This window comes from Capricornis sumatraensis, chromosome 4 (assembly GCF_032405125.1).
Source record: "Capricornis sumatraensis isolate serow.1 chromosome 4, serow.2, whole genome shotgun sequence".
NCBI lineage: Eukaryota > Metazoa > Chordata > Mammalia > Artiodactyla > Bovidae > Capricornis > Capricornis sumatraensis.
This window is the reverse complement of record NC_091072.1, coordinates 58,704,956-58,777,044: the sequence shown is the minus strand read 5'-3', so window position 1 is coordinate 58,777,044 and position 72,089 is coordinate 58,704,956.

Here is a 72,089-nt window from a genome sequence, read left to right as displayed (position 1 = left end):
AGAAAAAACAGAGATCACAACTCAACTCTGGCCACCTGATGAGAAAAACTGACTCATTAAAATGACCTGGATGCTGGGAAAGAGTGAAGGCAGGGTGAGAAGGGGACGACAAAAAATGAGATGGTTGGATGGCATCGCCTACTCAACAGACATGAGTTTGATTAAACTCTGGGAGTTCATGATGGACAGGGAGATCTGGTGTGTTGCAGTTCATGGGGTCACAAAGAGTCAGACATGACTGAGCAATTGAACTGAACTACATTGAACTGAACAACTCCACCTCTGAAAATTATGGATGTAAGGGGCAAGGAGAAAGCATATTGAATAGCCAAGAAGATAGATTATATATATATCATTTCTGAACATATTTGAAGAAAATTGTACTAGTTACACTATACACAAAGTTTTAATACTAAATAAATATAAAATTACATTCTTCTGAAAGATGTTCCTACAATTTCTTAAGTCACTTCCATATATATCACATACAGTGAAATCATTTCTAAAAAGAAGTGACTTAGGCAAACCAACTCTGATGGTTCATTAAAATGTTATTCTGTTTACATATTAAAATCATAGGATTGTGCTTCTGTATAAAGTCTGTACATTCAACAGTGTAAAATACTGACACATTTAAAAAACAAAGAAATCTCAATCTTTTTTACTCAATGCTATATGTTTTTCTTAAAAGAGAAAAAAATAGTGCAAGACTCAGAATTTTGGAGTAATTTATATGTTTTTCTTAATTTTACTTATGGACTGCCTGCTTCTATGCTACTGCTGATGCCCTTGAGCTGTGTGTGTCACTGTTGCCGCTATCAGTTCAGTTAAGTTCAGTCACTCAGTCATGTTCAACTCTTTGCAACCCCCATGCAGCCAGGCCTCCCTGTCCATCACCAACTCCCAGAGTCTACTCAAACTCATGTTCATCGAGTCAGTGATGCCATCCAGCCATCTCGTCCTCTGTCATTCCCTTCTCCTCCTACTCCCAATCCCTCCCAGCATCAGAGTCTTTTCCAATGAGTCAACTCTTCTCATGAGGTGGCCAAAGTACTGGAATTTCAGCTTTAGCATCAGTCCTTCCAAAGAACACCCAGGGCTGATCTCCTTTAGAATGGACTGGTTGGATCTCCTTGCAGTCTAAGGGACTTGCAAGAGTCTTCTCCAACACCACAGATCAAAAGCATCAATTCTTCAGTGCTCAGCTTTCTTCACAGTCCAACTCTCACATCCATACATGACCACAGGAAAAATCATAGCCTTGACTAGATGGACCTTTCTTGGCAAAGTTATGTCTGTGTTTTTAATATGCTATCTAGGTTGGTCATAACTTTCCTTCCAAGGAGTAAGCATCTTTTAATTTCCTGGCTGCAATCACCATCTGCAGTGATTTTGGAGACCCAACAAATAAAATCTGACACTGTTTCCACTGTTTCTCCATCCATTTCCCATAAAGTGATGGGACTAGATGCCCCATCTTATTTTTCTGAATGTAGAGCTTTAAGCCAACTTTTTCACTCTCCTCTTTCACTTTTCTCAAGAGACTCTTTAGTTCTTCTTCACTTTCTGCCATAAGGGTGGTGTCATCTGCATATCTGAGGTGATTGATATCTCTCCAGGCAATCTTGATTCCAGCTTGTGCTTCTTCCAGCCCAGTGTTTCTCAGGATGTACTCTGCATGTAAGTTAAATAAGCAGGGTGACAATATACAGCCTTGATGTACTCCTTTTCCTATTTGGAACAAGTCTGTTGTTCCATGTCCAGTTCTAACTGTTGTTTCCTGACCTGTACATAAGTTTCTCAAGAGGCAGGTCAAGTGGTCTGGTATTCCCATCTCTTTCTGAGTTTCCCACAATTTATTGTGTTCCACACAGTCAAAGGCTTTGGCATATTCAATTAAGCAGAAATAGATGTTTTTCTGGAACTCTCTTGCTTTTTCCATGATCCAGCGGATGTTGGCAATTTGATCTCTGGTTCCTCTGCCTTTTTGAAAACCAGCTTGAACATCAGGAACTTCACAGTTCATGTATTGCTGAAGCCTGGTTTGGAGAATTTTGAGCATTACTTTACTAGCATGTGAGATGACTGCAATTGTGTGGTAGTATGAGCATTCTTTACCATTGCCTTTCTTTGGGATTGGAATGAAAACTGAGATTTTCCAGTCCTGTGGCCACTGCTGAGTTTTCCAAATTTGTTGGCCTATTGAGTGCAGCACTTTCACAGCATCATCTTTCAGGATTTGAAATAACTCAACTAGAATTCCGTCACTTCCACCAGCTTTGCTGTTTGCTACTATAGCCTTTTATTAAATAAAGTCTTGTCATTTATCATCTCTTAGATATTGACTATGTGACAGTTGGACTATAAAGAAAGCCAAGTGCTAAAAAATTGATGCTTTTGAACTGTGGTGTTAGAGAAGACTCTTGAGTATCCCTTGTACTTCAGGGAGATCCAACCAATCCATCCTTAAGAAAATAAGTTCCGAGTATTCATTGGAATGACTGATGCTGAAGCTGAAACTCTCCTTTGGCCACCTGATGTGAAGAACTGATTTATATGAAAAGACTCTGATGTGAGAAAGATTGAAGGCAGGAGGAAAATTGGATGACAGAGAATGAAATCGTTGGATGGCATTACCGACTCGATGGACATGAGTTTGAGTTAACTCTTTGAGTTGTGATGGACAGAGAGGCCTGGCATGCTGCAGTCCTTGGGGTCACAGTCAGACATGACTGAGCGGAACTGAACTGAACTGAGACTCTGACCAAAACACCAAACATATTATATCTTAATCCTTTTTTAACATTGGTGTGAGATGAATAGTTCACCTATATTAGCATTTCTTATGATGTGCTCTTTAGAACATTAGTTCCATGATACATTCTTCAAAAAGACATGTATAGGTATGGAGAGATGGATAGATAATATGTATGCATGACTGCTTGTTGAACACATTTCCCTCCAGAAATGCTGCCTATTATACCATCCCTTAGAGAATTACAATGGTCTTGAAACATATTATGTAAAATCTGAGAATTCCTGCTGAATTTCCTGAAAAATTGTTTCAACATTCAATTCAACATTTTGAGAAAGCACTTGTAAAAACATTGAGCAATATTTCCAAGGTTACTATCATACCATAACTGATTTATCTCATTAGACTGTAAGGTTTCTGAGGGTCGGGAGTGGGTTCAAGGGTTTTCTATGTTAGCCAACATGGGTAATAATGAGTTTAGAGAGTTCTATCACTCTTCAGGAAGATAGAAAAGAGCAAGAGAGAAGCAAGGAAAATATTAATAAATAAATAGCAACAATTTGGATTTTGACATTTCTGGGATGTCCTGTGGGGTCTGTCTCCTTAAATTTATAATGTACAACATTTGAAATATTTAATAAAATCATAGCTTTTCCTTATGAGTTATTTTCCACAATGGTGAGATCACATTTAATCTTATTTAATTATGAAAATCACATTTTAAGATAGTTATATTTAAATTAAAATGTGTACTAGGAAAATGGTTCTGAAATACATACATTTTAAAAAAATAAGTGAAAACTGAGTTTGCTAGCCTGAAGACAAAAAGACTCAAGATGAGAGGAATGGTGGAATGTAATGGTGCCTTTCAAATGTTTGAAAATCAGACTAATATGAGTGGAATCAAGTTTTCCCACAGATAAAATCAGATCTCATATAAAGTAGTTGTTTAATGACTCCCCTGAAATCCTAGGATGCACTTTCCAACTGTCTGGCTCAGAAAGTAGTGAGACAAAGTCTGCAATCATTGGTAGCATCAAGGCATAGCCTGACAAAAACAGGCATTTGTGGAGGAATTAAACATTACACTAACATTTTGTTTTAGGATCTCATCTAACCCTAACATACTATCACATTAAATTTGTGGTTAACCTCTGCAAATAAGATCTAGACATCTAGAGAAAGTTATATTCTCACTCTATAAATGTTCTGCTCATTCACTGATGTCAAATTATGACATCAGCTTGTTTCTTTCTTTGCATTACTTATGAATAAAATTTCTTCAGGTGGAAGTGTTAATCTTTTCAGCTTTGCTATAAATCTGTCATCTCAGAAGGGTTCTTTCATTTTGGTAGAATTTGTATTTCGTCTAGAGCATTGAAAACTGAATTCTCTATCACACTGTGAAATCGGTCATTTAATAATTCATGAAATGTGAGCCTTTTGAAACCTCCATTTTGCCTCCACTTGAATACTTTGGCCTTTGGTCTGTATCAAAAAAGAGTCTCAACATGTGGAAAAAATCATGTGAAACCTGAACAAGGTTTTATTCTTAGACACATAAACTTGAAAAAAATTCTTGCCAGTGGCAGGACTATCAAAGGAGTATGGCATCCATTTGAGCAAATTCTCCCAGAGAGACCCCCAACTGAATGAACTTCAGGAAAGTTAGTGAAAGCCAGGGTAACTAAGCATTATCCAGCCAGTCATCTTCCACAGTGCAATGAGCTAAGAATCCAGTTGCTCCTGCTGCTTCTCAGTCAGTTCAGTCTCTCAATCATGTCTGACTATTTGCGACCCCATAGACTGCAGCATGCCAGGCTTCCCTCTCCATCACCAGCTCCCAGAGCTTGTCAAATTCATGCCCATCAAGTTGGTGATGCCATACAACCATCTCATCCTCTGTAATCCCCGTCTCCTCCTGCCTTCAATTTTTCCCAGCACCTGAGTCTTTCCCAGTGAGTCACTTCTTTCCCATTAGGTGGCCAAAATATTGGAGTTTTAGCTTCATCATCAGTCCTTCCAATGAATATTCAGGACTGATTTTCTTTAGGATTGACTGGGTTGATCTCCTTGCAATCTAAGGGACTCAAAAGTCTTCTCCAATACCATAGATCAAAAGTATCAATTCTTCAGAGCTCAGCTTTCTCTATAGTCCAACTCTCACATTCATATATGACAACTGGAAACACCATAGTTTTAACTAGACAGACCATTGTTGGCAAAGTAATGTCTCTTCTTTTTACTTATTTATTTATTTATTTTTAAATATTTTTAATTTTTTTTTTTAAATTTTAAAATCTTTAATTCTTACATGTGTTCCCAAACATGAACCCCCCTCCCACCTCCCTCCCTATAACATCTCAGTGGGTCATCCCCATGCACCAACCCCAAGCATGCTGTATCCTGTGTCAGACATAGACTGGCGATTCAATTCTTACATGATAGTATACATGATAGAACGCCATTCTCCAAAATCATCCCACCCTCTCCCTCTCCCTCTGAGTCCAAAAGTCCGTTATACACAGCTGTGTCTTTTTTCCTGTCTTGCATACAGGGTCGTCATTGCCATCTTTCTAAATTCCATATATATGTGTTAGTATACTGTATTGGTGTTTTTCTTTCTGGCTTACTTCACTCTGTATAATCAGCTCCAGTTTCATCCATCTCATCAGAACTGATTCAGATGAATTCTTTTTAATGGCTGAGTAATGCTCCATTGTGTATATGTACCACAGCTTTCTTATCCATTCATCTGCTGATGGACATCTAGGTTGTTTCCATGTCCTGGCTATTATAAACAGTGCTGCGATGAACATTGGGGTACATGTGTCTCTTTCAATTCTGTTTTCCTCGGTGTGTATGCCCAGCAGTGGGATTGCTGGGTCATAAGGTAGTTCTTCTTTTTAATATACTGTCTAGGTTGGTCATAGTTTTTCTTCCAAGGAGCAAGCGTCTTTTAATTTCATGGCTGCAGTCACCACCTGGAGTGATTTTGTAGTTCAGAACTACAACAAAACCATCTATCACTGTTTCCATTGTTTTCACATTTATTTGCCATGAAGTGATGGGAACGGATGCCATGATCTTAGTTTTCTGAATGTTGAATTTCCAGTCAGCTCTTTCATCCTCCTCTTTCACCTTCATCAAGAGGCTGTTTAGTTCCTCACTTTCTGCCATAAGGGTGGTGTCATCTGCATATCTGATGTTATTCATATTTCTCCCAGCCATCTTTATTCTAGTTTGTGCTTCATCCAGCCTGGCATTTTGCCTGAAGTACTCTGCATATACATTAAATAACAGGGTGACAATACACTTGACATACTCCTTTCTCTATTTGGAACCTGCCTGTTGTTCCATGTCCAGTTCTAACTGTTGCTTCTGGATTTGCATACAGACGTCTCAGGAGGCAGGTAAGGACGTCTGCTACTTCCATCTTTTTCAGAATTTTCCACAGTTTATTGTGATCCACACAGTCAAAGGCTTTAGCATAGTCAACAAAGAAGAAGTAGATGTTTTTCTGGAATTCTCTTGCTTTTTCAATGATCCAAAGGATGCTGGCAATTTGATATGTTTCCTCTGCCTTTTCTAAATCGAGCTTAGACGTCTGGAAATTCATGATTCATGTACATTTGAAGCCTGGCTTGGAGAAATTTTGAGCATTACTTTACTAGCATGTGAGATGAGAGCAATTTTGTGGTAGTTTGAGCATTCTTTGTCATTCCCTTTCTTTGTGATTGGAATGAAAACTAACCTTTTCTAGTCCTGTGGACACTGCTGCGTTTTCCAAATTACTGGCATATTGAGTGTAGCACTTTAACAGCATCATCTTTTAGGATTTAAAATAGCTCAACTGAAATTCCATCACCTCCACTAGCTTTGTTTGTAGTGATGCTTCCTAAGGCCCACTTGGGTTCTCATTCCAGGATGTCTGGCTCTAGGTGATGATCACACCAACATGATTATCTGGGTCATGAATATCTTTTTTGTACAGTTCGTCTGTATATTCTTGCCACCTCTTCTTAATATCTTCTGCTTCTGTTAGGTCCATACCATTTCTGTCCTTTATCAAGCCCATCTTTGCATGAAATATTCCCTTGGTATCTCTAATTTTCTTGAGGAGATCTCTAGTCTTTCCATTCTATTGTTTTCTTCTATTTCTTTACAGTGATCACTGAACAAAGCTTTCTTATCTCTCCTTGCTATTCTTTGGAACCATGCATTCAAATGGGTATATCTTTCCTTTTCTCCTTTACCTTTAGCTTGTCTTCTTTTTTCATTTATTTGTAAGGCCTCCTCAGGCAACCATTTTCCCTTTTTGAATTTCTTTTCCTTGGGGATGGTCTTGATCACTGCCTCCTGTACAATGTCACAAACCTCTGTCCATAGTTCTTCAGGCACTGTGTCTATCAGGTCTAATCCCACGAATCTGTCACTTCCACCGTATAATCATAATGGATTTGATTTTAGTCATACCTTAATGGTCTAGTGATTTTCTCTACTTTCTTCAATTTAAGTCTGAATTTGCCAATAAGGAGTTCATGATCTGAGCCACAGTAAACTCCTTGTCTTGTTTTTGCTGACTGTATAGAGCTTCTCCATCTTTGGCTGCAAAGAATATAAGCAATCTGATTTCAGTATTGACGATCTGGTGATATCCCTGTGTAGAGTTGTCTCTTGCGCTGTTGGAAGAGAATGTTTCCTGCGACCAGCGTGTTTTCTTGGAAAAACTCTGTTAGCCTTGGCCCTGCTTCATTTTGCACTCCAAAGCCATATTTGCCTGTTTCTCCAAGTATCTCTTGATTTCCTACTTTTGCATTCCAGTCTCCTATAATGAAAAGGACATCTTTTTTTTTTTTTTTTGGTGTTGGTTCTAGAAGGTCTTGTAAGTCTTCATAGAACTGTTCAACTTCAGCTCCTTCAGCATTACTAGTCGGGACATAGACTTAGATTACTGGAATATTGGATGGTTTGCCTTGGTAATGAACATAGACCATTCTGTTGTTTTTGAGATTTCATTGCATCGAGGACTATTTTGTTGACTATGATGGCTATTCCATTTCTTCTAAGGGATTCTTGCCCACTATATCTTGTAGCAGATACAATGGTCATCTGAATTATATTCACCTATTCCTATTCACCTATTTTAATTCACTGATTCCTAAAATGTTGATGTTCACTCTTGCCATCTCCTGTTTGACCTCTTTCTATTTACCATGACTCATGGACTTAATATTCCACTTCCTATGTGATATTGTTCTCTACAGCACCAGACTTTACATCCATCACCAGTCATATCCACAACTGGATATGTTGTGGATGTGAACCTGGGGAGTTCATCTTTCAGTGTCTTATATTTTTGTGATTCCATACAGTTCATGGGGTTCTCAAGGCAAGAACATTGAAGTGGCTTGCCATTCCCTTCTCCTGTGGACCATGTTTTGTCAGAACTCTCCAGCATGACCCATCCATCTTGCTTCACCCTGCACACCATGGCTTATAGTTTTACTGAGTTAGACAAGGCTATCGTCCATCTGATCAATTTGATTTGTTTTCTGTTATTGTGATTTTCATTCTTTCTTCCCTCTGATGGATAAGGTAAGAGGCTCATGGAAGTTTCCTGATGGGAGAGACTGTGGGGAAACTGGGTCTTGTTTTGATGGGCAGGGCCATTCTCAGTAAATCTTTAATCCAATTTTCTGTTGATGGGCAGGGCTGTGTTCCCTCCCTGTTGTTTGACCTGAAATCAAACTATGGTGGAGGTAATGAAGATAATGGTGACCTCCTTCAAAAAGTCCCATGCACTCACTGTTGCTCTCAGTGCCCCGAACTATGCAGCAGTCCATCACCAATCCACCCTTCTGCCAGAGACTCCTGGATACTCACACGCAAGTCTGGATCAGTCTCTTGTGGGGTCACTGCTGCTTTCTCCTGCTTCCTGGTGCCCACAAGATTTTGTTTGTACCCTCAAAGTGCCTGTTTCCCCAGTCCTGTGTAAGTTCTGGTGACTGTATGGTGGGGTCAGTGGTGACCTCCTCCAAGACGGCTAATACCACACCCAGGTCTGCTGCACCCAGAGCCCCTGCCCCTGTGGTAGGCCACTGCCGACCCGTACCTCCACAGAAGACATTCAAACACTCTAAGACAGGTCTGGCTCAGTCTATGTGGGGTCTCCAGGTGTGCACAAAGTTTTGTTTGAGCCCTCTGAGCATCTCTGGAGGGTATTTTGATTCTAAACGTGGGTTTGATTTGAGGTTTGATTCTAAACATGATTTTACCCCTCCTACCATCTTCTTGGGGCTTCTACTTTGCCCTTGGATATATCTTTTTTTGGTGTGATCCAACATTCTCCTGCTGATGGTTGTTCAACAGCGAGTAGTAATTTCAGAGTTCTTGCAGAAAATGAGCACAGGTCCTTCTACTCCACCATCTTGGATAGTAAACTGCTACTGTTACTATTATTTAAAAAATATATTTGTCAACCAGGTAACCAGGACCTGCAGCTGTACTATTCCCTTCACATTCACTGTACTTTTCATTTTATTTCTAGGGGGATATTAGAAATTAAATAAGTTCAGGGTTATACATGATGTGGGAAATACTGGGAATTCAAAAATACATTAACTACCAATTATATATCTTGGCTTAAAACAATATGCTGAACCATTGCTAGGTTCAGTGCATTAGACCAGTGTTCATGATCCTATCTTAATGGAAGACATTTTTCTTCACCTATGTCCTTAACAGCATTATCCATCCTAATTTCTTACATAATTATATGAAAACCTATGTCTAATATATCTGGGCACTTTAAAATAATAAATAATCTTGCTGAACATGATGTTAACACACTCAAGGTTCAATCTTCTTCAGAAAGACTGAAGATAGTGATTTACTGTAAGAGTGTGGTAGAATATATTCTCCCAATTGTGAGCTGCTTAACAAATTTAGCAATAAGTTTTCAAATAATTAATGCTTAATGTACTGAAAATCTTAACTGGAGAATTACACCATAATACTATTTTGCAAAATTAAAGCCAGGAAAATAAGCTGTGAGCTGATATCAGTATATGTTTTAGTAAGGATGGTTAATTTATCCTCTTTTCAGAGAAGCAGGTGCAAACTAAAAGAATTTTTAATTTTACGTATAAATGTATATTTACAAAAGTGGAAATGTTAGGCACTCAGATGTGTCCAACTCTTTGTGACCCCATGGACTATAAAGCCACCAGGCTTCTCTCTTCATGGAATTCTCCAGGCAAGAATACTGGAAAATGTGTTATGTGTAGTCATATGAAATTTACATGTAATCCTACAAACATTGTTAACCTACAGAAACAAATTTCATTCTAAATTCCTTGAAATGAGTGATTTCTATTTTGAGAATTATTCTCAATAATTTAAATCTTATTGAATTATCGTGCTTATATTTCAATAGTTTTATATATATTTTAGAAAGGAATTAGCTGAAAATGTCTCACAATCAATGAGATATGCAATATTTATTTAAGTTATTTTAGAACTAACTACACTTGATGAGTCTATATTACTCGGCTTCTTTGGTGACTCCGATGTTAAAGAATCTGCCTGCAATTCAGGAGACCCACATTAAAATCCTGGGTTGAGAAATACACTGGAGAAGGGAATGGCAACTCACTCCAGTATTCTTACCTAGAGAATTCTGTGGACAGAAGAGTCTGGTGGGCTGCTGTCCATGGGGTCACACAGAGTCAGACACGACTAAAGTGACTTAGCATGCATGCAGGCATTGGAGAAGGAAATGGCAACCCACTCAAGAATTCTTGCCTGGAGAATCCCAGGGACAGAGGAGCCTGGTGGGCTGCCATCTATGGGGTCGCACAGACTCGGACACGACTGAAGTGACTTAGCAGCAGCAGCCAGTATTCTTGCCTGGAGAATCCCATAGACAAAGAAGCCTAAAGGGCTACAGTCCATGGAATCTCAAAGTGTCAGATATGACTGGGCAACTAACATTTTCACTTTTATACTTGGTAAGTGTATATTATTAACATTTATAGTGAATGTCTACCATGCAGAAAAAAAAAAAAAAAAAGAAAAAAGACCATGAGGATTATTCTTTTTTGGGGGGGAAGTTAGCATGTAACTTTGTTAAATAAAATTTTGTTAAAATGTATTTATTTAAATAAAGTATTAATTTATTTATTTATTAAATAAAGTTCTTGTCTTTTAATTTTTTTTTTTTACTCTCAAGTAGGGACTATCTGTCAATTTCCTAATGACTATTAACAGCTTCAAGAATAAAACTCAAAATCCTTTGAAGAATCCTGCTTAATATGCAAAAGGCCTATTGGTCTACAGCCCCATCTCACTGCACTTCTCCCCTTTTAAATCATTATCAATCCTAGCATTTCCCAAGACTGTATTCTGGATTAAAATATATTTAGTTAAAAAAATTAAGCCAAACCACTAATACACACTGTGCATTTTTGTGAAATTCCCAAGGAAGAGAAGATATACAGTTTTTCTTAAGTTTATTTGACCACAGATGCCTTTTATTGTGGATCATTCCTCTAGAATAATACTTTAAGGAACATATTCTGCAATACAATTCTGTATGGAAAACCTTGAAATTTCTCCTCCTGGTAAAGTCTTGTGTATCCTTCAAATTTCTGTTCAATGTCAATTCCTTGTTACATATTCCCTTGACACTTGCAGACTATGCTAACTAATTACTCGCATTCCATACTTAGCTTTTTTCCTCTACTTTAATAGTTTTCATATGCTAATACCATTGCCATATTTCATCAAATCTAAGGCATCAATGGGTATGAAAGCGTTAGTTGCTCAGCTCTGTCTGACTCTTTGTGACCCAATGGACTGAAGTCCACCAGACTCTTCCATCCATGGAATTTTCCAAGCAAAAATACTGGAGTGGGTTGCCACGCCCTTCTCCAGGGGATTTTTCCAACCCAGGGATTGAACCCAGGTCTCCTGCCTTTCAGGCAGATTCTATACCATCTGAGCCACCAGGGAAGTCCATGTATCAAAATTTTTCATCCTTTAAGAAACCAAAATTAATAATATTAAAGCTATTAATATTAATGTATCATTCTAGATAAAATTATACTAATAGAAATGTCTTTTAGACTTATTTAAAATAATTTATTATATGATATTTTATGCAGGCATAAGGAAAATATAAATGAAATAAAGAGGGAAAATTGTTTCTAAAACTACTCTAAATTCTGACTTCAATTTTTGCTGTTACTTTTCAATAGGATTGCAAATAGTTGTTATACAGTAGCATTCTCTATTATCAAGAGCATTCACAACTTATGTAAGAGAGGATTTCAAAACTGTCTCTGAGTTTTCCTTCATACTCCCTCATTCTGTAATTTTTGATGTTGGCGTTTATTTGATCATTCAACAATGTTCCATTCATGTGAAAAAAATGATAACTATATAACAGTAACAACTTGACAAAAATTATAATATACTATTGACTATAAGACTTATCCTAATTTTAGAGATCTTACAATGTGAAAAATATAAATCTTAAAATTGAGGAATTGTTATGTCTTTCCATTTCCCAAATAATAAGCAATATATCTCTTGAGGGAAGGACCTTGTCATCTTGAAAATCAACTGGCAGTCTCAATTCCCACCTACAGACTCACTCTCTCTCTGTCTGTCTCTCTCTCTCTCTCTCACACACACACACACACACACACACACACATTTATTTTGACACAGGTTTACACATAACTAAGTTGTTGTTGATGCATCTGTATAAATATTTCCTGCTGGTGGGCTGCCGTCTATGGGGTCACACAGAGTCAGACACGACTGAAGTGACTTAGCAGCAGCAGCAGCTGATTTTTATGATACATATTTATTAGATACTTCTGATGTTATAATCCCTAAACTGAATAATACATAGGTTAATAGATATATATGAAAGTGAAGTCGCTCTGTCATGTCCAACTCTTTGCGACCCCATGGGCTGTAGCCTATCAGGCTCCTCAGTTCATGGAATTTCCCAGACAAGAGTACTGGAGTGGGTTGCCATTTCCTTCTCCACAGGATCTTTCCAACCCAGGGATAGAACCCAGGTCTCCTGCATTGTGGGCAGACACTTTACCATCTGAGCCACCAGGGAAGGCCAATAGATATGTATAGGTTTAGAATAGTTGAGCAACTCCCCACTGGGCCTTAAAGATTCACTCTCATTGCAGAAAAGTTTGCATATATTGAGCCAATTTGATTTTTAAAAATAGAAAAGGTCTTGTCAATATCTATTTCTAGCCAAGATAAGTGGTTATTGTTATAAAATAATACCTGTAGTAACTAAGCAATAGCGTAATGTACTTTCTCTTAATTTCTAAGCATACATACAAAAAATTTTTTTGCATAACTTACACACATTCAGACAAGAGATCTACCAATTTATGAGAACATCCTTCAGATATACATTTAAATAAATAGAATATTCCTCCTGATAAATAAGTTTATTTGTGCTGACAGATTAGGAATTGACTAAAGTAGCTGAGCAGTTTTAAATACTAACAGCAAATGTTGACTTATTATTTTTTTAATCTCACTTTTCTCAGGGAATCTGGCAATTGCATAATTTTATTTATTTAATCCTAATTTCACATGCTGTAAAAAATCCATCTGGGGCTAATCCCAAGTTCAAAACAGAATATGAAGTTAATACCCCTTAAGTAGGTATTTTTGTTGCGAAGAAGTCTTTGTTTTCCAAAGAGTCACAAAACTTGTTATAGGTCAAAGTATCATATCCCTACACTTAGAATTTTTAAACACTGACTACAGCTATTATTCAAAAATGCTGCCATTGTTTTTTTATAATAACAACGTAGATAACATTTTAAGTGTTCCATCAACTAATAGGAAATATTTGAGATAAGAAAGAAGCAATTTAAAGGCAGAAAAAAAGGTCAAAGAAAATGAGAACACTAAATCACAAATACATGTTCACCTCAATTTCATAGCAGCATCATTTATAGTAGCCAAGATATTGAAGGAGTATATATATATATATATATATATATATATATATATATATATGTACACAAAGAGAGACACACACACAATGGAAAATTACTTAGCCATAAAACAATGTGAAAATTTTCCATTTGCAACACCATGAATGAACCTGGAAGGTAGTAAAATGTCAGACAGAGAAAGACAAATACTGTACATACATCACTTAGATGCGGAACTTAAAAAATAAAGTGAATGAATAAAAACAGACTCATACATATAGGGAACAAACTAGTGGGCACCAGAAGGAAAAGGAAAAGGGACAGGCACAAACAGAGTTAAGGGATTAAGAGGTACAAATGATTATGTGTAAAGAAAATAAGCTACAAGGATACACTGTACAACATAAAGAATATAGCTAATGTTTCATAATAACTTTAAATGAAGCGTCATCTATAAAGATATTGAGTCAGTGTTATACCCCTGAAAGTAATATATTTTAAATTAATTATAACTCAGAAAGTTTGAAGGTACTATTTTGTCTCATAAACCTTAACACTCTTATTTTTGTCTTGTTGAACAAGTATGTAATATAATTTACTTACTGAATTTAACTTAACTAAAATATATCTGTGCATCAAAATGTCATATAAGAGTTAAAATAAGCCAGGTATATTTAGAAAACTGCGGATACTTTCTCTCTTTAGCAAACAGAACCTCTTAAAATAAAATTTAAAAATAAAGATAAATGAAATCAAAAGAAATGAAAACAATGGGTTAAACCGTCAACTGAGTCATGTTAAGATACTACCACTGAAAGGAATTACATATATAAATGTAACAATAAAAGCACAGATGGAATCTAAATAGATAATACTTTTGACGAAGGTTTTCACCTAGTCAAATCTTTTTTTAATCTTGTCTTCTGAGCAGAACTAGAAAAAATTAGTTGGCTATCATCTTGGCAGATTCACGATAGTTGCCTGTGTACACAGGCACATGCGCATACACATATTAGTGTGCATAAGAACTTACCAGAGTGAAGTAAAATGATAAAGAATACTGGTCCCAAATATTTTGAACATAAAAAACAGAGACGTGTAAGTCAATGTCCAGATGTCAAAAACATAACATAAAAGTTAAAGTTATGAAATATGTAATATATCACAATTTTGCAAAGTGTCCCTTTTTTTCCTTGTAGTAAGCACTAAAATTATTCAATTTGATTATGTAATTTCTGTTACTAACTGGTACAGCAATAAATAGTGCACAAATTTCTCTGAGGAGTTTTTGAAAATAGATTCAAGTATTTTGTATTTACAAAGTGTATATATATTTATATATGTGTATATATGATATATAATTATGCATGATATAGTACATAATATACATATAATATTAAATAGAATCAATTAAACTTAATTTTTATATCCTTCTTAGAAGCTAACAAAGTTTGAGCAATTGAATTAGTGCTATGCACAGAGAAGTTACATCTAAAAACCATCATTGGGCTTCCCTGATGACTCAGTGCTTAGGGATCTGCCTGTCAATGCAGGAGACAGGGGTTTGATCCCATATCCCTGAAGATCTCACATGCCTGGAAGCAGCTAACCCTACATGCCACAACTATTAAGCCTGTGTTCCAGAGTTTGGGAATCACAACTACTTGAGCCTTGGTAACACAACTGCTGAAGTCCACGTGTCCTAGAGGTCCATGCTTCACAAGAAGAGAAGCCACTGCAATGAAAAGCCTATGCACCACAACTACTGAGTATTCCCAGCTTGTGGCGACTAGAGAAAAGCCTGTGCAGCAATGAAGACCCAGCACAGCCAAAAATAAATAAATTTATAAGAAACAAAAGAAGACTAGCATAGTATTTTCTAATTATCTACATTCTATACGCAGACATCATGAAAAATGTAATTTAAAAGTTTGATTCATTTAATTAAAACAGTTGAATCACATAAAAATCGACATTTAAAGAAAATATGAACTGATTCTTTTTCTATTTCTATTGCTGCTTTACATATGAATAAAACCTGAAGGTATATTTGTTATTTATGTATACTTTTTAATTGCAGAAATCATTTTTAATGAAGTGGTGCTGCTGCAATGCACATATCCAAGGCTATCACTGGAAGGGGGTATAATATGGTGATTGGTTTATTCATTGCTCATCCTATTCTCTTTATAGTAAACCTTCTGACCTAAAAAGGTAAGAAACAAAAAGAATAAAACAACCAAATCAACAAACAAACAAACAAGTAACTATATCAAAACATTTAAATATGCAGATTCCTAAACTCCTCTGCAACTCAGTTGTTTCTGAATGACTGAAATTCTATAAATTGATGCATGCCTGTGATTTTCAATTAGGAATAAATTGAGTAGAAGAAAGAAGCATGGTAGAAGGCAATCACATATTGACACAAATTGCAGTAAATTTCCTGAAGTGGCAGCTTCCTGAGGCTTCAGTGACAGTTGGGTCAACCATGGCAGTAGCAACATAACCTCAGAGGCTGAGAACTGTTGCAGAAAGTTTGGTTTAGATTGCACCTTTCTGAGTCTCCAGATGATTTGTAAGCCACCCAGGATCTGGCTACAGTCATTCCTATAAGAATACCTTCTTTTGTCTGCAACTGAACCATAACACTTATACAGTTGTTGTCAAGAATAGTTGTAGACATCATTCCCACAAAGAAAGGAGTCTTTGGGAATGGCAGTCCAACACTATTTCAGATGAAAGTTTAGTGAGCACTCATTTAGTATTAAAGGATGAGATATGATCTCTCCTATATTTTTAACTGAATCTCTTTGGGTGCCATACAAGCAAAAGGCCAGAAAATGTCAAGAATAGTAGAGACAAGTTAAATGACAATAGAAGAAAATACTTCAAAATGCATTCTATGAGGCCAACATTATGCCAATCCTAAAGACAAAGAAGTTAGAAAAATATAGAGCCATATTCTCAAACATAGAGTCACAAAATTCATAATTCAGTTTTAGTAAAATTAATCCAACAGTGTGTAGAAAGGACCAAGCTGAGTTTATCTTGGAAATGTAAATTTGAATTTTGAAAAAATTAAGGAGCAAGATATACATGTGAGGCAGATGTTATGACAAATGGAACTGATATTAACAGAATAAAAAAAGAAAAATTAAAAAAATACTATCTCAATAGATGTAGAAAAAAAGCATTTTTCAAAATTCAAACAACAATGTACACTAAAAAAAGAAAGCCCCCAAAATACAGGCTAGAACTGAAATGTCTCAGTCTTTTAAAGGACACATATAAAAAGGTTTGGTTTCAATGTTGGCCACATGAAATAATGGGAATAGAGTAGGCTGCTCAAAGTTACTATACAAAATGTAAAGAGAAGGTGTAGGGGCAAATCTTTCATCAAATTTTAAATCAGACAAAGTAAGGGAAATTGTGAAAAATAATTTTATAGTGGTCAAATTCATTAAAGAACAAGGTCAATGTTATTTTTGAAGATAAGGTAAGACACATGCATACATACATACATACATATTTGTATATATCTTACCTTATTCTCAACAAATATATATACATACATATGGGGCTTTCCAGATAGCTTAGTTGGTAAAAGATATGTCTGCAATGCAGGAGACCCAGTTTGATTCCTGGGTAAGGAAGATTCACTGGAGAAGGGATGGGTTACCCACTTCAGTTAAATGTATTCTTGCATTCCCCTTGTGGCTCAGCTGGTAAAGAATCTGCCTGCAATGTGGGAGACCTGGGTTTGATCCTCGGGTTGGGAAGATCCCCTGGAGAATTCCATGGACTGTATAGTCCATGGGGTCTCCAAGAGTCAGACATGACTGAGAGAGTTGCACTTTCACTTTCACTTTCATATGCTTATAGCTTCAAAATGTATTGAACAGATTCATATCTTGTCTCAATTCTCAAATCTCTAACCCATTTGAAATTGTTACTAAATATAAGAACAATAGGCAAATGTCAGATGGGAGAAAGAGCTTATATATACATATAAATAAGCCTATATATGTACACACAGAGAGAGAAAGAGAGAGAGAAAGAACTATTTAAAAAACAGTACAATGGAAGAAGAAGGGTGCCAAGGGAGCAAAAATTGAGGTTATAATAGTGTTTCAGTGAAGACTTAAGGTCCTTTGTCTGAAAATATGAACTAAAAATAACTACTTGTATCCTTTCAGCGTTATATCTAGAGAGTTATGTTTTAAAACAACTTAGAGTAGAAAACTATATAGATAAATCACTGGGTACACAAAAGTTTCTGCATATTTTGTAAACTTCAAATTAACAAGAATGGAATGTAACACAAAACAACAGCTTGGAATAGATCCATTGTTTATTAGAGGCAATGTTTTCTTGGTTTTCTGGTTCGTCCTATTTATCTGAGTAGTCTTTTTCTAGGTCACAGAGCACATTGATATTTGTATTCTTTTAGTACAAAGAAAAGTATTTTAGAATTATGATAGAAATTATATCAGTAACATTCTTTCATCTTATAAATACTAGTCTTCCATTTTATTCTAAAATGTGTATCTAAAAGCCATAATTTTCTTTGTGAATGCTAACATGCTAACAGCAGCTGCCCTTTACTGGAAGAGCCTCAATTGAAATTAACATTTGGATATTTTGGGAGTATTATTTCTTAAAATCTTGAGGGCTGTTAATGTTAGGATCTCTGAGTTATTTTAGCTAATTAAAGGTTTAATCAATTAAAAATAATCTAAAAGTTGTCTTACTGAATTCTGAAATAAGAGACTAGCTCAAACTAATTTTTAAGTGCTTTTTGTTCATTCTTCATCATGAAGAGATAATACAGTATCATGAAATTCAGGGGGAGATGCCTCTCTGAGAAAATTTCATTTCTTCTATATCAAAGTCATGAAATTGGAGTCATACTAGGTATTTCATGACTTTATATTCCACAATAAATTCTAGGATCAAAGATGTAAATGAGAATGAGAGAGTTACAGTGATGGAGTAATATGGAGAGATGGGACAGCGGAAAGGCAGAAAAACTCAAAGGGAGAAAGATAAGCCAATATAGAGAATGAAAAATTAATGATTCTAACTATAGCTACATTAAGCAAAAAATGAGAGCAAGGTGTAAGGATGCCTGATTGTCTGCAAATATCCAAGGACATGGATACAGATAGGTCTCAGGAATAAACTTAAATCCGAGGCTGTAAAAGATGACAGGAAAGATTGAAGGCAGGAGAAGGGGACAGGATGAGATGGTTGGATGGCATCACTGATTCAATGGACATGAGTTTGAGAAAGCTCTGGGAAATAGAGAAGGACAGGATTGCATACTGCAGTCCATGTGGTTGCAAAGAATCAGACTGAGCAACTGAACAACAGGGGTTGTAATACTCACCAGAGTCAGATGCATGAGCTTACAACAGTCACTCAGAGCTGCTCACTCAGGAAGAGTAGGGCTTAAAAGTTAATATTCTGTGGTTAATCCTGAAATTACCATTTATCTCTGAAATTATATTGGTAGGTGGAGTTCCATAGGATAATGGAATATGTCACAGGGAGCCAAGGCACCGAAGTGGTCTTGCTCCCTGACCCTCTCCTTTTCCTGGGCGGTCTGTTCCCAGTCCTCTGGCACCCTGGCCTGCCAGCTCATATCTGCTCTCAGTTGCCCACTGGTCCCTGATGCACTTGCTCCCTAAGGCCTTGGCCCCTGCACTGCCACCCTACAACCCTCAGCCTACCCAGTGACTGTAGAGACCTGGGCACAAGTCAGAATTCGGAATGCAGCATGGGCAGCAGCCATCCTCACCTCAAGCTGGCAAAGCCATGGCTCTCTCATCTAACAACTTGGCGGGTTAGAGCTGTTGTGTATTCATAATTCAGGTGCTGATCATTCTGCATAGGGATCCTAATCCCTTTGGAATTTTGTCACTGTGTGTTGGGGGTGACTGGCTTATGGAAAGATTGACTTTCCTTGGCTGGATCACATATTGGACCAGTGTCTGGACTGGGAAAGGAGACGCATGGGGAGCAGAGCGTGTATACATCACCGGTACTGCTCTGAGGGTCTGCACTTGGCTCTGCAAGTATCCTCATTCTCAAGGAGGCACAACATTTCATGGGATATTAAAACCATCTGATGGGTAAAGAAAGAGACTGCAAAAGAAGGGGAAAAAGTTTCATGTTTCAGTACGTTTAACAGCTGGGTTTTCCAGGTGGCACAGTGGTAAAGAATCCACTTGCCAATGCAGGAAAAATGAGAGATACCAGTTTGATCCCTGAGTTGGAAAGATCCTCTGGAGGAGGGGATGGCAATCCGCTCCAGTATTCTTGCCTGGAGAATCCCATGGACAGAGGAGCCTGGCGGGCAGAAAGAGTAAGACATGACTGAACGATTGACCTACTGACTGACTGACCCTTAATGGCTGCACTTGTTTTTGCCTTTTTGAATAAGAGGTCTCATCTTTTCATCAGCAGTGGGCCCTGCAAATTATGTAGCCATACCTGATGCCATCAATACTTTCCCCCTTTATCCCATCTTTCTTTCTTTCTAAATGTCTGCTTTATTCTTCCATTTCTCTCTGTAACTCAACTCTTCCTTGGATATGATGACCCATAAGACATACACACATGTACACACACAAATACAGCTACTGGAAAGAAATACTGGAAACTCAAAGAGTTTGAGCTTTTTTAGAAAAATTTATTTATTTTTTATTGAAGGATAATTGCTTTACAGAATTTTGCTGTATTCTTTCAAACCTCAACATGAATCAGACATAGGTATACATATATCCTCTCTCTTTTGAAAGTCCCTCTCATCTCCCTTCCCAGCACATCCCTCTAGGCTGATACAGAGCACCTGCTTGATTTTCCTGAGCCATACAGCAAATTCCCATGAGCTTGAGTTTTTTATATCAATCACCAAGAAATAATTTGCTTTCCAGAGATAAATTTCCAGTGAAGAGAATATAATTTGTCTTTGGTCAATTTTAAATATGTCCACTCTGACAATAATCTTAGGAGTGGAAGACAAGACGTCAGGAAAAAGTAGGGTGATAAAGTCAAGTACTTCATAACAGAGTAAAAAGAATAGGGTCTCAGGTAAAACAGGAAGTTTCAAAGCATACCTGTACATATAAATTCCATAAATAAAAATTATAATAAAGTAGAATAAGTTAAAAATAAACCTATTACCTTCTGAAAGATATCAGAAAATTAAACTGATAAACATGTACACCCGTGGTGAATTCATGTCAATGTATGGCAAAATCAATACAGTATTGTAAAGTAAAATAAAGTAAAAATAAAAAAAAAAAGAATCAACTTGGTACATGTATGGAAAAGCTACCCCTAAAACTATGAAGGGAGGTAGGTATCAGACCCTTGCTCTCCTACTTTTCATTAGGACTGAGACCATTTAAGCAAATATAACTTCTTTGTTCTAGAAAACATAAAATGTCAAACTAGCACATCTTTTCACTGCTTGCTTCAGAATATTAATATAAATAAGTTTAATTGGGCAACCCATTTTCTCATCTGAGCAAGCAGCTTTCTTTTAAGGATAAGAATTTTCTCACTTGAAGGAAACAGCTTACTTATATTATAAAGCAACAGCTTGCTTATCAACATTCATCTAAAAACCCTTAAGCTTAAGTGTTTTATCGTTATATAATGCCCTCTAAAGCATACTTCACTGCAACATCAGCGGTATTAATTATTCACTGAGCAAAATAAAAACAGTCGTTTTTTGTCAGAGCTGAATTTTCTATTGGCATGAACTATCATATTCAAATGTATCAGGCATTTCCCATTTATTTATTTTTAAGAAAAATCCATGTTCTGTGTTGGAATAAAATATTGAAGAGCATGGGAGTATTCTGGTTTTATCTTTCATTTGCTGCAAGATAAGGATTACTTGTTAAATTCTAAATTCTATACATATATATCCTAAATATGTATATATATATATGTTATATATAATATATATATTTAAAATTGTTGCTAAATTCTAAATTATGCATATATATATATATATATATATATATATATATATATATATATATTTACATTTCTTTTTTCTTCAACCAGGGACAATTGTGCACACATGAGGTTATTTGACAATAATTGGACACCACTCTGGTTGTCGCAACTGGACTGGTAGATACTACTGGAGTTCAGCAAACAGATACAAGGGATGTAGTTCAATGTCCCTACAGTGTGCAGAAAAACACTTCAAAACAAAGAATTACCTGATTCAAAATGGCAAGGTTAAGAAATGAATAATGTGTTTATACCTAGCCAATAAGTACAAACAGAGAGGAAGGGATGTTCTTATAGATACAAACTATGTATGGATGTGAGAGTTGGACTGTGAAGAAAGCTGAGCGCCGAAGAATTGATGCTTTTGAACTGTGGTGTTGGAGAAGACTCTTGAGAGTTCCTTGGACTGCAGGGAGATCCAAGCAGTCCATCCTAAAGGAGATCAGTCCTGGGATTTCTTTGGAAGGAATGATGCTGAAGCTGAAACTCCAATACTTTGGCTACCTCATGTGAAGAGCTGACTCATTGGAAAATACTCTGATGCTGGGAGGGATTGGGGGCAGGAGGAGAAAGGGACGACAGAGGATGATTTGGCTGGATGGCATCACAGACTTGATGGACGTGAGTTTGAGTGAACTCCGGGAGTTGATGATGGACAGAGGCCTGGCGTGCTGCGATTCATGGGGTCGCAAAGAGTCGGACACGACTGAACTGAACTGAACTGAACTTATCAGTGGTTCCTCCTGAAGTTGAGAATGAGATTAACTCTCTCATTGCATGAAAAAGAGGGAGATGTGGCTACAAACGTGTGTTGTGCATTAGTCGCTCAGTCGTGTCTGATTCTTTGCAACTCCTTGGACTGTAGCCCATCAAGCTCTTCTGTCCATGGAATTCTCCAGGCAAGAATACTGGAGTGGGTAGCCATTCTCTTCTCCAGGGAATCTTCCCAATCTGGGGATCAAACTCAGGTTTCCCACACTGCAGTCAGATTCCTTGCTATTTGAGCCACCAGGGAAGCCCCAACTGAAGCAGTTTTGCCAGAAATGGTAAACACAAATTTAATAGAATTCTACCATAATATATATATTATATATATAATATAATATATTATATATATTATATTATGATTTAAAATATTTACATTCTGTTCTCTAATAATAATTTCCATAGTTATGGAAGGACAAGACTGAATATGGCAGTGTCATAGACATGACAAAAAGTCCCCACTAGTGTTAAGTTTCTGGTTGAGCCAATCATTTAGAAATAGATTAAGGACTAAACACTCCATAAGTTGCCCCTCTATCATTTTCCATATTCTATGCAGTCACCTATTAACTGTTGATACCAGATGCAAAATATCAAGTGACTTGGTCTACAAAAGGAAATAGATATGCCACTCACCAATTCTGCTGCTTCAAGTGATATTTTTCAGTTAAAAATAAACTCCATCTTTCTGATATTTTACTTATGACATGAGTGAAAGATACTTTCACTCAGAGTCTTGCTAGAGTCTCATCCAAACACTGCTTGAAACAGCTCAGTTTTCTCTACGTGCCACACTGCTTTCACCTGAGATACTGAAGCTCAATATTTTATTGCGTAGGGAATAAATACTCACAATGACATTTTTAAGACTATAGTCAGATTTAGGCAGAGTGATGACCCATATGAAGTTTAACGCTCTTCAAACAGGTCCCAGATGTGGTCTGAAATTGTCTCTGCTCTTTCAAAAGCTATTGAATCAAACTGCTCTTATTTTCAGCATAATTTGCTTCTCTGAGAAACAGCATTCTTACTAACTCTGAAACTGGTTAGGGAAATCCAGTTAGCTCTCCTAAGTCAGTGTGAAAACACAGAACGCTAGTGCTTACAATTTTTGTCTCATTCATTATTAAGTTGTTTTTTTTTTTTTTTTTTCAGGGGGGACTTGATGGTAGCTAGAGAATGTAATTTCTGAATAATGACATAAAATTCTTAAAATATTATGAGGTAGACAAGTATAGATACAAAAATAGATATCCGGATGAAGACACTTTCTGTTTTAAATAATTGTGGTTATAGGACAAACTGCTTTCAATTGTTCTGTGATTATTGGAATTTTGTTGTCATTGGCCAATTATAGTGCGCAACAGTGGTCTACCAAATTATTTTGAAGAAAATTTTACAAAAATTTTTTACAGAAAATTAATTTTAATGTTTATAATTTACTTGTAACCAAGCAGCAAGCAAACACATTTAAACTGAAATAAGTTAAACTTGGATCATGTATTGTCTTTTTTTTTTTTTTTGTAAAGTGATCAGTTTTATTAAGAAATAGTTGTGTTTCAAGATGCTAATATCTAATATGACTGATTTTTATTAACAAGACCCCATGGACTGCAGCCTACCACGCTCCTCCATCCATGGAATTTTCCAGGCAAGAGTACTGGAGTGGGGTTCCATTACCTTCTACAAATATTTTGAAATGCTTTCCATATGTCAGACACTGTTGTCTTAATCTGTACATATGCATAAATGCATGTATGCTTGTGTGAGTGTATGAAAATAACCCATTTAATTCCAAAGGAGTATGTCAGGCTGTATATTGTCACCCTGCTTATTTAACTTATATACAGAGTACAATATGAGAAACGCTGGGCTGGAAGAAGCACAAGCTGGAATCAAGATTGGTGGGAGAAATATCAATAATCTCAGATACGCAGATGACACCACCCTTATGGCAGAAAGTGAAGAGGAGCTAAAAAGCCTCTTGATGAAAGTGAAAGACGAGAGTGAAAAATTTGGCTTAAAACTCAACATTCAGAAAACGAAGATTATGGCATCTGGCCCCATCACTTCATGGGAAATAGATGGGGAAACAGTGGAAACAGTGTCAGACTTTATTTTTGGGGACTCCAAAATCACGGCGGATGGTGATCTCAGCCATAAAATTAAAAGATGCTTACTCCTTGGAAGGAAAGTTATGACCAACCTAGATAGCATATTCAAAAGCAGAGACATTACTTTGCCAACTAAGGTCCATCTAGTCAAGGTTATAGTTTTTCCTGTAGTCATGTATGGATGTGAGAGTTGGACTGTGAAGAAAGCCAAAGAATTGATGCTTTTGAACTGTGGTGTTGGAGAAGACTCTTGAGAGTCCCTTGGACTGCAAGGATGTCCAAACAGTCCATCCTAAAGGAGATCAGTCCTGGGTGTTCATTGGAAGGACTGATGTTGAAGCTGAAACTCCAATACTTTGGCCACTTGATGGGAAGAGTTGGCTCATTGGAAAAGACCCTGATGCTGGGAGGGATTGGAGGCAGGAGGAGAAGGGGATGACAGAGGATGAGATAGCTGGATGGCATCACCAACTCGATGGACATGAGTTTGGGTGAACTCTGGGAGTTGGTGATGGCCAGGGAGGCCTGTCGTGCTGCAGTTCATGGGATCACAAAGAGTCAACACGACTTAGTGACTGAATTGAACTGAACTGAACTGAACTGAACTGAAGTGCTGAATTAAGTTCTACTTTCAGATAAAGAAACTGAAGCACAATGAGATTAAGTCATGATGATAAATAATAAAGATGAAATTCAAGCTCAAGCCGTCTTTCTCTGAGCTTGGATTCTCTAAAGCAGGACTTTCTTCAGATTTACCTCTATTAACAGATTATCAGGCAAGGTGCTGTAAGTATATGTTGTGCTAAGAATCAAATGGATTTTAGAAATGAGTTTTGACTCCCTGTTTTTTTCTACTTAAAAATTTTCAAACCATAAACTTCAATTATCTAAAAATATTTATCTTTAGTTCTGTACATTTGCACTTATTCATTACTTTCTAAAACTGACTTTTTCAAGGAGATAAAGTTTAATTTTAGTTGAATACTTTATTTTTCACAAAACATATAAAACCACATAAATCTTGTGAGGTAATGTTAGTAACATCCTTTAATTTGTGTTTTCATTAACAGAATTACTATGCCATTGTCATGCTAACCTTCAATTAATACTTTTCTATATAGTTAACACATTTTATATTTTATTGTGATATAAATATTAATATTTCTGCATTAATTAATGTTGTTTATACATTAACTAGAAGGCAATGGCAACCCACTCCAGTACTCTTGCCTGGAAGATCCCATGGACAGAGGAGCCCGGTAGGCTGCAGTCCACGGGGTCACACAGAGTCGGACACGACTGAAGCAACTTAGCAGCAGTAGCAATAGCAATACAATAATTATAATACTCATGGTAGTTTTCTAACTAGCTGGTTACAATCTCTAACTTATACCTGTAAAATTCATATTTTTAGTTACCAGCTGATTCTTCTCATACACTGAATTTGAATCCTGATTTTCATCTGGAGTTTCATCTCTCCTCTCCTTCACTTCTTGTAATGGAAGTGCTGAGGACATCAACCTAAACTTGTCCAATTAGAATATCATATTTCCTGGCCAAGATGTTTGATCATCTTGAATATACATATTGAGACAAGATACACTTCCAGCTTGTACTTGGATATTAATTTGTTAACAAACAAAAATATGTTCAACACAGTGGCACCAAAGTTTGCACCTACCAGAAAATACAGACAGCATAAAAGCAAAAACAACAGGCACAGGCCTGATGACCCAATTTCAGTTGTGACTAAAGCTAGCTATTTGCGTTAACATGTTGCTGATCTGGCCACAAGCATGTATTCATCTAATATGTATCAATATATATTTTTCTAAGTACATTTATAGTTAACATATAATTATATATCATATATATGTAATTCTTTCACTGTTAAGATTTACATAGTGAGAAATGACTTTTTCTATTTGTCACAAGTAAAATAATCCTAAATAAACAACCTGTTACTAATAGAATACTAATTTTCTATGAAATCAATAATCTTTTTAACCTCATTTTGTAGTTTCATATTTTTCATATTTTCAAATGCCTCTCATATATTTTTCTTTCTCTCCCCTTTAATGTTGCTCTGTTTTCTTCATTTTCATTATTATGCAAAAAAGTTTTATTTTTTGAATATTAAGAAATACAGTAATTATGAAAAATAACACCCTAGTTTCATGATTCAAAACTAAAAACTGCTAAATATTTATCCCATCTGAGTCTATGTTTTCTAAGTGCAATAGTTTTTCAAAACTAGGTATATGCTCAATATAAGTATGTATATAATCTGTATAGGTTTTATTTAATTACTATGATGAATATTATACTATGATAATAATACACCCCTCAAACACCATTATATGGTTATATCGTGTGTTCTCATTTGGATACAATGGTTTGTTTACCAATTTCCTTGTGCTGCACAGCTGGAAAATTTCCAGATTTGTACTATCATAAATAATGCTAGATTAAATAGAATATGCAAAAATATATTTGTGTGATTCTTGGATTGTTTTCCAAGAATGAAGTATCAGAAATTAAGTTATCAAGTTCAAATTTATACAGAATTCCAGAGAACTTCTATTTGCAAACATGGGTGGCTCATGAACATCCCCTGGTCACCCTCTTAAAAACTTCTGCATTATTTTTTCAGTAGACTTGAGTTTGGACTGTTTTCTGGTCTCTCCCTCCATCCCTGGTATTAGAATAGCCTTTTTTTAGTATAAATTTATTTATTTTAATTGGAGGTTAATTGCTTTACAACGTTGTATTGGTTTTGCCATACATCAACAAGTATCCACCACAGGTATACACGTGTTCCCCATCCTGAATCCCCCTCCCTCCTCCCTCCCCGTACCATCCCTCTGTGTCGTCCCAGTGCACCAGCCCCAAGCATCCAGTATCATGCACTGAACCTGGACTAGCGACTCATTTCATACATGATCTTATGCATGTTTCAATGCCCTTCTCCCAACTCATCCCACCCTGTCCCTCTCCCACAGAGTCCAAAAGACTGTTCTATACATCTGTGTGTGTCTCTTTTGCTGTCTTGCATACAGGGTTATCATTACCATCTTTCTAAATTTCATATATATGCGTTAGTATATTGTATTGGTGTTTTTCTTTCTGGCTTACTTCACTCTGTATAATTGGCTCCAGTTTCATCCACCTCATTAGAACTGATTCAAATGTATTCTTTTTAATGGGTGAGTAATACTCCATTGTGTATATGTACCACTGCTTTCTTATCCATTCATCTACTGATGGACATCTAGGTTGCTTTCATGTCCTGGCTATTATAAACAGTGCTGCGATGAACATCGGGGTACACATGTCTCTTTCAATTCTGGTTTCCTCACTGTGTATGCCCAGCGGTGGGATTGCTGGGTCATAAGGCAGTTCTATTTCCAGTTTTTGTGGTCTTGATTTGCATTTCTCTGATAATGAGTGATGTTGAGCATCTTTTCATGTGTTTGTTAGCCATCTGTATGTCTTCTTTGGAGAAATGTCCATTTAGTTCTTTGGCCCATTTTTTGATTGGGTGGTTTATTTTTCTGGAATTGAGCTGTATATAATTGCTTGTATATTTTTAAGCTTAGTTGTTTGTCAATTGCTTCATTTGCTATTATTTTCTCCCATTCTGAAGGCTGTCTTTTCACCTTGCTTATAGTTTCCTTTGTTGTGCAGAAGCTTTTAAGTTTAATTAGGTCCCATTTGTTTATGAATAGCCTTGAATAAAATATTTCTTACCTCTAAAGCTCTGCCCAGTGCAGTTTTGGCTTTGATAATTCCTATCCACATGGAAAATGGATTCTACAAAAGGGAACAGAAAGCACATATATATATATATATATATATATATATATATATATATATATATATATATATATATATATATATATAATGTTTCTGAATGCTACTTTCTGATCCAAACAATTAACATTCACTGTACCTCACTCTTCCCACTTGTAAAATGGGAGTGATAATGCAATATGGGATCTGTTTCAAACTATAAATAGTATATACATTTTAAAGCTAATTATCCAATATAACTTATCCAATATAACTTCAATACATACTATTGGGAATGCTCTGGAAATTTTTCTCAGTATTTTACACATTAAATTAAGGTCCATGAATCCAAACTCTATTACCACATTTGTAGACAAATTATAGTGTTAAACTTTAAGGATACTGAACAACAACACTTTCCCTAAAAAGGCAGCCTGACAGATTAAATAAGCATCATGACTTTTATAATCCTGGCTTTCTGAATATTTGGATATTTATATATTGACAGTTTTTCTAAATGAAAATATCAAAGGCTATTTATGGTAATCCTGCCTGACAAAATCTACATTTCAAGAAATTATTCCCCAATTGTTCAAATCTTCTCCAGTGCTTTTAACACAAAATCTTGAAATCAAATGTAGACTGTGTTGATGAGAATCCATGTTGCTAAAGCGATAAACTAAATCCAGCTGTGCAAAAAGTCAAACCATGGTGAAATTATGCAAGAGTTTTGTATGCCTTAATATTTTAGGTGCATGGCACAGAATCTCAAATGTTCAAAAATTCCCAAAATGAATGTTTTTTTATGAATACTTTAAATTCACCTATTATTTCTGCTTTCTGGACTTGTTCTCCTTGCTGTAATTATAGATTTCTTTTTAATACCATTGTCTTGAATAGGTCTTTTTTTTTTTTTTATTACACTCACAATGTATCAATCTCCAATGATATGAAATAAGACAATAAAGGATGTCACCTGTATACATGCTTTCTGATTATTCTTAACTATATAGCTTAATCTTGTTCTACAAGTCATTATTAAAATGTATAGGAATCCACTAGAGACAATTTACCATGTCATTATTATTGCTGTTTATTAGTGGTTTCCTTGAGCATAATGTAGGCTCCAGTAAAGTAGTAGCTTTTAAATAACAATAAGTAAACACTAAGTAGTAGCTTTTAAAAGAACAATAAGTAAAATTCCCAAGTGAGTTTGAACATTTTCAGAAAATCATTTCAAAATCTTCTACTTTCCTCAATCAATTGGCTTTTTTTCTTAATTTATAAATAAAATAAAATAAAATAGGATGGAGAGGGGGTCTCCCCTAGAGAAACTTTGAAGACAAAAAAAAAAAAAATCCATACTTAAATGCATGATATTAACATCAGGCTTATCAGAAGTAAATGATAGAGTACATTTATTTTCTTCTAATATGTAACTTGATGTTCCTCGTGGTAATAAAATTGAACAAATTATTAATTGCTGACAATTAAAATAATTGAAATCATGTTAGCATGAATACCTAAAATATATGCTTTCATTTTTGCCCTTAGTACCCGGCCAATATATTCTTCATACTGCTAGTTGAGTGGTGTTTCAGAAACACCAGTCTACTCTTTCATTTTAATTATAAATTCTGAATTCCCATCACAAAATGATAAAATCATTTGATGGGACTGATTTGATTTTATTTCATTTTCATTGGATTCGGGATTGGTCAAATTTGATAAAAGGAATTGTTGGAAACAGGCCTTTAGTGCTATAGTCTTCAGCAGTGAAGGGCAAGCATTCTGTGATTAGGTCTCAATTTTAGTGATTTTATTCCTCTGGACTGTGAACCTCACAAGTATTTCTGAGTATTTTTTTCCCTCCTCAGGTGAGACAGGGTGGCTAGATTAGATTGAGGTTTGAAACAGAAATACTTCTGAGATATTGTGGGTTTGGTTCCAATCACTGGAATAGAGTATTTTAATAAAAAAGTCACATGAATTTTGTTTGGCTTCTCAGTGCATATAAAAGTAATATTGAAAAAATACTGTATTATATTAATTGTGTCATAGCACTATGTCTAAAAGAACAAAGTACTTAATTTAAAGTGGAAGGTCTTACTTGGATGTTGGTGGCTGCTGATCTGGGTGGTTGTTGCTGAAGGTTGAGGTGGCTATGGAAATTTCTTCAAATAAGACAACAATCATATGTGCTGCATTGATTGACACTTCCTTTTACCAAAGGTTTCTCTGGCATGCAATGCAATTTAATAGTATCTGACCCAGAGAAGAAATTCTTTCACAACTAGAGTCAATCCTCTCAAGCTCTGCTGCTTTATTGACTAAGTTTCTGTCATATTCTAAATCAGAAAAAAAGCTATGACAAACCTAGACAGTGAATTAAAAAGCAGAGACATCACTTTGCCAACAAAGGGCCATCTAGTCAAAGCTACGGTATTTCCAGTAGTCATATATGGATGTGAGTTGGGCCATAAAGAAAGCTGAGCACCAAAGAATTGCTGCTTTTGAACTGTGGTGTTGGAGAAGACTCTTGAGAATCCCTTGGACTGCAAGGAGATCAGACCAGTTAATCCTAAAGGAAATCAATCCTGAATAGACATTGGAAGGACTTATGCTAAAGTTGAAGCTCCAATACTTTGGCCACCTGATGTGAAGAGCCAACTCACTGGAAAATACCTTAATGCTAGGAAAGATTGAAGGTGGAGAGAAGGGGATGACAGAGGATGAGATTTTTGGATGGCATCATTGACTCAATGAACATGAGTTTAAGTGAGCTCTGGGAGATGGTGAAGGACAGGGAAGCCTGGCATGCTGCAGTCCATGGGCTCAAAAGTCAGACACAACTGAATGACTGAATAACCTTCTAAATGTCATTTGAACAATCTTCACAGCGTCTTCACTAGGAGTAGATTCCATCTCAAGAAACTACTTTCCTTGTTTATCCATAAGAAGCAGCAGCTCCTCATCCATGAAAGTTTTGCCTTGAGATTGCAGCAATTTAGTCACCTCTTCAGGCTCCACTGCTAATTCTAGTTATCTTGTTTATTTCTACCACATCTGCAGTTACTTCTTCCACTGCAGTCTTGAACCCCTCAAAGTCATTAAGTTCTTCGCATGTATCTGTTATTTCATTTTATTCTACTTTATATGATTTGATTTAGTTGATTTGATTGGATTGACTTTATATTTCCTTTAGCTTCCCTCAGTGTTCACCTTGCTTTCAAAGGCTCCTTCACATATTTCTAGTACCCCAGGATCACTTTGCCTCTGTATGTTGGAATTTATTCAATATTTTTTTCATATTACCCCACTATTGAATTACATTTTGGATCTATCCTTTCTACTTGTCAGTGAACAGCGTATGTGCAGAATCAAGTTTTATTCATAATTTTTACTCTTACACAATATATTTAGAAAACTTAAGTATATATCAAGTTATTTGCTGAAGCTGACTTTAAGTAGATGTGTGTATGAGTGTGTGGGTTGTTTATACAAGTGTATATAGTTTTAGTTAGAACTGTACTAATAGCCACATGCAAAATATTAAAATGGGAAATTTGAATATAAAAGCTGAGGTGCTAGAAGGAGTGATGGTGAGGAGCTTTTATGATCTCACAAAATTTTCAATTTAAACCAAATAAAACAGTAACAATAGATTAAGGAAAATACTGAGATAGTAGACTCTTGTGAATTAAAAGTTTAGATGATTCAGACTGTAACTTCAGTTGATAAAGGTAATGTGTTTATTTTCCCTAATTATAATAACAAATTTTAACTGCTGAGATATCTTAGTACTTAAATTAATCTGACTAGATAAATGGCTAAATAGTTTGGAAGACCTAACTGACTCATGTCCCTGAATCTTTTTAGGTGAATTCTGCCAAATGGAAACCAAGAAAAGTTTAAAACTATCTTCTGACACTTCAAATCTTCCAGTACTCTTGATATTCAGACTTTAAAGCTACCATGATATTTAACACCTCTTTTTTGCCCCACATTAACCTGCTTCAGGCAGTCAATTATTGTGCCTTACTGAATCCTCTCTCCAAATATGAAATACATCAGTCCACTCTCTTTTTATCATGCTAAGACCTATTTTATTCTGTCTCAGCTTATATATTTCAACAGTATTTTTCAATTTCTTTACTCAATTACTTCCTAAAAGAATTTTAAAAGCAACAGATATACTCATATTTTTAAGATGAAATAAAAAATTATTCATCTTGTTTCAACAATTATAAATGAATTCTATATATTGACTTTTAAAACAAACTGCTGTGATTCCACTTAAAGGTTTAAGTGATAAACTCCTAATACCATAAGGACTTAACACCCACCACCATGTATTTAAATATTCATGTAAATAACTTTTTAGACCAGCATAAATTCTCCATTACTGCTTGAAATCATAGTTGCATGCATTGAATTTGAGTTTGACTTTTCTAAAAAACCTTATCCTAACATATTTTAATGACCTAAACTTTATCATATATTTATATGTATCTTTTACCATATATATATATGTATGTTTATATTTACATACAGACTATTTCTTGAGAGTAAATTCTTCATATGTTTGTGTGTATGCATGTATGTCTATATATCTTTTGTGCATAGCTGTAGCCATACAGTTATCATATCATATGAATGACCTCATTACCTTTACTCAGTAACTTTCCACATTTGGAGACTTAATTCCAGAAAGTGGAAGAAGCACTCTGTAAGTGACTACCCCCATTCCCTACCCCGTGATGGATAGCTACATGCTTTCCCTTAGCAAAAATCCCCAGTTTCATATTGTGCAGCATATTCAAGTACTCACAGAGACACACAGACACAGAAGCTCACCACACACACTGGAATCAATTTCTTAAAAGGAAAAAAAAAAAAAATCACTCCTTTCTTCAGTCTCCAGAGAATCCTACAAAGCCATATGTTCAGTTACTCACTGAGATAAGAGGTGTGGAAAGGTTGAGAAAGCCTCCTGAAATGTTGAAAAATAATCAATTTAGTGATACACTTATGACTTTATTTTGAATACATATAAATTTACAGTACTTTATTAGTGAAACAGACACATTGATACAATTCAAACAATATTCTTTAATACAGTATTTACCATGCAGACGCATTATCATTTACCTAATCTTATTAGAAATATTTTTTCACTTGAAAAATTAAAATTTACTCAAAATTAAACTAATAGTTAATGCCAAATTAAAGAAGGAAACATATGAGGGAAGATCATATAATAAAATTATAATTGAATCATTATTAAAAATGGATAAATGATTTCTAAATAACTGTGGAATCAGATCCAGTGTCCCTGGATGTGGGGTTTGTTTGCTTGTATATTTTGCCAGTGGATAATTATTATCAATTTTATTTAAAAACGAGCATCAGTTCAGTTCAGTTCAGTTCAGTTCAGTTCAGTCGCTCAGTCGTGTCCGACTTTTTGTGACCCCATGAATCACAGCACTCCAGGCCTCCCTGTCCATCATCAACTCCTGGAGTTCACTCAGACTTACATCCATCGAATCGGTGATGCCATCCAGGCCTCTCATCCTCTGTCATCACCTTTTCAAAAAAAGCATAGGATTTTCAAAAATACACATTTTAAAATTATATTGAAAATATACTTTATATATATTTTTTTGTTTGTTTGATTTTAATTGCTAAATCATGTCTGACTCTTGTGACCCCATGGACTGTAGACCACCAGGCTCTTCTGCCCATGGGATTCTCCAGGCAAGAATACTGGAGTGGTTGCCATTTCCTTCTCCTGGGGATCTTCCCAACCCAGGAATCAAACCCAGGTCTCTCCATTGCAGGTAGATGATTTACTGGCTAAGCTTGAGGGAAATATATTTAAAATATACTTTAGGTATACTGCTATATATATTTGATGGTAATATTATATTTATTTATTTATTTTCATGAGTAGGAAAATAATTGTCTCTAAGAACTTGCAAATGAGAAAATAAAGTTGCTCTGTGACTAATATTATAACCATTTCATAATTAATTATACCAGATATATGCAAAATCACCTTCAACAAATAGAATGATGCATAGGACACTGATACATATTAGAAAGACCAAATGAAATAGTAGAATTAATTTAAAAATTTTTCAATCCACTGCAGATGTTATTTCTGCTGGAATATATGAGAAGAACATTCACTGAGAAAGGAATTTCCAGATCTAGTCCAAGGTCCAGGGCAAAGAATTCTAAGGCTAAAGAATATAACTGGCTTGTCCCAATGGTTTACAAAGCTGTCTTACCAAAAATAAATTACAAGTACTTTATACTAGTAATAGGGTTGAGCCTGCTGCATGCTAAGTCACTTGAGACATTTCGGACTCTTTGCCACCCTATGGTTTATTATTGGGTCACAATTCACAAGGATTCTTCACAAACGGAAAATCAATAACATAAAGAAACCAATGAAAAGTATGTCCCACTTCCTTTTAGTACCAATCTTGGAGAATAAGCTAATTTATTAATATTTATCTTAATAAAAATTAAGACATTTAATTTTAGTAAGAACAGGAAGATATCTTAATTCTATCTATGTGTGCTGAGTCACTTGTTCTTTTTTGAGTCTTTGCAGACCCATGGACTGTAGCCTGTCAGGCTCCTCTGTCCATGGGATTTTCCAGGCAAACATACCAGGTTGGATTGCCATTTCCTACTCCAGGGGATCTTCCCAACCCAGGGATGGAACCCGAATCTCTTATGTCTCCTGTATTGGCTGATGGGTTCTTTACCAATAGTGCCACTGGAAAGCCCTAACAGTAACAGTAACAGGGTTGTAAAAATAAATAAATAAAACATGTTTAGTTCTCCATTTCACCATGCAATGCAGCTAATAATACTTTTATTTGTTTACTCTTGCAGGGTCTTACCAACAAATGTATGATTTATGATGATAATTTGGCTTTCCCATGTTGTTTTCTAACAAAAAAGAAGCATTTAGCAGATGATACAAGTGCATTTCCTTCAGCAGATATATTTTCACTTTAAGTGAATACATTGTAGAGCTGATTTATATCAAAGTATTGTTTTTAACCTGGCTATACAGGTTATATACACCCTTAATAGAAGGAGCTACTATTTGCCAGAAAAGTCATGGTTTTAATTCTAAAACTTGGATACCTACTCACGTTATTTAAAGACCATCTTGTCGAATCTCTTCATGAATAACCAGACAGCTCTCCCTTGAAAAGAATCTTCTGTGCATACTGTGTATCATATTGTTCTTTTAATTAATATGCTTAATAACTAGTTGGTGAATATTTACTAAATAAATAGTATTTGAATATGCTACTAGAATGGAAATGGCTGAATAAAGAGCTCTTCAATATATACCAAAATTCAAGGGAAAATTTGGTACTTTCATTCATTCATTTATTCATCCTTTATAATCATTGTGTTTAGTTTCAAATACAACACATTTTCTTATCAAATGACAACCAAAAATGGTTACACACACAATGATAAAGCAATGTAAAATAATGATAAAGTATTAAAATAATATATTACCCCTGTAATTATAAAATTGATTTCTGAACTTTCTAGAAACCATGACAGGAAAAAATAATAAATTGTAAGACTTATTGGATTCATTATTGGCTTTCTTAAAATATATTTAGACATTGCTTTTTGGCAAAAGCTCCAATTTAAGTATCATAGAACTAGGGGCAAAAATGTTAATTCTACTATTGCTAAACTGTAAAATTTGATTCATCCTCATTAAGATTCAATCTCAACTTTGCATACTTATGAAGCTGTCTTGGGGATCAAGTGAGGAAATACACCAAAAGGTGCTTTGGATTCAGAGACAATTCTTTCTGTCATTTAAGCTGTAAAATGTTTCTTAGAAATATTTAGTCATACCATTTTAAACCAGAAGTTTGCCTTTCAAACTGAGTTTAACTACCTTTGATATGGGAGGAGGCAAAACCTTGGAAACATTATTTAAAGCTTCATTTTTGGGTCATTTGCATTTACTTAATGACCCTATTAAATTAATAATAGTGTCCTTCAATGAACTTCTTAATAGGACAATAATAAAATCATATAAATTAAATTTATATGTATTAAATTACTTTCCATATTTTAAATATTTTCATTCATTTTCATTATATCAAGCAATCAAAGAAAATCCAAGTATTATGTACAACCAATTTGTTTCTAAATTTAAAATATCTGTAAACATGACAAGTGACACATTACTTCTAAAACTGAAAATGCAGAAAGTTGGTCAAAAACACTAGAGATCAGATTTTTTATGTTCAATTTTAAAGACTTTCTTTTAGCATTATAAAATATCTGAAAGACCTGAATCTTTTCCTTTTTCACATGGCTAAATTTTTATAAATAGGATTCATTAGATAGCTTCTCTTCTCATCTCCATTTTAACCTTAATAAGTTGGCTTCCATTCGCATTGCTTTAGCAAGGTGCCATTGGGATGATTTACAATGACCTCGTAATTGATAAATCAATCTACATCTTCTCTGTCTTCATCACTCTTGATTTCTCTATAGCATATGTCATTACAGCCCTTGTCCTCTGTGACATTTTTCTCCTAGGCATCTCTAATGTTACACTTTTACACTCAAAAGTAAGAGAATAAACAAACATTATTTTAATTCCTAAGCCTCTTTTTTTTTTTCTTTTTTCATTGTGGAACCACAATTCAGGTCAGACAGAGCCAAAGCACTGGAGACATCATCTACTATTCATCTGACTTTGTAATACCTATTTTTTAAAAAATAAGACAGCTTGAGTAAGATTATAAAACCACTAAATAAAATCTGTCACTTTTCTACTTACTGTCTTCCAGTTCAAACTGACTAAACAAACAAACAAAAAAGATCAAAGTACTCTATGGTGGCTTATAAAGTTCTATCTACTTCTTCCTCTGACCATTCCATCCTCTGTCTCTCAGGCTCCAAGCATAGAGACCTTCTTCCTGTCCTTTGAAAACACCAAGTTTCTATGTTTCCTTCTCAGTAGCCCTTGGCACCAATTGTTGTGCTGTGTTTAGTTGCTCGGTCCTGTCTGACTCTTTGAGACCCCATGGACTGTAGCCCACTAGGCTCCTCTGTCCATGGGGATTCTCCAAGCAAGAATACTGGAGTGTGTTTCCATGCCCTCTTCCAGGGGTTTTTCCCAACCCAGGGGTTGAACTCAGGTCTCCCACATTGCAGGTGGATTCTTTAACGTCTGAGCCACCAGGGAAGTCCTGCACCAACTGCATACTTCGTCGGAAGTACTCCTTCGGGCTATTGTCCTGTGACAGACTGCTTCTTTACTATCACATCCTATGTTTTACATCACCTTCCTGGAGAAGCCTTTCCTGACCAGTCTGATTTAGAACATAAGCTCCCCAAGAGTGGGGAGTAGGAAACTTCTTTGTTTTGAAAATCTTTCTATTATATCACTAGGTCTTAGAACAGCGTGTGACACGTGACATTAAACATTTTTCAACGATGAATAAACATTATTTCTAACCCAGAAATATCTTTTATCCCTCTTTTCCAACACATAATAGTTCAGAGTATTGTTGCCTTTTTCCTTAGAATACTAACCACCTTGACGGAATTCTTTCAGATTTGCCCTCTGTGATCATGTTACTTCCATTCCCAACAATCTACATTCGTTTTCCACATTTCAAAGAATGAGGTTCCATTCATGGTTTTCTATTATCCAACCCAGGCTTGCTTTTTCTGTGCAGTGTCATTTATAATTCCCCCATCCTCCCCTTTCCTGAAACTCCTCTTTCCTGAAACCAAGCTATTGCATTCACTCATCTTGATAAACCGGGTTTATCTGTCTCTTGAACATACCTTGTACATTTGTCAACTATGGTTTTTATATTTCATTTCCCAAACTCAGACTGATTACAAAATTTTATCAGCTAGAGTCATACGTTTGCCTGTAAGTTTCAGTTCACATTTCATCTTTTGAGGAGAATTAATGTCTCTCCTTTGTGAATAATGTAAGAAGCACTTTATCGAAAGTACAGAGTGAATACATGCGTGCATTCTCAGTCACTTCAGTTGTGTTCAACTCTTGTGACCCTATGGACTGTAGCCCACCAGGCTCCTCGGTCTATCAGATTCTCCAGGCAAGAATATTGGAGTGGGCTGCCATTCTCTTCTCCAGGGGATCTTCCTGACCCAGAGATCAAAACAGTGTCTCCCATATCTCCAGCACTGCAGCTGGATCTTTACCCACTGAGCCACCTTGGAAGCCCACAGAGTGACTATCTTACATCAGTTGCCCACTCACCTGTTTCTACACAAGGCAGCCTACTTGGCTCAGGCAGGAATAAACTATTAGTACACATTCTAAAGTTATCATCTTATCTAACATGTGTCTTGCACAGAAAGGCCCAGTAAATAAATATTGAATGGTTATTTGGATGTTTACAATTCCATAATACTAGTATAGTCTGACATTTCAGTTTATTAGTATCAAGAATTATTTCATAAAGTACACATTCAAAATTTCCAAGTAGAAAGCAACTATTTAAGATGATATGGGGTGGGAGGTGGGAGGGGGGTTCATGGTTGGGAACTCATGTACACCCGTGGCGGATTCATGTCAATGTATGGCAAAACCAATACAGTATTGTAAAGTAAAATAAAGTAAAAATAAAAATTAAAAATAAAATAAAATAAAATAATATATGCCTTAAACTTCTGAAAATCAAAAAGAATTACTATGTCACTATTATATATATGGATTTTATTTCCTGTCCATTCTTTTTTATTTTTTTAAGGTGTTGGGTATTATACTTTATTGCAATAAGTAATAGTAAGTTCAGTTTAGTCGCTCAGTCGTGTCCGACTCTTTGCGACCCCATGATTTGCAGCACGCCAGGCCTCCCTGTCCATCACCAACTCTCAGAGTTCACTCAGACTCATGTCCATCACGTCAGTGATGCCATCCAGCCATCTCATCCTCTGTCATTCCCTTCTCCTCCTGCCCCCAATCCCTCCCAGCAACAGAGTCTTTTCCAATGAGTATTTTTGCTTTATGCTTACTTTAGTTTAAAGTAAAGTTGAAGTTTTTGTCTTCTTTAAGATTTTTATTTTGATTCTTTGATTTTTGTTTGTTTTTCTCCTTATGACATAAAGCTGCTTGGTTGAACTTCCCCATCTAAATACTTTATAATTCATTATAATTGCAGCTCTCTTTTGAAAGTATTTCTGTCATTACTAGCTCTGAATGCCCTGCTGCTTATGAGATGGAAGCTGCCAAAAACCCTACCAATCCATCAACAATCCGACATTCGTTGTCCTAGGGATTGTACCCTTATTTTTTATCTTGGGTTCTATAAGACTGAGTTCTTATTAGTAAAATAAAAGTGTACTTTTATTTCAAAAAAACTGAAATACAACATTCACACATACCCATTCATTGTGTTTGATACTGAACATTTTGAAAGAATCTATTACAAATAATACAATTTCTTATTTTAACTAAACTTTTAAAGGTAATTAATGCATCATGCAACCTTGAATAGGTACACAGATTATGCTTGGCAGTGACTCTAACAAAGGTTTTATGTAGGGATCCAGATACCAGTGAACAAAATACTTTTTTCATCTTTAAAAAATGTTAATTGTATGGCAAAATGAATACAATATTGTAGAGTAATTAACCTCTAATTAAAATAAAATAAATTTATATTAAAAAACAAAAAAAATAAAAAATATTAATTGAAGAATTGTTAGTTCAAGAATTTAGAAGAAGCTTTTGTTGGTTGCTCTTCTAGGATATGTCATTTCTTAAATAATATTTGAAAGTTTTATAAATTGAGAGCTACAAACCATTCAGTATCTAATTTCCTTATCTCATCTCTGAAATGTATTATTTGATGTCACATCTCTAACCTGTCCCAATGAAATATGACAAAGCACGCATTGTTTAATGTTCCATTTACAATGCAGAAGATTTTTATAGCTGTTCAATTTTCTTGTAACTTTGTATGGCAAATGTCTTCTGCAGAATAAATATAAGTATTGAGCAAGAGATCAGACATTTTGCAATGTATCCTCTAGTTTAAACTAGTTTAAGGATAGTGCTTCTTTAAAAAGTAGAAAATTAAAGTGTTAGATAAAAGAAATAGTTCCTTAACATTGCTCATAAAGGATTTTGCTGTTGTGTTTCTGTTTGTTTGGGAAATATATTTTTTGAAATATATATTTTTGATACATCCACATTTAATTCCCTGTTAATTTATTTCCTCACTGGAAAAGTGTATGTTATGAAAATAATTTTTCTCCATTTGCTATCCCTGAATAACAAAGTATGTGGTGGAAAATATGTCTTTATTTTCAAGGGACTAAGAACTATTAGTAAGTCAAATTAGAAATTTAAAACATAATAAAAATAAAATTGATCTTTTTTTTAAAAAAATGATCACACCAATGCAACTATTACTACTAATATAAGTACTGAGCCAAGTACTGGACTAATTACATTCCTTGTTTCACTGAATGCTTAAAATGATCCTAGAATGGAAATTATAGAGAAAAATTCAGTATTTTGCCCAAATTCTTAATACAAGTGGCAAAAGATATATTTTATTTAACATCTAAGGCAGAGACAGTATAAACTATTAACTCCTGTATGATTCTACTTCTTTCTTCCTTCAGATCATTATGTGTGTGTATACACACACACACACACATGTTTTTCACACATTGAATCAATTGTTATACACACACAATTGTTTTAATGTGGGAAAACATATTTCAAAAACACTAGGAAAGCTATGATTATGAAGAAGGGCTTTGTAAGTTTTCAAATGTTTAGGTCCTTATGTCTCTGAAAGAAATCTTTTCTCTCATGCTATCCAGGGCAGGATATTAGAAGACATGTTGGTTATTTGGCCAAATTAACTCATAATTCATTCCCAACTCAGTTTAGAAATCCATATAACAGTCCAGAATTAGGTGCCATAGCTGTTTTCCTATCCAAGTCAATATTTATTTGTGATATATTTATTATTCAATAAGTAGTATGCCAAAATAGTGCTTCAGGGAAATTTAATGAGGCCAAAATAAATGCATAGGTTATTTAGACACATTTATTTTCTCTACTGTTTTATTTATCCAAAGTTTGTTTTTTCCTCTGCTTTGTTTCTTAATTTTGAAATATATGATAGAAAAGGGAATATTCAAGTTCTATATATCTGTTAGGATATATTAACCAACTTATTCCTTGATTGTTTTCCTCTTTACTGCATGCTTTTGAGGCATTGTATAAATAGTAAATGTGGTGTCTGCCAAAGCACTACACACACACACACACACACACACACACACACACACACACACACACACATCTAGTACATTTTTGTTTTCACAGTTTGAGCACTGCTAATACAATACCAAACTGAACAAGCTAATTTTCATTCACACACTTGAAATTCAGTTAGAAAAAAATATTCTTATAATTATTAATGTAAGAGTTAAGATTTATTTTAATATATAGTGCTGGATATTATATCATTCCCTCTGAAAATTCCCATTCCCAGATCTTTGATTTAAATGTTGACAATCCAATTACATTACCATTTTAGGCAAAGGATTTACAAAGAAGAAATAACTAGTTAACAAACAATATTTTAGATTCTGTGTGAGGAGTGAAATTTGAAATGGAGAGCAGGACAGATGTGGTCTTTCCTTTGAGTGCTTACCACATAAATCAGAAAACAAGCAATTAAAACAGAAGAGAAAAAAATGTGATACTCTAGTAGCTGAAGCTAAACAAAATCAGGAGCATGGTGAGATGATAAACATTCCTAAGTACCGAAAGAGCATGACTTTTAAGGTGATACCTGAAAAAAATTGACTAAGATGTATTCATAAAAACAGGGCAGGAAGCGAGATAAAGTGATCAAGTGAGATATTACAGCCACTACTAAGACTGAAATATGTGAGCAGAATCAAAAAACCCAAGAACGGAGTGTAAAAGCGAGAAAGATGAGCATTGAAACCATAGAAGTATGTGGAGACCAGGCTGGAATGGCTCTGTGAGTCTTTTTAAAGACTGCTGAACTATGCCAGAGACAAGGGAAGCCCTTTCAATTTGTATCCTGCATCATTCATTTCTCATAAAAATATCAGTCCCCTTGCATTCAGGTAAAAAGATGGCATGGGGACAGTAAAAGTTGGGCAAAATAGGATGCAGTATTTTTTAAATCTTGTAGATACAAAAAATATGTAGAAAAGATATTAAAGCTATATCTGGCTTAATGGAGGCTCAGAAAAGTGCAAGGGCATATAGGGAGAAAATTATACCTACTCTCTAGATTTTCCTCCATATGGCAGGCTGAACTCAGCCAAGGTTGTGAGCAGACACTGAGAACTGTGATGAGGAAAGGCAACATAAATGGGGATGGAGGGGAAGGAACAGCAAGTCATTACTCATTGACATAGAACATGTGGGCCTATGAACCTAATGCAGAAGAGAAAGGAAACATTTGAATTCTTATATCATTCAACATAAAATGACAGACTTATTTGCTGTTATCTGTTCCTCTTGCCTCATATTTTGCCTTAATGTATATGCACAGCTGTTGTTTCGGACCTAAGAGAATTTATATTCAACCAATTAGTCTATGGTTTTAAGGGGATTTTTTTCATAGTTGTCATTAAACAAGATTTTAAGGTAGTAAGTTTAGTTAGAAACACGTTTTATATTCCTTGTGGAATAACTTCTCAGGTAAATTAATACTGTATTCCAAAACATTCTAAGTTCTGTAATATTTAATATGCAAAATTATTAAGTCATTTGGAAATCATTACCTTCCTATTTCTTGAGTAATGAATTTTTAAATCTTATTTAAGGCTTTCCCTGAATGCTAAAAATAAATGGCAGAGGAGAATTGTATTTTAGCAAACTGCTGCAAACTGTGTTATATTGGCACTCAGACTGTAATAAAAATGATTGCTTAGATTATTGAGGTCTTGGTTTAGTCATTAATTGTTTCCTCTAGGTTTCATAAATATCAGAAAAGGATAATGAGAGGAAAGGGATCTAGAAAAGTGTGCTGTCTCAAGGAAGCAAAATTTCTTACATGATTCTCTCATTTCCCAGCCTTCTTATATACCTCTTCCCAACCATATTCCTGTTACATGCCAAATTTTGATCATATCAGATATATACCTATCCTATAAATTAAATGAATTATTATGGAAGACTATGAGTTCAGGCTAACTCATAATAGCTCAAATTTTAATTTATATCCAAATTCTAGCATACAGTATTCAGTAGATCCTTGATTTTATATGTTACTTAATTTTTTTCATTTTATTTAACTTTAAAGAGGGATTCATAAAGCCTACCTACCTTAAATAAGATTGATAATTGAAGGTGATAATTTAATAAGCTGGCTTATAAAAGCCTTAGTTTCTTCTTCATACCTAGCAATTTGTCAAGAAGAAACAATACTAAATATTTTATTACTACCGTTTTTTCCCATCCATAGCTAATTTCAACTTAAAAAAATACATTTTGGAAACTGAATATTTAAGGTAGAAATTGATAGTTTCCAAATCTATTTGGAAACTGAATTTCATGATGTGTATAACATAGCAAGCAAATGTGTTATTTTATTATAACCACTACTTTATTGAGAAGCCAATTATATTCATTGTTAGAAATTGTACTGATTCTCTACAGCATGGATATTAAAAAGGTAAAAATTGTTGCCAAGCCCTAGTAGGAAAAAAAAAAAAAAAAGAAAAAAGAGTAGACTATAGCCCAAAATCCAGTCAACTAATATTACTTTGGTAAGTATCCAACTATCTAAGACTGAAAATAGGAGGACTTTATTCCAACTCTAGCAATAATTAATTGGTTATTTCATTAAGCCATTGTAAAGTGACTACATGCTTATATCTACAGATACATTTTTGATAGTGTTTGATTGTCCAGTAACTGAAAGCCACTGATCACTCCCTTCTAAAGCTAGGGACAATGTCTTTTAGAATTTCCTTCCATATCTGGTCATGGACAAGAATTTGATAACGAGGGACAAGTCCTATAATATTCAGGATGCAGAAGAGACAAAGAAGTCCTTCTGCTCAAAAGGTCATGGCATCCAGGTGTGAGGAATTTGCAGAACTCAGATACCTTTAAGAACTTCCTTTCATGACGGTTTCTCTGTGAGTTCTAGCTTCTACTGTGTCCTGCTCTTCAGGATGGGTTCTTAGTGACTGAGTGGGGATAACTTTCCAGACCCTCACTGATGTAAGCTCCTTTCACATTCTTATAAGCCATAATTTACACATAAAACACCTTACTCTTTTATTCTAGTAGGGACTCAATTTTCCTGAAAAAGCCAAACAGATGAATTTTTCCAACACATGATGCTTTTATGTGTGAATGGCTCAATACTGTTCTAGTGATGCTCACATATGAGAGGAATTTCAGGTTGTCTGCCTTATCTAAGTAGTTTCTTGTATCATTCAAATAACAACAACACAGCTTCAACCAAATTTATTACATGCATGCTACCAAAATATTTCATTTAATTACTTGAGTTAGTCTTAAGTAAGTTTATATTAAGAAGTAGAAACTATGGATGTCTTTAATTCAAAGATTGAAAAAATACATTAAACAATTTTTGGTAATGTTGAAATTAATGCCATCTATAGTTAGTCATTATTAGAATAACTTCTACTCTCATCTTCAATTAAAAACATCAATAAAGATTCAGCATCAATAAAGAGATGGTTCAAATGCTTCAGGCAACTACTAAATATGCATCTTTATCACTGCTATTACACCTGACAATATCACTATTTCTCATCTAACCACTGGATATGTTCCTAAAAATCTGCTATTCAGCAAAAAGATTACACAAAAAAGAAATTTCTACTATTTTAAGGGGAAAAATTATATGTTCCATTTGAATTCAATATACAAAGCCAACTTTTATAGATGTTTCTAAGCCAATTTGATCAATTGAAACATTATACATTACAGCATATGAGTAATAAAAGCTGTATATTACATGGATATTAAAAAATATTAAAATTGACAAAATCAGTTTGTATATCAATATAATGATATTCCCTGGTGGCTCAGACAGTAAAGAATCCACCTGCCATGCAGAAGACCTGGGTTTGGAAGATCTCCTGGAGAAGAGAATTGCTACCCACTCCAGTATTCTTGACTGGTGAATTCCATGGACAGAGGAGCCTGGCAGGCTATAGTCCATGGGGTCACAGAGAGTTGGACAAGACTGAATTACTTTCATTCACTTCATAATCTAAGGAAAACATTTATTTTCCAATAAAGAAAAGAGGTCAGAGAGAGAGGTGGTTGATGATGGGGGAAGGGGTACAAGGAACAAATGTGGGGCTCTTTGTTATCCACACTCAAACTGCACTTAAAATCATGGGTAAGTAAAACAGCTTTAGGACAAAGTAAAGGCGAATCATGAGAAAGTTCTGAAATACATGGAACTATCACATGTATAGGACTTAGTGGTAAAAGAACCTTCCTGCCAATGTGGGAGACATAGTAGATGTGTGTTCCATTCCTGGATCCAGAAGATTCCCTAGAGGAGGGCATGGTAACCCACTCCAGTATTCTTGCCTAGAGTACCCTATGGACAGTGGAGCATGGCAGGTTACAAAATCCATAGTATCACAGACTCAGACAGGAATGAAGTGACTTAGCAAAGCACAGCAGCACATCACATGTACTCAATAGACTGAAAAGTCATATGAGATGCTATATCTTTACCCCTCTCATTGAGTATGTGTTTGCAAAAAAAGTGCTTTGTAGTTATCCAAATACCAAGGACAATTAAATTTTCTGACTTTCTCTCTTATAAACTGGTAAATATGTCATTACCTGAAATAATAATACCAAATTATTTGAATCTTCTTAAAGAATCTTTTTTTTTTTTTTTTTTTAATACTCTGCCTGAAATTGCTCTCTGAAACCCTCTACCTCTTAACCAGAGCTGGCATTACTACTCAAAATGGTTGCCGGGAGTCTGAGAAGGGCTGCAGAAAGCTGCAGATAGTTAACTATTTTCTGGATCAATCTTTTCCTTGATTTGTATTTACATCCAAAAAGATTACCAAAAGACCAAAATTTGTGGGAAAGTACAATTGACCTCAAAATATAAAGGAAGAGAATTCTGCCTCCCATTGCAAAGTGTTTCTTTCCATAACAAAGATAAATCTATATAGTTAAGCTGTTTTCCAAATTTAAAATTATTTCTACAATAGAATAGGCTATTTTAACTTATTTAAAGACAATTATAACCTATGGAACATTTAACACCTGTCCCTTCGTATTAGCTGATATCCTAATTATTGTAAGTCCTTTCCAGCTTTCTTCTAAATTTCTATTTAAATTGGAATGCATTCTTTCTTACATTGGATCAAAATGAAGATAATTTAGTTACAAAAAATCCATTGGTATTGGCTGTGTTTTTCATTTCCTTTCTAGTAATAGCTATCTTTCCCTACATGATTGAGTGTTGACATCTGTTCTTTGGTGCCACAATAAGAAGAATAATTATTTTCATGTGTTTGGTAAATATCCATTATTTCCCAATAGTTTCATAATCATAATTTAAGTACACTGAAAGAAGTATAATCCCAAATTGAAGTTCATTGAAATCCCGAGCTTACCTAATATTTTAAATAAACAGTTCTTACTTTCTTTGATTTTGATTTACATTTCTTTTTTAAAGTAAGTTTAAATTTGAAGAATTATCTAGAAGAGTTTCGTTTACTCACAAAATTGTTGGATTGAGAACAAAATCAATTTCTTTATATTCCCTAAATAATACAAGACCAGTGTAAGTGTTACTGTATTTCCACTCAATCTTAGGCTGCTGCCTTTTCTTCTCATTAGGTCTGACTGGAGCTGTTTATGTACATATCAAAACACATTTAGAGAAAGAGTATCTAGATGCATAAGCTTTTGTATAAATTCTATTTTTTTCACTTGACATTTCATATAGGGTGACGGGGGGTCATTTATCCCAAATCTGAGATGAACTCACATTCTAAAATTTAAGTAAAGGTATAAAATAAAATGACAAGAGTATGCAATCAGGCCAGATGGAATTATTTTCAAGAGATAGTAGGACACTCTTGTTTCTCTCCGTCAGTAGGAAATTTTTACAGTTTCCTGAAACAGTGCCAACATTTTTGGTATACTTCTCTCAAACTCCTGATCATCGCTAGCATATAAGCATGAAATGTTGCATTTCAATAGTTCACTCATTTTTTTCCAAGTATGTAAATGAAAATAGTTGAACTTTGCATAGTTTTATTCTGAGAAGACAATCTTAAAATTATGCAATCTCTAGAGTCAAATTTCCAAAGGAAAAGTGTTATATAGATCCTTTAATTCTCTAAATCTTTAATAAGACAGAGTGGAGTGGAAAAAAGCAAAGAAAATGGATGCAAATATTCAGGAAAGTTAACGTTTCATGATCATCTTTATGCTCCTTTTACATGCTACCTAGAAATGAGTGCTCTCTCGCCTCCAACTCTCATCTGTCCATTTTCCTGTCCAGCCCCAGCCTCCAAAGTCCGCCCATCTTCTCTTCTCTAGCCTAGGATCTGTTCACCTGGTATCTATAATCCAAGTTCATCATACAAGACACATCAGTACACTCTTTGCCAATTTTAAAAATTTAGGAGTTAAAATAAGTTTGTTATTTTAATACTATTTTATTTAGATATACTAAGGTAAATAATTCAGTGAATTTAAAAAAAAGAGTGTCTGTATGAAATTCAGGGCTTTTTAAAAATGCTTTTAGATGTCTTGGGAGTTCTTTCAGTTTTCACAATTATTAATGTAAATTGTGTCACCTGAGAAGTAAAATTAGAACATGCTTATGAACTGTGTCAATCTTACGTCAATCGTTAAAGTAGAGACTGCACTTAGAGTATTATTTTAAATCTTTCATTTCTTGTAAGGATTATTTTTTGATTTTTCAAATTATCATATGATTTCTGCTCAAATAGAGAAAAAGCAGAAAGATATTATGACAAAACAGTAAATGTCAAAATACTGTCATGGTTATGTATAAAATGAAATATTAAACATTTCCATTAAAAGCTTTTAGTACAAAAAGGTCACAAGTGAGCCAGAACACTGAAAGCAAGATCTTTCCAGCTTTGTTGCACTAATTACCAGAATTTTATAGAAAAGAGTTTTTGCTATGACCCAAATATGCAAATATAAAACTTGTTTCATCTGAATAAAAGTACAGGAGAAAAAGGCTTTCTTTAAATGTTGCTTCATTACATTTACATTAAAGTGAGGCAATTTATGAATAACAATATATGCACATAAATGTAAAGTTTTTAAATGCATATTTCTTTTTGGAAGCCATTTTCTTTAAAACCTTTTTACTCAATCTCAGTTTGAACTGAAAAGCAAACATAGAGACTGTTAATAACATTATGGGAATGTTGGGTGTTTTGAGGTGCTCCCTCTTTTGACCATCAATTTTCTCTTTGCTTTAACTATTAAAAAAAAAAAAAGAAAACAAAAAAAAAAAAACACAAGAATATAAAAAGGGTATCAAGCTTCTGTGTTTAGGGGCCAGTAAGGAGATCCAACCAGTCCATTCTGAAGGAGATCAGTCAGCCCTGGGATTTCTTTGGAGGGAATGATGCTGAAGCTGAAACTCCAGTACTTTGGCCACCTCATGTGAAGAGTTGACTCATTGGAAAAGACTCTGATGCTGGGAGGGATTGGGGGCAGGAGAAGAAGGGGACGACTGAGGATGAGATGGCTGGATGGCATCACTGACTCGATGGACATGAGTCTGAGTGAACTCCGGGAATTGGCGATGGACAGGGAGGCCTGGCGTGCTGCGAGTCACAGCATGGGGTGGCAAAGAGTTGGACACGACTGAGCGACTGAACTGAACTGAACTGAACTGACTGAAGGCTTCACAGTACAATTATCTAGAACATAGAAGATATAAGAAGCCAGTGGGGAGGGGATTCCTAAGATGGTGGAGGAATAGAATGGGGAGACCACTTTCTCCCCCACAAATTCATCAAAAGATCATTTGAATGCTGAGCAACTTCCACAGAACATCTTCTGGACTCTGGTGCAGGACACCAGGCACCCAGAAAGGTAGCCCATTTTCTTCAAAAGGAGGTAAGACAAAATATAAAAGACAGAATGAGAGACAAAGAGTTAGGGACTGAGACCCATCCTGGGAAGGGAGTCATGAAGGAGAAGTTTCCAAACAGCAGGAAGCCCTCTCACCAGCAGGACTGTGGGGAGTTTTGGAATCTCCATAGAGGGCAAAAACAACAACAACAACAAACACAGAATACACACGTAACCACACTTCCCAGGGGAGAAGTAGCCCAAACGCTCGGGTCCGCCACCAGTGAGCAGGTCTGGGCAGGGAAGCACGGGTTCTATGCGTAGGGTAAGGAACTGGACTGAATGCCCTGAGGACAATCTGAGGGAGCTAATATGAGATGTGAAATAGTAACCCAAACTGTGGGATAGCGAGAGAGAGAGAAAAAAAAGAGAGAACTTTTCCACTAAAAGCTCTAACTTAAAGAGAAGCTTGGACCGCTCACAGAACAAAGGATTGAGTGAATACCAAAGGAGAGCTAGCCGGTATGGACTGGCCCATCACCCTGCTTGAGGCAGAGAGGAAGGCAAGCAGCAGCCAGAGTTGGAAGGCAAGGGGCAATCTGGCCCCAGAGACAGCATCTTCCACCAAACTGTGAAGAGGCTCCAAGTTCCTAACCAAGATTTCCCAGGATGCTGGATAGTTGACATCTGCCAGGAGGGTTGCAGCCTGAGATCAGCTCCTCAGAGGAGATACATGATGAGAGGGTAACAGGCAGGAAGGCCAGGGGTCTCCAAATGGAGGAAATAGCCTGCAAGTGTCAGACATTTTTATCTCTCTTAAGCGGCAGGAAGAAACAAATTAACGATATTTTTTCCTTCTCTATACAGATTTATTTATTTATTTATTTTTTATTTTAAAATCTTTAATTCTTACATGTGTTCCCAAACATGAACCCCCCTCCCACCTCCCTCCCCATAACTTCTCAGTGGGTCATCCCCATGCACCAACCCCAAGCATGCTGTATCCTGCGTCAGACATAGACTGGCGATTCAATTCTTACATGATAGTATACATGACAGAATGCCATTCTCCAAAATCATCCCACCCTCTCCCTCTCCCTCTGAGTCCAAAAGTCCGTTATACACAGCTGTGTCTTTTTTCCTGTCTTGCATACAGGGTCGTCATTGCCATCTTTCTAGATTCCATATATATGTGTTAGTATACTGTATTGGTGTTTTTCTTTCTGGCTTACTTCACTCTGTATAATCGGCTCCAGTTTCATCCATCTCATCAGAACTGATTCAAATGAATTCTTTTTAACAGCTGAGTAATACTCCATTGTGTATATGTACCACTGCTTTCTTATCCATTCATCTGCTGATGGACATCTAGGTTGTTTCCATGTCCTGGCTATTATAAACAGTGCTGCGATGAACATTGGGGTACATGTGTCTCTTTCAATTCTGGTTTCCTCGGTGTGTATGCCCAGCAGTGGGATTGCTGGGTCATAAGGTAGTTCTATTTGCAATTTTTTAAGGAATCTCCACACTGTCCTCCATAGCGGCTGTACTAGTTTGCATTCCCACAAACAGTGCAGGAGGGTTCCCTTTTCTCCACACCCTCTCCAGCGTTTATTGCTTGCAGATTTTTGGATCGCAGCCATTCTGACTGGTGTGAAGTGGTACCTCATTGTGGTTTTGATTTGCATTTCTCTGATAATGAGTGATGTTGAGCATCTTTTCATGTGTTTGTTAGCCATCTGTATGTCTTCTTTGGAGAAATGTCTATTTAGTTCTTTGGCCCATTTTTTGATTGGGTCATTTATTTTTCTGGAATTGAGCTGCATAAGTTGCTGTATATTTTTGAGATTAGTTGTTTGTCAGTTGCTTCATTTGCTATTATTTTCTCCCATTCAGAAGGCTGTCTTTTCACCTTGCTTATAGTTTCTTTTGTTGTGCAGAAGCTTTTAATTTTAATTAGATCCCATTTGTTTATTTTTGCTTTTATTGCCAGAATTCTGGGAGGTGGATCATAGAGGATCCTGCTGTGATTTATGTCTGAGAGTGTTTTGCCTATGTTCTCCTCTAGGAGTTTTATAGTTTCTGGTCTTACATTTAGATCTTTAATCCATTTTGAGTTTATTTTCATGTGCGGTGTTAGAAAGTGATCTAGTTTCATTCTTTTACAAGTGGTTGACCAGTTTTCCCAGCACCACTTGTTAAAGAGATTGTCTTTAATCCATTGTATATTCTTGCCTCCTTTGTCAAAGATAAGGTGTCCATATGTGTGTGGATTTATCTCTGGGCTTTCTATTTTGTTCCATTGATCTATATATCTGTCTTTGTGCCAGTACCATACTGTTTTGATGACTGTGGCTTTGTAGTAGAGCCTGAAGTCAGGCAAGTTGATTTCTCCAGTTCCATTCTTCTTTCTCAAGATTGCTTTGGCAATTCGAGTTTTTTTGTATTTCCATACAAATCTTGAAATCATTTGTTCTAGTTCTGTGAAAAATATGGCTGGTGGCTTGATAGGGATTGCATTGAATTTGTAAATTGCTTTGGGTAGTATACTCATTTTCACTATATTGATTCTTCCAATCCATGAACATGGTATATTTCTCCATCTATTAGTGTCCTCTTTGATTTCTTTCATCAGTGTTTTATAGTTTTCTATATATAGGTCTTTAGTTTCTTTAGGTAGATATATTCCTAAGTATTTTATTCTTTTCGTTGCAATGGTGAATGGAATTGTTACCTTAATTTCTTTTTCTACTTTCTCATTATTAGTGTATAGGAATGCAAGGGATTTCTGTGTGTTGATTTTATATCCTGCAAATTTACTATATTCATTGATGAGCTCTAGTAATTTTCTGGTGGAGTCTTTAGAGTTTTCCATGTAGAGGATCATGTCGTCTGCAAACAGTGAGAGTTTTACTTCTTGTTTTCCAATTTGGATTCCTTTTATTTCTTTTTCTGCTCTGATTGCTGTGGCCAAAACTTCCAGAACTATTTTGAATAGTAGCAGTGAAAGTGGGCACCCTTGTCTTGTTCCTGACTTTAGGGGAAATGCTTTCAATTTTTCACCATTGAGGATAATGTTTGCTGTGGGTTTGTCATATATAGCTTTTATTATGTTGAGATATGTTCCTTCTATTCCTGCTTTCTGGAGAGTTTTTATCATAAATGGATGTTGAATTTTGTCAAAGGCCTTCTCTGCATCTATTGAGATAATCATATGGTTTTTATTTTTCAATTTGTTAATGTGGTGAATTACATTGATTGATTTGCGGATATTGAAGAATCCTTGCATCCCTGGGATAAAGCCCACTTGGTCATGGTGTATGATCTTTTTAATGTGTTGTTAGATTCTGATTGCTAGAATTTTGTTGAGGATTTTTGCATCTATGTTCATCAGTGATATTGGCCTGTAGTTTTATTTTTTTGTGACATCTTTGTCAGGTTTTGGTATTAGGGTGATGGTGGCCTCATAGAATGAGTTTGGAAGTTTACCTTCCTCTGCAATTTTCTGGAAGAGTTTGAGTAGGATAGGTGTTAGCTCTTCTCGAAATTTTTGGTAGAATTCAGCTGTGAAGCCGTCTGGACCTGGGCTTTTGTTTGCTGGAAGATTTCTGATTACAGTTTCAATTTCCGTGCTTGTGATGGGTCTGTTAAGATTTTCTATTTCTTCCTGGTTCAGTTTTGGAAAATTGTACTTTTCTAAGAATTTGTCCATTTCTTCCACGTTGTCCATTTTATTGGCATACAACTGCTGATAGTAGTCTCTTATGATCCTTTGTATTTCTGTGTTGTCTGTTGTGATCTCTCCATTTGCATTTCTAATTTTATTGATTTGATTTTTCTCTCTTTGCTTCTTGATGAGTCTGGCTAGTGGTTTGTCAATTTTATTTATCCTTTCAAAGAACCAGCTTTTGGCTTTGTTGATTTTTGCTATGGTCTCTTTTGTTTCTTTAGCATTTATTTCTGCCCTAATCTTAAGATTTCTTTCCTTCTACTAACTCTGGGGTTCTCCAATTCTTCCTTTTCTAGTTGCTTTAGTTGTAGAGTTAGGTTATTTATTTGACTTTTTTCTTGTTTCTTGAGGTATGCCTGTATTGCTATGAACTTTCCTCTTAGTACTGCTTTTATAGTGTCCCACAGGTTTTGGGTTGTTGTGTTTTCCTTTTCATTAGTTTCTATGCATATTTTGATTTCTTTTTTGATTTCTTCTGTGATTTGTTGGTTATTCAGAAGTGTGTTGTTCAACCTCCATATGTTGGAATTTTTAATAGTTTTTCTCCTGTAATTGAGATCTAATCTTAATGCATTATGGTCAGAAAAGATGCTTGGAATGATTTCGATTTTTTTTGAATTTATCAAGTTTAGATTTATGGCCCAGGATGTGATCTATCCTGGAGAAGGTTCCATGAGCACTTGAAAAAAAGGTGAAATTCATTGTTTTGGGGTGAAATGTCCTATAGATATCAATTAGGTCTAACTGATCTAGTGTATCATTTAAAGTTTGTGTTTCTTTGTTAATTTTCTGTTTAGTTGATCTGTCCATAGGTGTGAGTGGGGTATTAAAGTCTCCCACTATTATTGTGTTATTGTTGATTTCCCCTTTCATACTTGTTAGCATTTGTCTTACATATTGTGGTGCTCTTATATTGAGTGCATATATATTTATAATTGTTATATCTTCTTCTTGAATTGATCCTTTGATCATTATGTAGTGGCCTTCTTTGTCTCTTTTCACAGCCTTTGTTTTAAAGTCTATTTTATCGGATATGAGTATTCCCACTCCTGCTTTCTTTTGGTCTCTATTTGCGTGGTATATCTTATTCCAGCCCTTCACTTTCAGTCTGTATGTGTCCCTTGTTTTGAGGTGGGTCTCTTGTAAGCAGCATATAGAGGGGTCTTGTTTTTGTATCCATTCGGCCAGTCTTTGCCTTTTGGTTGGGGCGTTCAACCCATTTACGTTTAAGGTAATTATTGATAAGTATGATCCAGTTACCATTTACTTTATTGTTTTGGGTTCGGGTTTATACATCCTTTTTGTGTTTCCTGTCTAGAGAATATCCTTTAGAATTTGGTGGAGAGCTGGTTTGGTGGTGCTGAATTCTCTCAGCTTTTGCTTGTCTGTAAAGCTTTTGATTTCTCCTTCATATTTGAATGAGATCCTTGCTGGGTACTGTAATCTGGGCTGTAGGTTATTGTCTTTCATCACTTTAAGTATGTCTTGCCATTCCCTCCTGGCCTGAAGAGTTTCTATTGAAAGATCTGCAGTTATCCTTATGGGAATCCCCTTGTGTGTTATTTGTTGTTTTTCCCTTGCTCCTTTTAATATTTGTTCTTTGTGTTTGATCTTTGTTAATTTGATTAATATGTGTCTTGGGGTGTTTCACCTTGGGTTTATCCTATTTGGAACTCTCTGTGTTTCTTGGACTTGGGTGGTTATTTCCTTCCCCATTTTAGGGAAGTTTTCAACTATTATCTCCTCAAGGATTTTCTCATGATCTTTCTTTCTGTCTTCTTCTTCTGGGACTCCTATAATTCGAATGTTGGAGCGTTTCATATTGTCCTGGAGGTCTCTGAGATTGTCCTCATTTCTTTTAATTTGTTTTTCTTGTTTCCTCTCTGATTCATTTATTTCTACCATTCTATCTTCTATTTCACTAATCCTATCTTCTGCCTCCGTTATTCTACTATTTGTTGCCTCCAGAGTGTTTCTGACCTCATTTATTGTGTTATTCATTATATTTTGACTCTTTTTTATTTCTTCTAGGTCCTTGTTAAACCTTTCTTGCATCTTCTCAATCCTTGTCTCTAGGCTATTTATCTGTGATTCCATTTTGATTTCAAGATTTTGGATCATTTTCACTATCAATATTTGGAATTCCTTCTCAGGTAGATTCCCTACTTCTTCCTCTTTTGTTTGGTTTGGTGGGCAACTCTCCTGTTCCTTTACCTGCTGAGTATTCCTCTGTCTCTTCATCTTGGTTATATTGCTGCGTTTGGGGTGGCCTTTTTATATTCTGGTAATTTGTGGAGTTCCCTTTATTATGGAGCTTGGTCACTGTGGGTGGGGTTCTATCAGTGGCTTGTCAAGGTTTCCTGGTTAGGGAGGCTTGTGTTGGAGTTCTGGTGGGTGGAGCTGGGTTTCTTCTCTCTGGAGTGCAGTGGAGTGACCAGTAATGGGTTATGAGACATCAAAGATTTTGGAATAATTTTGAGCTGCCTGTATATTGAAGCTCAGGGGAGTGTTCCTGTGTTGCTGGAGAATTTGAGTGGTATGTCTTGTTTTGGAACTTGTTGGCCCTTGGGTGGAGCTTGGTTTCAGTGTAGGTATGAAGGCATTTGATGAGCTCCTATTGCTTAATGTTCTCTGAATTCAAGAGTTCTCTAATGTTTTCAGGCTTTGGAATTAAGCCTCTTGCTTCTGGTTTTCAGTTTTATTTTTACAGTACCCTCTAGACTTCTCCATCTTTACAGCACCAATGATAAAACATCTAGGTTAAAGATGAAAAGTTTCTCCGCATTGAGGGACACTCAGAGAGGTTCACTGAGTTACAAGGAGAAGAGAAGATGGAGGGGGTAGTTAGAGGTAACTGAAATGAGATGCGGTGAGATCAAAAGAGGAGAGAGCAAGCTAGCCAGTAGTCAGTTCCTAATGTGCGCTCTATAGTCTGGACCGCTCAGAGGTATTTACGGAGTTATATGGGGAAGAGGAGAGGGAGGAAGTAGACAGAGGTGCCCAGGAGGAAAAGAGAGAGGAATGAGAAGGAGAGAGACAAATCCTGCCAGTAACCAGTTCCTTAGGTGTTCTCCACCGTCTGGAACACACAGAGATTCACAGAGTTGGATAGAGAAGAGATGGGGGAGAAAAGAGACAGAGGCCACCTGGTGGAGAAAAAGGAGAGTCCAAAGGAGAAGAGAGTGGTCAAGCCAGTAATCTCGCTCTCAGGTAAACTTGGGTAGTGAAGTTTGGGTTTTTAAATGTACAAAATTGACAACAAAAATCCTAAGAGCAAAGATTAAAAATCTAGAGTAGAGGTTGGATTTTCAAAAATACAATATTAAAGAAAAGAAGCAGAAGGAAAAAGGAGGAAAGAAAGAAAGAAAGAAAGAAAAAAACAAGAATTGTTAAAAAATAAACAAACAAAAAAACAAAACAAAACAAAACAAAAACCAAAAACCAAAAAGCCACCAACAACCATCCAAAGGCTATATATTGTGTTTGCCTTAAAAAAAAAAAAAAAAAACTTTTTTTTTTAATAGTAATAGTAGGTTATAGTAATAAAAATTAGAGGGAAATGATTTAACAATTAAAAAAAAGTTAGAAAAAAAAGAAAAAAGAAAAAAAAAAAGGAATGATTTTAAAAATAGTAAAAATATATCTGGCCCTTCTCTGATGTTTTGGGCCGTGTGGGATCACTTCCAAGGTGGTTCCCTCTGTTTAATTTCTTCCGTTTGCTGGTTTTTTAGGCTCACTAGTTCAGTCGCGCTGTGGGGAGGGGGGAGGGGGGATGCTGCAAACAAATAGCACTGTCGTGTGCACACAGTGTCTCCGCCCCGCTTGACCTGTCCCTTCTCACGGCGCACAAACCGCTCCGGCTCTACGATGCTCAGCCGGGAACCTTCTGGGGCCGGCCCTAGGCTGCATGCACTTCCCCGGTCCAAGCCGCTCAGGTTCGGCGCTCAGGCAGCTCTCAGAGGCACAGATTCGGCTGGGACTGTGCTTTGTGCCCTTCCCAGGTCCGAGTAGCTCAGGAGTTTGGCGAGCGCGATCGCCGCGGCTTGTCACCTTTTCTGCTGCTGCTGCTCAGCTTTCTGGGTGGACCGCTGGTGTCCCCCGTGGGGCAGATTGTGACTGTCCAGCACCCCCAGAAGTCTTAGCAAAGAAGCCTGCTTGCAGTTAGGTAAGTAAAGTCTCTCCGGGTCTGCAATTGCCCCTTTCCAGCCCTTACGGCTCTGGCTGCCTGTCCCAGGTGGGGGATGGTCTGCAGCCGGCTTTTTCTGTTCTGTCCTTTGTTCTGTGCTTGGTCCTGGTGGTGTCTTATGTTCGAGCTTTTCGGGCAGTAGCTATCCCACAGTCTGGTTTGCTAGCCCAAGTTAGATCGTTCTGGTTGCGCGTGGGGCGTTCCTGCCCGATTCTTACAAAGCACTGCAGCCCGCGCCTCCCGCGCGTCCCTGCCCTGCCCCCACTTCCCAATGGCGGATGCAGGCGTCTGTGCTGCTTTTCCGCTGGGGGAGTTACTGTTGGGCTTGTAATCTCTTGGTTTTAATTATTTCTTTATTTTTCCTTCCTGTTATGTTGCCCTCTGTGTTTCCAAGACTCTCCACAGACTCGGCAGGGAGAGTGTTTCCTGGTGTTTGGAAACCTCTCTTCTTAAAATTCCCTTCCCGGGACGGGCTTCCCTTCCCGGGACGGATCTCCCTCCCCACCTCCTTTGTCTCCTTTTTCGTCTTTTATATTTTTTCCCTACCTGTTTTTGAAGACAATGGTCTGCTTTTCTGGTTGCCTGATGTCCTCTGCCAGCCTACAGAAGTTGTTTTGTGGAGTTTGCTCGGCGTTGAAATGTTCTTTTGAGGAATTTGTGAGGGAGAAAGTGGTCTTCCCGTCCTATTCCTCTGCCATCTTTATGCTCCTACCCCTCTATACAGATTTAAAGGAGGTTTCTCTTAAAATTCTGTATTGCCATGACACCTGGTTTCACTTGAAGTTAACCATTGCCTTTTTCTTATGGAAATCTTTATCTTAATCTATGCTAATGGACTATGCATTTACCCCAAATTCTGTCTTCAAGTCGGTTCTGCCTTTTGGGCTCAGAACCTACTTGATAAACCAGTATGTTATACTCCAATATTGTTCCTCTAATCTATGTAAATTAAACTATTTGTATGGTACTCTGCCCTTCCTCAAGATTCAAGTTAATCCTTTTATGGCCCAAGATAAACCATTTGGTGCCAAGATTATCCCAAAATACATCTTATGGATGAGGAGCCTGGTGCCATTCTAAGTTTTGAGACATTCTTTTCTTTCATTATCAGACTGCTGGTGACTATATAACATCCAGCTGAAGACTAGCAGGGGGGTACACTTTCTGCCCCCTTCTGATGCCTATGTCTGAAGCTTTCTCTATCTCCTTTATAGTTTAATAAAACTTTATTACACAAAAGCTCTGAGCGATCAAGCCTTGTCTCTGGCCCCAGATTAAATTCTTCTCCTCTGGGGGCCAAGAATCCCAGCGTCATGATGCAACAACAACCTTTCAATGGCACACCTGAGATGGCATTCTCATGGCATAACTAGGAAACTGAGTGGCTGGGACAGAGGAGGTGATTAAGACTCATGGCCCACCTGGGACAGTGTGCTCACAAACATCTGGTCACCTGCACTGCTTGGACCTGGGAAGGGCACAAAACCCATGCCCAACCGAGTCTGTGTCTTGGGGCTTCCCAGGTGGCTCAGAGGTTAAAGCATCTGCCTCCAATGTGAGTAGACCCGGGTTCGATCCCTGGGTCGGGAAGATCCCCTGGAGAAGAAAATGGTAACCCACTCCAGTATTCTTGCCTGGAGAATCCCATGGATGGAGAAGCCTAGTAGGCTACAGTCCACGGGGTCGCAAAGAGTCGGACATGACTAAACGACTTCACCTTCACCTTCACCTTCACCTGAGAACTAGAAACTGAGCAGCTTAGACCTGGGAAGTGCAGGAATTGCAGGGCCCACTTTGGACAGCACCCCTGCAGAGCAACCTGGAGCCTGAGCAGTGTAGACGGGGAGAGCACATGTGCTGTGAGCTGGGGCAAATCCAGTGTGGTTTATATACTGCAAGCACTCCCCACACATCCCAGTGATATTTTTTTTTTTGCAGAATTCCTCCCTCCCCACAACAGAAGTGAACAAGTGAGCCTAAACAAGTGGCCACCTTTGCCCTCTTGTGTCAGGGTGGAAATTAGACACTGGAGAGACCTGCAAACAGTGGAAGCCAAAATAAACAAAGAAGAGGGAACGGCTCTGGAAGTGACAGGTGCAACAGATCAAAACCCTGCAGTTAGTATTGACTAAGCATTGGAAGGGGCCTGCAGACCTTGAGAAGAAGTATAAGCTGGAATAAGGAACTATTTGAAACTGAACTGACCCCACACTGCCCTCAACAGCTTCAGACAAATTCCTAAATATATTCTTACTATTATCATTTCTTAAATTTTTTATTTTTAAATTCTTAATTACTCCCTTAATTTTCATTTTTATAACCTACTATTACCTTGCAAAAGAGAGACCCTATTTTAAAAGCAAATTTCATATATATATATATATATTATAATTTTGTGATTGATTTTGTTTTATAGTTTTAATATTGTATTTTTGAGAGTCTAAACTCTACTCTAGATTTTTAATCTTTGCTTTTTGGTATTTGTTATCAATTTTGTATCTTTAAGAGTCTAATCTTGAGTACCCACTTTTACTTAGGGGTGTGAATATTGGCTTGATTGCTCTCTCCCCTTTTGACTCTCTCTTTTCTTTCCCAGGTCACCTCTATCTCCCCACTTTCCCTATTTTTCTCTACTTAACTCTGAATCTCTCTGGGTCTTCTGTGCTGTGGAGAGCACTTAGGGAACTGATTACTGGCTAGACTGGTCTCTCCACTTTTGACACCTACTCTTCTATTCCTGGTCATCTCTATCTCTCTCCTCCCTATTCTCTTCTCTCTGTAACTCCATTATCCTCTCTGGGTTTTCCAGACTGTGGCGAGCACATAGGGAACTGATTACTCGCTAGATTGCTTTCTCCCCTTTTGATTCCCTCTCTTCTCCTCCTGGTCACCTCTATCTCCTTCTTCCCTCTTCTCTGCTCCATGTAACTTTGTGAACCTTTCTGGGTGTCCCTCACTGTGGAGAATGTTGTCACCATTAACTTAGATGTTTTATCATCTGTGCTACATGGATGGAGAAGTCTTGAGGCTACTGTAAGAATAAGACTGAAAGCCAGATGCAGGAGGCTTAAATCCAAAACTTGAGAACATCAGAAAACTCCTGACTCCAGGGAGCATAAATCAACAAAGCTTCCATACCTACACTGAAACTAAGCTCCACCCAAGAGCCAACAAGTTTCAGAGCAAGACATACCACACTAATTCTCCAGCAATGGCAGGAACACAACTATGCACATTAAAATACAGGCTGCCCAAAGTCACACCAAACCCACAGACACCTCAAAACTCACTACTGGACACTTCATTGCACTCCAGAGAGAAGAGATCCAACTCCACCCACCAGCATACAAATACAAGCTTCCCTAACCAGGAAACCTTGACAAGCCCCTCTCAAACCCCACCCACAGGGACTAACCTCGACAATAAAGAGGAACCAAAAACTTCCAGCCTATAGAAAGGCCACCCCCAAAAGTAATCTAAACAAAATAAAAAGGCAGAGAAATATTCAGCAGGTAAAGGAGCATGAAAAATGCCCATCAAACCAAACAAAGGAGAAGAAGATAGGGAGTCTACCTAAAAAAGAATTCAGAATAATGATAGTAAAGATGATCCAAATCTTGAAAACAAAACGGAGTTACAGATAGAGCCAAGGATTGAAGAAATGTAAGAAATGTTTAACAAGGACCTAGAAGAAATGAAAAAGCATCAATCAATAATGAATAATGCAATAACTGAAATCAAAAGTACTCTGGAGGGAACCAACAGTACAATAACTGAGGCAGAAATAGGATAAATGAGGTGGAAGATACAATGCTGGAGATAAATGAAGCAGAGAGGCAAAAAAGAAAAAAGAATGAACAGAAATAAGAACAATTTCAGATACCTCTGGGACAATGTCAAATGCCCCAACATTCAAACCATACGTGTCACAGAAGAAAAAGACAAAAAAGAAAGGGCATAAGAAAATACTTGAAATAATAGTTTAAAACTTCTCTGGAATGGAAAAGGAAATAGCCACCCAAGTCCAAGAAACCCAGAGAGTCCAAAACAGGATTGACCCAAGATGAAACAGCCAAGTTCAGTTTGGTTCTGTTGCTCAGTCATGTCCAACTCTTTGCGACCCCATGAACTTCAGCACACCAGGCCTCCCTGTCCATCACCAACACCCAGTGTTCACCCAAACTCATGTCCATCGAGTCGGTGATGCCATCCAGACATCTCATCCTCTGTCGTCCCCTTCTCCTCCTGCCCCAGTGCCTCCCAGCATCAAAGTCTTTTCCAATGAGTCAGTTCTTCACATCAGGTGGCCAAAGTATTGGAGTTTCAGCTTTAGCATCAGTCCTTCCAAAGAACACCCAGGACTGATCTCCTTTAGAATGGACTGATTGGATTTCCTTGCAGTCCAAGGGACTCTCAAGAGTCTTCTCCAACACCACAGTAAAAAAGCATTAATTCTTTGGCACTCAGCTTTTTTCACAGTCCAACTCTCACATCCATACATGACCACTGGAAAAACCACAGCCTTGACTAGATGGACCTTAGTCGGCAAAGTAATGTCTCTGCTTTTGAATATGCTATCTAGGTTGGTCATAACTTTCCTTCCAAGGAGTAAGCGTCTTTTAATTTCATGGCTGCAGTCACCATCTGCAGTGATTATGGAGCCCCCCAAAATAAAGTCTGCCACTGTTTCCACTGTTTTCCCATATATTTCCCAGCCAAAAACACATATTAATTAAATTAAACGAGATGAAATTATTTTTAAAAAAGCATGGGAAAAGCAACTAATAGCACACAAGGGGATTCCCATAACGATAACAGCTGATCTTTCAATAGAAACTCTTCAGGCCAAAAGGGAATGGCAGGGCATGCTTAAAGTGATTAAAGAGAAAAACATACAACACAGATTACTATACCCATCAAGGAACTCATTCAAATATGAAAGAGAAATCAAAAGCTTTACAGATAAGCAGAAGATGAGAGAATTCATCACCACCAAACCAGCTCTTCAGCAAATGCTAAAGGATATTCTCTAGACAGGAAACACAGAAGGTGTGTGTAAATTCGAACCCCAAACCACAAACCAAATGGCAATGTGATCATCAGTTCAGTTCAGTCGCTCAGTCGTGTCTGACTTTTTGCTATCCCATGAATCGCAGCATGCCAGGCCTCCCTGTCCAGCACCAACTCCCAGAGTTCACCCAAACTCATGTCAATCCAGTCGGTGATGCCATCTAGCCATCTCATCCTCTGTTATCCCCTTCTCTTCCTGCCCTCAATCCCTCCCAGCATAAGGGTCTTTTCCAAAGAGTCAGCTCTTTGCAGGATTGCCAAAGTTTTGGAGTTTCAGCCTCAGCATTAGTCCTTCCAATGAACACCCAGGACTGCTGTCCTTTAGGATGGACTGCTTGGATCTCCTTGCAGTCCAAGGGACTCTTAAGATTCTTCTCCAGCACCACAATTCAAAAGCATCAATTCTTTGGTGCTCAGCTGTCTTCACAGTCCAACTCTCAGATCCATACATGAGCACTGGAAAAACCATAGCCTTGACTCGAAGGACCTTTATTGGCAAAGTTATGTCTCTGCTTTTTAATATACTATCTAAGTTGGTCATAGGAGAAGGCAATGGCACCCCACTCCAGTACTCTTGCTTTGAAAATCCCATGGATGGAGGAGCCTGGTGTACTGCAGTCCATGGGGTTGCTAGGAATCAGACATGACTGAAGCAACTTAGCAGCAACAGCAGCAGCAGCAGCAGGTTGGTCATAACTTTCCTTCCAAAGTTAAGTGTCTTATAATTTCATGGCTGCAATCACCATCTGCAGTGATTTTGGAGCCCAGAAAAATAAAGTCTGACACTGTTTCTACTGTTTTCCCATCTATTTCCCATGAAGTGATGGGACCGGATGCCATGATGTTAGATTTCTGAATCTTGAGCTTTAAGCCAACTTTTTCACCGTCCTCTTTCACTTTCATCAAGAGGCTTTTTCGTCTTCACTTTCTGCCATAAGGGTGGTGTCATTTGCATATCTGAGGTTATTGATATTTCTCCTGGCAATCTTGTTTCCAGCTTGTGCTTCTTCCAGCCCAAGGTTTCTCATGATATACTCTGCATATAAGTTAAATAATCAGGGAGACAATATACAGCCTTGATGTACTCCTTTTCCTAATGGGATCACACTTATGAATAATTATCTTAAATGTAAATAGGTTGAATGCCCCAACCAAAAAACAAAGACTGGCTGTATGGATACAAAACAACGCCCCTCTATATGTTGTCTACAAGAGAGCCACCTCAAACCAAGGGACACATCCAGACTGAAAGTGAAGAGCTGGAAAAAGATATTTCATGAAAATGGACACCAAAAGCAGGAGTAGCAATACTCATATCAGATAAAACAGACTTTGAAATAAAGGCCATGAAAAGAAGGACAGTACATAAATGATCAAAGGATCAATCCAAGAAGAAGATATAACATTAGAAATATATAAGCACCCAACTTAAGAGTACCACAATATGTAAGCAAATGCTAACAAGTATGAAAGGGTAAATGAACAGTAACACAATAATAGTGGGAGGACTTTAATACCCTAGTCAAACCTATCGATAGATCAACCAAACAAAATTAGCAAGGAAACACAAACTTTAAATGATACAATGGGCCAGTCAGACCTAATTGATATCTATAGTACATTTCATCCCCAAACAATTGATTTCACCTTTTTCTCAAGTGCACACGGAACCTTCTCCAGGATAGATCACATCCTGGGCCATAAATCTAGCCTTGGTAAATTCAAAAGTATTGAAATCATTTCAAGCATCTCATCTGATCACAATGCAGTAAGATCTGATGTCAACTACGGGGGGACGGGAAACTATTAAAAATGCAAATGCATGGAGGCTAAACAACACACTTCTGAATAACCAACAAATCAAACAAAAAACCAAAAAAGAAATTAAAATATGCATAGAAACAAATGAAAATTAAAACACGACAACCTAAAACTTATGTGATTCAGGTAAAATCAGTGATAAGGCTAAGGTTCATAGCAATATAAGCTAACTTCAAGAAACAAGAGAAAAATCAAATAAATAACTTAACCTTACATGAAAAGAAACTAGAAAAAGAAGTGAAGAAACCCTTAATTTTGTTATAGAAGGAAAGAAATCATAAAAATTAGGGCAGAAATAAATGAAAAATAAACTAAGGGGATTATAGCAAAAATCAACAAAACTAAAAGCTGGTTCTTTGAGAAGATAAATAAAATAAACAAACTATTAACCAGACTCATCAAGAAAAAAAGGGAGAAGAATCAAATCAACGAAATTAGAAATGAAAATGGAGAAATCACAACAGACAACAGGAAATACAAAGGATCATAAGGGACTACTATCAGCAACTATATGACAACAAAATGGACAACTTGGAAGAAAAGGATGAATTCTTAGAAAATATAACCTTTCAGAAATGAACCAAGAAGAAATATAAAAACAGATCCATCACAAACATGGCAATCAAAACTGTAATCAAAAATCTTCCAACAAATTAAAGCCCAGGAGCAGATGGCTTCACAGGTGAATTTTACCAAAAATTTAGAGAAGCGCTAACACCTATCCTACTCAACCTCTTCCAGAAAATTGAAGAAGAAAGTAAATTGCCAAACTCATTCTATGAGGCCACCATCACCCTAATACCAAAATCAGACAAAAATGCCACAAAAAAAGAAAACTACAGGCCAATATCACTGATGAACATAGAAGCAAAAATCCTTAACAAAATTCTATCAAACAGAATCCAACAACATATTAAAAAAGATCATACATCATGACCAAGTGGGCTTTATCCCAAGGATGCAATGATTCTTCAATATTTGCAAATCAGTCACTGTGATATACCACTTCAACAAATTGAAAGATAAAAACCATATGATTGTCTTAATAGATGCAAAGAAAGGCTTTGACAAAATTCAACATCCATTTTATGATTAAAAAAAAAAAAAAAAACTCCAGAAAGCAGACATAGATGGAACATATCTCAACATTATAAAAGCCATATATGATAAACCCAGAGCAAACATTACAATGGGAAAAATTGAAAACATTTCCCCTAAAGTCTGGAACAAGAAAGGGTGCCTACTTTCACCATTACTATTCAACATAGTTTTGGAAGTTTTAGCCATAGCAATCAGAAAAGAAAAAGAAATAAATGGAATCTGGATTGGAACAGAAGAAGTAAAATGGCTCACTGTTTGCAGATGACATGACCCTCTACATAGAAAAACCTAAAGACACCAACAGAAAATTACTAGACCTAATTAATGAATATAACAAAGTTGCAGGATATAAAATTTATACACAGAAAATCCTTGCTTCTATACACTAACAATGAGAAAACTGAAAGACAATAAAACTGCAAAACAGTGGTGAAAGAAATCAAAGTGAAAGTGAAGTCACTCAGTCGTATCCGACTGTTTGTGACTCGTGGACTGTAGCCCTCCAAGCCTCTCCGTCCATGGGATTCTCTAGGTAAGAATACTGGAGTGGGTTGCCATTTCCTTCTCCATCAAAGGTGATACAAATTGATGGAGAAATATACCATGTTCATGGATTGGAAGAATCGATATTGTGAAAATGAGTATACTACCCAGAGCAATCTATAGATTCAATGCAATCCCTAACGAGCTCAGTTCAGTTCAGTCGCTCAGTCGTGTCTGACTCTTTGAGACCCCCATGAATTGCAGCACTCCAGGCGTCCCCGTCCATCACTATCTCCCGGACTTCACTCAGACTCACGTCTATCGAGTCCGTGATGCCATCCAGCCATCTTATCCTCAGTTGTCCCCTTCTCCTCCTGCCCTCATCCCTCCCAGCATCAGAGTTGGCAAAGTAATGTCTCTGCTTTTGAATATGCTATCTAGGTTGCTCATAACTTTTCTTCCAAGAAGTAAGTGTCTTTTAATTGCATGGCTGCAGTCACCGTCTGCAGTGATTTTGGAGCCCCCAAAATTAAAGTCTGACACTGTTTCCACTGTTCCCCCATCTATTTCCCATGAAGTGATGGGACCGGATGCCGTGATCTTCGTTTTCTGAATGTTGAGCTTTAAGCCAACTTTTTCACTCTCCTCTTCCACTTTCATCAAGAGGCTTTTTAGCTCCTCTTCACTTTCTGCCATAAGGGTGGTGTCATATCTGAGGTTATTGATATTTCTCCCGGCAATCTGGATTCCAGCTTGTGCTTCTTCCAGTCCAGCATTTCTCATGATGTTCTCTGCATAGAAATTAAAAGAGCAGGGTGACAATATACAGCCTTGACATACTCCTTTTCCTATTTGCAACCAGTCTGTTGTTCCATGTCCAGTTCTAACTGTTGCTTCCTGACCTGCATACAGATTTCTCAAGAGGCAGGTCAGGTGGTCTGGTATTCCCATCTCTTTCAGAATTTTCCACAGTTACTAGTTTGCATTCCCACCAACAGTGTAAGAGGGTTCCCTTTTCTCCATACCCTCTCCAGCATTTATTGCTTCTAGACTTTTGGATCACAGCTATCCTGACTGGTGTGAAATGGTACTTCACTGTGGTTTTGATTTACAGTTCTCTGATAACGAGTGATGTTGAGCATCTTTTCATGTGTTTGTTAGCCATCTGTATGTCTTCTCTGGAGAAATGTCTATTTATTTCTTTGGCCCATTTTTTGATTGGGTCGTTTATTTTTCTGGAATTGAGCTGCATTGGTTGCTTGTATATTTCTTAGATTAGTTGTTTGTCAGTTGCTTCAGTGCTATTATTTTCTCCCATTCTGAAGGCTGTCTTTTCACCTTGCTTATAGTTTCCTTTGTTGTGCAGAAGCTTTTAATTTTAACTAGATCCCATTTGTTTATTTTTGCTTTTATTTCCAGTATTCTAGGACGTGGGTCATAGAGGATCCTGCTGTGATTTATGTCTGAGATGTTTTGCCTATGTTCTCCTCTAGGAGTTTTATAGTTTCTAGTCTTACGTTTAGATCTTTAATCCATTTTGAGTTTAGTCTTGGGTATGGTGTTAGAAGTGTTCTAGTTTCATTCGTTTACAAGTTGTTGACCAGTTTTCCCAGCACCACTTGTTAAAGAGATTGTCTTTACTCCATTGTATATTCTTGCCTCCTTTGTTGAATATGAAGTGTTCATAGGTGCATGGATTTATCTCTGGGCTTTCTATTTTGTTCCATTGATCTATATTTCTGTCTTTGTGCCAGTACCATACTGTCTTGATGACTGTGGCTTTGTAGTAAAGCCTGAAGTCAGGCTGGTTGTTGATTCCTCCAGTTCCATTCTTCTTTCTCAAGATTGCTTTGGCAATTCGAGGTTTTTTGTATTTCCATACAAATTGTGAAATTATTTCTTCTAGCTCTGTGAAAAATACCGCTGTTAGGTTGATGGGGCTTGCATTGAATCTATAGATTGCTTTGGGTAGTATACTCATTTTCATTATATTGATTCTTCCGATCCATGAACGTGGTATATTTCTCCATCTATTAGTGTCTTCTTTGATTTATTTCACCAATGTTTTATACTTTTCTATATATAAGTCTTTAGTTTCTTTAGGTAGATATATTCCTAAGTATTTTATTCTTTTTGTTGCAATGGTAAATGGAATTGTTTCCTTAATTTCTCTTTCTACTTTCTCATTATTAGTGTACAGAAATGCAAGGGATTTCTGTGTGTTGATTTATATCCTGCAACTTTACTATATTCATTGATTAGCTCTAGTAATTTTCTGATGGAGTCTTTAGGGTTTTCTATGCAGAGGACCATGTCATCTTCAAACAGTGAGAGTTTTGCTTCTTCTTTTCCATTTTGGATTACTTTTATTTCTTTTTCTGCTCTGATTGCTGTGGCCAAAACTTCCAGAACTATGTTGAATAGTAGCAGTGAAAGTGGGCACCCTTGTCTTGTTCCTGACTTTAGGGGAAATGCTTTCAATTTTTCACCATTGAGGATAATGTTTGCTGTGGGTTTGTCATATATAGCTTTTATTATGTTGAGGTATGTTCCTTCTATGCCTGCTTTCTGGAGAGTTTTTATCATAAATCGATGTTGAGTTTTGTCAAAGGCCTTCTCTGCATCTATTGAGATAATCGTATGGCTTTAATTTTTCAATTTGTTAATGTGGTGAATTACATTGATTGATTTGCAGATATTGAAGAATCTTTGTATCCTTGGGATAAACCCCACGTGGTCATGGTGCATGATCTTTTTAATGTGTTGTTGGATTCTGATTGCTAGAATTTTGTTGAGGATTTTTGCATCTATGTTCATCAGTGATATTGACCTGTAGTTTTCTTTTTTTGTGGCCTCTTTGTCAGGTTTTGGTATTAGGGTGATGGTGGCCTCATAGAATGAGTTTGGAAGTTTACCTTCCTCTGCAATTTTCTGGAAGAGTTCGAGCAGGATAAGTGTTAGCACTTCTCTAAATGTTTGGTAGAATTCAGCTGTGAAGCCGTCTGGACCTGGGCTTTTGTTTGCTGGAAGATATCTGATTACAGTTTCAATTTCCATGCGTGTGATGGGTCTGTTAAGATTTTCTATTTCTCCCTGGTTCAGTTTTGGAAAGTTGTACTTTTCTAAGAATTTGTCCATTTTTTCCATGTTGTCCATTTTATTGGCATATAACTGCTGATAGTAGTCTCTTATAATCCTTTGTATTTGTGTGTTGTCTGTTGTGATCTCTCCATTTTCATTTCTAATTTTATTGATTTGATTTTTCTCCCTTTGTTTCTTGATGAATCTGGCTAATGGTTTGTCAATTTTATTTATCCTTTCAAAGAACCAGCTTTTGGCTTTGTTGATTTTTGCTATGGTCTCTTTTGTTTCTTTTGCATTTTTTTCTGCCATAATTTTTAAGATTTCTTTCCTTCTACTAACCCTGGGTTTCTCCATTTCTTTCTTTTCTAGTTGCTTTAGGAGTAGAATTTGGTTAATTATTTGACTTTTTTCTTGTTTCTTGAGGTATGCCTGTATTGCTATGAACTTTCCCCTTAACACTGTTTTACAGTGTCCCACAGGTTTTGGGTTGTTCTGTTTTCATTTCATTTGTTTCTATGCGTATTTTGTTTTCTTTTTTGATTTCTTCTGTGATTCATTGGTTATTCAGAAGTGTGTTGTTCAGCCTCCATATGTTGGAATTTTTAATAGTTTTTCTCCTGTAATTGAGATCTAATCTTACTGCATTGTGGTCAGAAAAGATGCTTGGAATGATTTCATTTTTTTTTTGAATTTACCAAGGCTAGATTTATAGCCCAAGATGTGATCTATCCTGGAGAAGGTTCCATGAGCACTTGAGAAAAAGGTGAAATTCATTGTTTTGGGGTGAAATGTCCTATAGATATCAATTAGGTCTAACCAGTCTATTGTATCATTTAAAGACTGCATTTCTTTCTTAACTTTCTGTTTAGTTGATCTGTCCATAGGTGTGAGTGGGGTATTAAATTCTCCCACTATTATTGTGTTTTTGTTAATTTTCCCTTTCATACTTGTTAGCATCTGTCTTAGATATTGCAGTGCTCCTATGTTGGGTGCATATATATTTATAATTGTTATATCTTCTTCTTGGATTGATCCTTTGATCATTATTTAGTGTCCTTCTTTGTCTCTTTTCACAGCCTTTGTTTTAAAGTCTATTTTATCGGATATGAGTATTGCTACTCCTGCTTTCTTTTGGTCTCCCTTTGCATGGAATGCCTTTTTCCAGCCCTTCACTTTCCATCTGTATGTGTCCCTTGTTTTGAGGTAGGTCTCTTGTAGACAACATATATAGGGGTCTTGTTTTTGTATCCATTCAGCCAGTCTTTGTCTTTTGGTTGGGGCACTCAACCCAATTACGTTTAAGGTAATAATTTATAAGTATGATCCTGTTGCCATTTACGTTATTGTTTTGGGTTTGGGTTTATACACATTTTTTGTGTTTCCTGTCTAGAGAATATCCTTTAGAATTTGGTGGAGAGCTGGTTTGGTGGTGCTGAATTCTCTCAGCTTTTGCTTGTCTGTAAAGCTTTTTATTTCTCCTTCATATTTGACTGAGATCCTTGCTGGGTACTGTAATCTGGGCTGTAGGTTATTTTCTTTCATCACTTTAAGTATATGTTGCCTTTCCCTCCTGACCTGAAGAGCTTCTATTGAAAGATCAGCTGTATCCTTATGGGAATCCCCTTTATGTTATTTGTTGTTTTTCCCTTGCTGCTTTAATATTTGTTCTTTGTGTTTGATCTTTGTTAATTTGATTAATATGTGTCTTGGTATGTTTTGCCTTTGGTTTATCCTGTTTGGGATTGTCTGGGTTTCTTGGACTTGGGTGATTATTTCCTTCCCCATTTTAGGGAAGTTTTCAACTATTATCTCCTCAAGTATTTTCTCATGGTCTTTTTTTTTTTTTTTTTTTTTTGTCTTCTTCTTCTGGGACTCCTATAATTCGAATGTTGGAGTGTTTCATATTGTCCTGGAGGTCTCTGAGTTTGTCCTCATTTCTTTACATTCGTTTTTCTTATTTCCTCTCTGATTCATTTATTTCTACCATTCTATCTTCTACTTCACTAATTCCATCTTCTGCCTCCATTATTCTACTATTTGTTCCTTCCAGAGTGTTTTTTATCTCATTTATTGCATTAATCATTATATATTGACTCTGTTTTATTTCTTCTAGGTCCTTGTTAAACCTTTCTTTCATCTTCTCAATTCTTGTCTCCAGGCTATTTATCTGTGATTCCATTTTGATTTGAAGATTTTGGATCATTTTCACTATCATTATTTGGAATTCTTTATCAGGTAGATTTCCTATCTCTTCCTCTTTTGTTTGGTTTGGTTTGCATTTCTCCTGTTCCTGTACCTGCTGGTTATTCCTCTTTCTCTTCATCTTGTTTATATTGCTGTATTTGGGGTGGACTTTCTGTATTCTGGCAGTTTGTGGAGTTCTCTTTATTATGGAGTTTCCTCACTGTGGGTGGGGTTGTATCAGTAGCTTGTCAAGGTTTCTTGGTTAGGGAAGCTTGTGTCCGTGTTCTGGTGGGTGGAGCTGGATTTCTTCTCTCTGGAGTGCAATGAAGTGTCCAGTAATGAGTCATGAGATGTCAATGGTTTTGGAGTAACTTTGGGCAGCCTGAATATTGAAGCTCAGGATTGTGTTCCTGTGTTGCTGGAGAATTTGCGTGGTATGTCTGGCTCTGGAAGTTGTTGGCTCTTGGGTAGTGCTTGGTTTCAGTGTAGGTATGGAGGCGTTTGATGAGCTCCTATCGATTAATGTTCCCTGGAGTCAGGAGTTCTCTGATGTTCTCAGGATTTGGACTTAAGCCTCCTGCTTCTGGTTTTCAGTCTTATTTTTACAGTAGTCTCAAGACTTCTTCTATACCACACTGTTGATGAAATATCTAGGTTAAAGATGAAAAGTTTCTCCACAGTGAGGGACACCCAGAGAGGTTCACAGAGTTACATGGAGAAGAGAAGAGGGAGGAGGGTGTTAGAGGTGACCTGAATAAGATGAGGTGGAATCAAAAGAGGAGAGAGCAAGCTAGCCAGTAATCACTTCCTTATGTGTGATCCACAGTCTGG